Source organism: Triticum dicoccoides, chromosome 6B (assembly GCF_002162155.2).
Source record: "Triticum dicoccoides isolate Atlit2015 ecotype Zavitan chromosome 6B, WEW_v2.0, whole genome shotgun sequence".
Classification (NCBI taxonomy): Eukaryota; Viridiplantae; Streptophyta; class Magnoliopsida; order Poales; family Poaceae; genus Triticum; species Triticum dicoccoides.
The window spans coordinates 311077826-311140313 of NC_041391.1; the positions used below are offsets into that span (position 1 = coordinate 311077826).

The 62488-nt window shown below is 45.2% G+C and overlaps 1 protein-coding gene across 1 annotated transcript; it reads right to left on the reverse strand.

The window, feature by feature from the left end:
* Nucleotides 1–29050: 29050 nt before the first annotated feature.
* On the reverse strand, nt 29051–39468 carry LOC119321124. Its single transcript, XM_037594950.1, has 5 exons — nt 39272–39468; nt 31531–31926; nt 31237–31454; nt 30395–30464; nt 29051–29465 (listed from the first exon to the last, which is right to left on the reverse strand). Exons 1-5 carry the CDS (start codon nt 39466–39468, stop codon nt 29444–29446), a joined length of 903 nt encoding a protein of 300 aa, XP_037450847.1. The 3' UTR covers nt 29051–29443.
* Nucleotides 39469–62488: the final 23020 nt, after the last annotated feature.

The following is a 62488-nucleotide window of genomic DNA, read 5'->3' on the forward strand; positions in this document are numbered from 1 at the left end:
ATGCATATAATGGTGAAGAAAAGGCACATATGGAAAAAGGACGCATATGTGGTAGGCAGGAAGCCATAAAAGTAATTATATTTAGCTTCCGTATGGGAAGCCCCCAGGTATGGTGAGCACACATAGAGCGGCCGGAGTGATCCGAGCATCCACACTGTATTTAATACTTTGTGTGAAGAAGGTAAAAAGGGCGAGAAAGGAAAAAGGGAGAACATAATTGAAAGAGCGGGGGTAAGGAGACGAACACTGAGTTCAGCACTAGGCGTAGAATCTCCGGAGTCTGGCCGCGTTCCATGGGTTCGGCTCAAGTCTGTTATCGGATGCATTGCGCAGGCGGTACGCTCCTCCGGTGAGAACTTTATCAATGATGAAGGGACCCTCCCACTTGGGTTTGAGCTTGTCCTTCTTCTTCTCCGGTAGGCGTAGAACGAGTTCGCCAATGTTATAAGTTTTGGCCCACACTTCTCTGCTTTGATACCTTCGAGCCTGCTGCTGATAGAATGTGGAACGGGCTTTTGCGACATCGCGCTCCTCCTCCAGGGCATCTAAGTTGTCCTGCCATCTAGCTCGGCTTCCTTCTCTTTGTACATGCGCACGCAGGGCGAGTCATGGATTATGTCGCAGGGTAGTACTGCTTCTGCACCATACACCATAAAAATGGTGCATATCCGGTGGTACGATTCGGCGTGGTCCGCAGCCCCCAGAGTACGGAGTCGAGCTCCTCGACCTAGTGCGTGTCCAATTCTGCAAGGATCGCACTAGTCTGGGTTTGATGCCGCTCATGATGAGACCGTTTGCATGTTCGACCTGGCCATTTGTTTGGGGATGATAGACGGAGGCGTAATCGAGCTTAATGCCCATGTTGCCGCACCAAGTTTTCACTTCATCAGCTATGAAGTTTGAGCCATTGCCAGTGATGATGCTGTGGGGGACACCGTAATGGTGTACAACCCCTGATATGAAGTCTATCACTGGTACGGATTCGGCCGTTTTAACTGGTTTGGCTTCTATCCATTTGGTGAACTTGTCCACCATGACCAATAAGTATTTTTTCTTATGGCTTCCCCCTTTAAGAGGTCCGACCATATCCAGCCCCCAGACCACGAAGGGCCACATTATGGGGATTGTTTGGAGAGCGGTAGGGGTCATATGGCTCTGATTGGCGAAGAGCTGGCAACTGACGCAATGTTGGACAAGGTCCTGTGCATCTGCTCGGGTTGTCGGCCAATAAAAACATGTACGGAAGGCTTTGCTGACAAGTGCTCGAGCCGCAGCGTGGTGCCCGCCGAGTCCGGCATGGATTTCGGCCAAGAGCTGCCGCCCTTCCTCTTCGGAGATGCATCTTTGGAGCACTCCGGTGGCGCTTTTCTTATAGAGCTCTCCCTCATGGACTTTGCGGGCCTTGGAACGCCGCACGATACAACGTGCTTCATTTTGGTCCTCGGGAGCTCCTGCCTATTTAGGTAGGCCAAGAAGGGCTCGGTCCACGGGGTGACTACAGCCATGATCTCGTGGGCCGATGGTATTATTTTGGTGGCGGAGCCCCCGATTACGTCAGATGGTTTGGAATCTGGGGTTGTATTCGGAGCCGAACGGGTGTTGCCGGACTCCCCTTCCCATACCACAGATGGCTTGAACAACCTTTCCAAGAATATATTAGGTGGGTCGGGGTCGCGTTTAGCGCCAATGTAGGCGAGGATATCCGTCGCTTGATTGTTTTCTCGGGCCACATGGTGGAACTCGAGCCCCTCGAACCGAGCTGATATTTTGAGGACGGCATTATGGTAGGCCGCCATTTTCGGATCCTTGGCATCAAAATCTCTGTTTATTTGTGATATTGCAAGGTTTGAGTCCCCACGGACTTCTAGGCGTTGAATGCGCATAGAGACTGCCATCCGAAGTCCATGCAACAGAGCCTCGTATTCGGCTGCGTTGTTGGACTCTATGTATAATATTTGGAGTACGTATTGGACCGTGTCTCCAGTGGGGGATGTCAGGACTACACCCGCTCCCAATCCGGCCAGCATTTTAGAGCCGTTGAAGTGCATGATCCAACTGGAGTACGCGCCGTACTCTTTAGGGAGTTCAGCTTCCGTCCACTCGGCGACGAAGTCAGCCAGTACTTGCGACCTAATGGCCCGCCGTGGTTTGTATGTTATGTCGAACAGAAGGAGCTCATAGCCCGTTTAGCAATCCGTCCCATGGCATCGCGGTTGTTTATTATGTTGTTGAGTGGTACTTCGGAGGCCACCGTAATCGAACACTCTTGAAAGTAGTGTCATAGCTTCCGGGATGCCATGAAGACCGCGTATGCTATCTTTTGATAGTGTGGGTATCAGGATTTGCATGGAGTGAGGACAGTGGACACGTAATAGACCGGCTTTTGGAGCGGGTACTTGTATCCGTCTGCTTCTCGTTCGACGACGAGCATTGCGCTTACCACCTGATGTGTTGCAGCTATGTATAATAGCATAGGTTCGCCAATATTTGGCGCGGTCAGGACTGGATTGCTGGCCAATAGGGTCTTTATTTCATCTAGTCGGCCGTGGCCGCATACATCCACTCGAAGTGTTCGATGCGTCGAAGAAGGCGGTAAAGAGGTAGTGCCTTTTCTCCTAATCGGGAGATAAAGCGGCTTAAGGCAGCCACGCATCCAGTTAGTTTCTGGATATGCTTGAGGTTTGTTGGGATAGCCAACTGCGACAAAGCTCGGACTTTTGCCGGATTTGCTTCGATTCCTCTATTGGAAATGATGAAGCCGAGCAACTTCCCGGAGGGTACACCGATAACACATTTTTCTGGGTTGAGCTTAATGTCGTATGTTCGGAGGTTGTCGAACGTGAGTCTCAAGTCATCTATTAATGTTCTGACGTGTCTTGTTTTTATGACCACGTCGTCCATGTATGCCTCCACTGTTTTGCCGATTTGCTTCTCCAGGCATGTCTGAATCATACGTTGATAGGTTGCGCCGGCATTTTTGAGCCCGAAAGGCATAGTGTTGAAACAGAAGGGGCCATGTGGCGTTATCAAGGCCATTGCGGCTTGGTCGGATTCCGCCATCTTTATTTGATGGTATCCGGAGTATGCATCGAGGAAACATAGTGAGCCGTGTCTTGCGGTGGCGTCGATGATTTGGTCAATGCGAGGGAGGGGGAAGGGATCCTTGGGGCAGGCCTTGTTGAGGTCTTTGAAATCGACGCATAGGCACCAGGATTTGTCCTTCTTTGGTACCTTTACCAGATTTGCCAGCCAATCCGGATGTTTTATATCTCTGATGAATCCGGCCTCAAGTAGCTTGGCTAGATCTTCTCCCATGGCTTGCCGTTTAGGCTCTGAGAAGCGCCTGGGAGTCTGTTTGACTGGCTTGTATCCTTTTAGTATATTGAGGCTGTGTTCGGCCAGCCTGCGTGGGATGCCCGGCATGTCTGAAGGATGCCAGGCGATTTCCCAATTCTCGCGTAAGAAGTCTCGCAGTGCGGCGTCCATTGTGGGGCTCAACTGTGTCCCGATGGAAGCTGTCTTTGTGGGGTCCGTTGGATGGACCTGGAATTTGACTATCTCGTCCGTGGGCTTGAATGAGGTGGACTTGTGTCGTTTGTCGAGTATCACGTCGTCTCTGTCCACTATGGCACGCAGCGTTGTTAATTCTTCGGCTGCTAGGGCTTCGAATAATGCTTCCAGGGCTAGTGCAGCAGTTTTATTTTTGGCGCGGACTGCAACGTCCGGATCACTGGCTAGAGTGATGATTCCACTGGGTCCGGGCATTTTGAGCCTCATGTACCCGTAATGGGGTATAACTTGAAAGCTTGTGAATGTGTCCCGCCCCAAAAGGGCGTGGTATCCGCTGCTGAACGGGGCTACTTGGAATGTGATTTCTTCGGACCTATAATTCTCCCGCGTGCCGAATACCACATCCAGTGTGATTTTTCCCACACACTGTGCCTCCCGACTAGGGATGATTCCCCTGAAGGTCGTGCTGCTTTGCTTAATGCGGCTTTTATCAATTTCCATCTTGTTGAGGGTTTCTTCATAGATCCGGTTTAATCCGCTTCCGCCGTCCATGAGTACTTTAGTGAGCCGAAAGCCGTCCACGATTGGGCTAAGGACCAAAGTGGCTGGTGCCCCTGTCTAGAATTGAGGTTCGTCACTGGCACTGAAGGTTATAGCCATGTCGCTCCACCGATATATTTTTGCCACGTGGTAGACTTCAGTGAAACTTTGATGAGCTCGCTTGCGCCTATTATTTGAGACGAAAGTCTTGAAGTCGTCAGTACCGCATTGTCGTCTTCGGCGGGATGTTGGTCTACTTTATGGTTTACAAGAAGATCCTCGCCGCTTTTTGCTACCTGCCGGAGTATCCAATATGCTCTAAGGCTATGCGTTGGCATGGTATCCGGCGTGCTGTGAATTTTGCATGGCCCATTGAGCCATTCTTCCAATACGGTTCCACGCCCCGAAGCAGGCTTTGGTTTTTTGGGAATTGGATCGGGTAACTTATGAGAGTTTGCCCTTTTAGTTCGGACAAAGGGTTTAGTGAGAGCCGGATTATCCCAAAAGTCTGCTTCGGTTTTCTAGGCGCTTTACATCGCACAGTATTTCTGTACTATGGCTGCTAAGTTAGCAAAGTGTACTATGTCACGGCGACTTATAGCATTGAGGATCCCTTTGTTCATGAAACTTTTGCAAAAAAGTGATATTGCGTCTTCCTCGCGACAGTCCTTGACCCTGTTTATCACAAGGAGGAATCTGGCCCAGTAGCGATGTACTGTTTCTTGGGGCTCTCGTCTGATATGGGAAAGATGGCACAAGTCTGGGTGGGTCGGCATAGTTAAATCCGAATTCTGACCCGACCTAACACCCAAGGGTAGAGGAGATTCCGGGCTTGGTAGCTCGGGCTCCGGGATGTTGCCCGATTCTTCCGGCCCGTTGCCCGATTCTAAGTTCGGGGCCTGGGTCATGTCCTCCCGCGAACGGGTATCCGGCTCAGAGAGCTCGGTAATCCGGACATAGTTCGTCCTCAAAGTAGACGGATAATCCATGTGTGGCTCTTCCACTACCGCAATTTCATGGGTGACCGGTGGGGATTTAATATCCCTTTGGTCGGGTTTAAGCCCAGTCCGATCATAGTGTGCTGCGACTCCTAGAGCGGCGATGCGATCCAAGAGCTCGTTGAGAGAGGAGAGCTCCATTGGATCCATATCTTCGGCAAGTTCTGAACTGACGTGGAGGCTATTTTCGATGACCCGAGAAGTCATCGTCGGCGCGACAACCGACCGGGCGGTCATGACGAAGCCGCCTAGTCAGAGAGTTTGGCCTGCCGCCAGGGCTCCCCCAGAGGTGATGTTGTCCTTGACAACGAGACGAGCCATCAAGCCTTGTTGGGACGACACAGAGGAACTCTCAATGAAAGCACCAATGTCGGTGTCAAAACCGGCGGATCTCGGGTAGGGGGTACCGAACTGTGCGTCTAAGGCTAATGGTAACACGAGGCAGGGGACACGATGTCTTACCCAGGTTCGGGCCCTCTTGATGGAGGTAATACCCTACTTCCTGCTTGATTGATCTTGATGATATGAGTATTACAAGAGTAGATCTACCACGAGATCATAGAGGCTAAACCCTAGGAGCTAGCCTATGATGATTATGATTGTCGTTGTCCTACGGACTAGACCCTCCAGTTTATATAGACACCGGAGGAGGCTAGGGTTACACAGAGTCGGTTACAAAGAAGGAGACCTAACATCTGGATTGCCAAGCTTGTCTTCCACGTAAAGGAGAGTCCCATCCAAACACGGGACAATGTCTTGAGTCTTGTATCTTCACGGTCCAACAGTCCGGCCAAAGTATATAGTCCGGCTGTCCGGATACCCCCCTTATCCAGGACTCCCTCAATGAGCCCAAGAATAAATGGGCTCTAAGAAGGCCGAAAGATAACATGGGCTGGAAACGGCCCAACGGAATAACGGGTCGTTAATGGGTATAAAGTGATACACTGTTCATTATGGGTCAGTTTCACCACGGATCGTTAATGGGTGTAAAGTGATACACTGTTCATTACGGGCCAGTTTCACCACGGGCCATTAATAGGCCAAGAGTTACATAGGGCTTATATGGGCCGAAAGACATCATGGGCCATACACGGGCCAGAAGTGAAAACAATCTGGAATCATATTGGATGGCCCAGATGACGCTACTGGGCCTAATTCAGATAGGGCGTAATGGGCCTTGGGTTAGCGGGTTGTAAATGGGCTATATGCGAATAGGCCGTTAACAGGCTTTCCATGGGCCAGCCCGCCACCTTTTGACCAAGTCAAACGGGCCGGCCTTTTCACAGGAATGGGCCTCTGTTGGGCCGTGCCACATGTCGACGTATCATAGGCGCCTTCTGTCCAATGAGTGGACGACATCTGTCCCAACGATGAGCCGACACGTGTTTCCTCCAGCCAATGATGATTTTACATGTTCAAAATCCCCATTGGTCGGGGTTGTTAACGGGTTATCGGATCCAAAACCCAACCCGATAGCTTAATAGCGTACCGTTACGGTGGATGCCACGTGTCGGTCACCATTGATGAAAGCACTTCTATGATGCACGATTTATCATCATGGAAGTGGACACTTCCGTGATGATAATTTTGGTAATGTCATGGAACACTTCTATGACAGCACAGGTATGACTATCTTGATTCTGTCATAAAATCGTCATGGATGTACATGCATGACAGAAAAGGCGATACTGTGACAAACACGTATCATCACGGAAGTGTATTTTTTTTATAGTGAAGTGGGTGTGCATCCAACTTGCTTGCTCACGAAGACCTAGGGAATTTGAGGAAGCCCATCATAGAAATATACAAGCCAAGTTCTATAATGAAAAATCCCACTAGTATATGAAAGTGACAACATAGGAGACTCTCTATCATGAAGATCATGGTGCTACTTTAAAGCACAAGTGTGGTAAAAGGATAGTAGCATTGCACAAATACGATGTCAACTACATGATCATGGAAAGCAATATGACAATGATGAAGCGTGTCATAATAAACAGAATGGTGGAAAGTTGCATGACAATATATCTCGGAATGGCTATGGAAATGTCATAATAGGTAGGTATGGTGGCTGTTTTGAGGAAGGTATACGGTGGGTGTAAGGTACCGGCGAAAGTTGGGCGATACTAGAGAGGCTAGCAATGGTGGAAGGGTGAGAGTGCGTATAATCCATGGACTCAAAATTAGTCATAAAGAACTCACATACTTATTGCAAAAATATACAAGTCATCAAAACAAAGTACTACGCGCATGCGCCTAGGTGAAGGGTTGGTAGGAGTTAACCATCGCGTGATCCCAACCTCCACTCATAACGAAGACAATCAATAAATAAATCATGCTCCAACTTCATCACATAACGGTTCACCATATGTGCATGCTACGGGAATCACAAACTTTATCACAAGTATTTCTCAAATTCAAAATTACTCCACTAGCATGACTCTAATACCACCATCCTCATATCTCAAAACAATCATAAGGAATCAAACTTCTCATAGTATTCAATGCACATTATATGAAAGTTTTTATTATATCCCTCTTGGATGCCTATCATATTAGGACTAAATTTATAACCCAAGAAAATTACCATGCTATTCTAAAGACTCTCAAAATAAAATAAGTGAAGCTTGAGAGTTCATCAATTTCTTCAAAAATAAAACTACCATCATGCTCTAAAAAGATATAAGTGAAGCACTAGAGCAAAAGACAAACTACTCAGAAAGATATAAGTGAAGATCAATGAATAGTCGAATAATTATATAACTATGTGAAGAATCTCTAACATTTAATAATTCAGATCTTGGGATATTATTCAAACAGCAAGCAAAACAAAATAAGACAAAATGACACTCCAAGCAAAACACATATCATGTGGTGAATAAAAATATAGCTCCAAGTAAAGTTACCGATGAACGAAGATGAAAGAGGGGATGCCATCTGGGGCATCCCCAAGCTTAGGCTCTTGGTTGGCCTTGAATATTACCTTGGGGTGCCTTGGGCATCCCCAAGCTTAGGCTCTTGCCACTCCTTATTCCATAGTCTATCGAATCTTTACCCAAAACTTGTAAACTTCTCAACACAAAACTCAATAGAAAACTCGTAAGCTCCGTTAGTATAAGAAAATAAATCACCACTTTTGGTACTGTTGTGAACTCATTCTTTATTTATATGGGTGTAATATCTACTGTATTCCAACTTCTCTATGGTTCATACCCTCCGATACTACTCATAGATTCATCAAAATAAGCAAACAACACATATATAACAGAATCTGTCAAAAACAGAACAGTCTGTAATAATCTGGAAACTTTCGCTACTTTTGTTAACTCCAAAAATTCTGAAAAATTTAGTTCCACCTGAGAAATTTGTGCACCAACCCATATCAAACAGAATCTGGTCAAAAGTACGTTTTAATAAGATTCTGGAAATTATTTACTGAGCGTAAAAGTTTTTGATTTTCAGCAAGATCAACACAACTATCACCACAAGCTATCCTAAAGGCTTTACTTGGCACTTTATTGAAACAAAAGCTATAAAACATGATTACTATAGTAGCTTAATCATGCGTACACACAAAAATAGTAGGGGTAAATATTGTTGGGGAACGTAGTAATTTCAAAAAAAATCCTATGCACACGCAAGATCATGGTGATGGCATAGCAACAAGAGGGGAGACTAATGTCCACGTACCCTCGTAGACTGTAAGCGGAAGCGTTATGACAACGCGGTTGATGTAGTCGTACGTCTTCACGATCCGACCGATCCAAGCACCGAACGTACGGCACCTCCGAGTTCAGCACACGTTCAGCTCGATGACGATCCCCGGACTCCGATCCAGCAAAGTGTCGGGGATGAGTTCCGTCAACACGACGGCGTGGTGACGATGATGACGTTCTACCGGCGCAGGGCTTCGCCTAAACTCCGCGACGATATGACCGAGGTGGAATATGGTGGAGGGGGGCACCGCACACGGCTAATGAACGATCTCGAAGATCAACTTGTGTGTCATGGGGTGCCCCCCTGCCCCCCGTATATAAAGGAGCAAGGGAGGAGGAGGCCGGCCCTAGGAGGAGGGCGCGCCAAGGGGAGTCCTACTCCCACCGGGAGTAGGACTCCTTCTTTCCTAGTCCAACTAGGAGAAGGAGGGAAAGGAGGGGAGTGGAGAAGGAAGGGAGAGGGGGGCCGCGCCCCAAACCCTTTGTCCAATTCGGACTGGGCTTGGGAGGGGCGCGCGCCACCTCCTGGCTCCTTCCCACTAAGGCCCATTAAGGCCTAATACTCTTCCCCGTATTCCCGTAACTCCCCGGTAGTCTGAAAAATACTCGAATCACTCAGAACCTTTCCGAACTCCGAATATAGTCGTCCAATATATCGATCTTTACGTCTCGACCATTTCGAGACTCCTCGTCATGTCCCCGATCTCATCCGGGACTCCGAACTCCTTCGATACATCAAAACTCATAAACTCATAATAATACTGTCATCGAAACCTTAAGCGTGCGGACCCTATGGGTTCGAGAACTATGTAGACATGACCTAGAACTATTCTTGGTCAATAAACAATAGCGGAACCTGGATGCTCATATTGTCTCCTACATATTCTATGAAGATCTTTATCGGTCAAACCGCATAACAACATACGTTGTTCCCTTTGTCATCGGTATGTTACTTGCCCGAGATTCGATCGTCGGTATCCAATACCTAGTTCAATCTCGTTACCAGCAAATCTCTTTACTCGTTACGTAATGCATCATTCCGTAACTAACTCATTAGCTACATTGCTTGCAAGGCTTATAGTGATGTACATTACCGAGAGGGCCCAGAGATACCTCTCCGACAATCGGAGTGAGAAAACCTAATCTCGAAATACGCCAACTCAACATGTACCTTTGGAGACACCTGTAGTACTCCTTTATAATCACCCAGTTACGTTGTGACGTTTGGTAGTACCCAAAGTGTTCCTCCGGTAAACGGGAGTTGCATAATTCTCATAGTTACAAGAACATGTATAAGTCATGAAGAAAGCAATAGCAACATACTAAACGATCAAGTGCTAGGCTAACGGAATGGGTCATGTCAATCACATCATTCTCCTAATGATGTGATCCCATTAATCAAATGACAACTCTTTTGTCCATGGCTAGGAAACATAACCATCTTTGATAAACGAGCTAGTCAAGTAGAGGCATACTAGTGACACTATATTTGTCTATGTATTCACACATGTATTATGTTTCCGGTTAATACAATTTTAGCATGAATAATAAACATTTATCATGAAATAAGGAAATAAATAATAACTTTATTATTGCCTCTAGGGGATATTTCCTTCAGTCTCCCACTTGCACTAGAGTCAATAATCTAGTTCACATCACCATGTGATTTAACACCAATATTGACATCTGTATGTGATTAATACCCATAGTTCACATCGTCATGTGACCAACACCCAAAGGGTTTACTAGAGTCAATAATCTAGTTCACATCGCTATGTGATTAACACCCAAAGAGTACTAAGGTATGATCATGTTTTGCTCATGAGAGAAGTTTAGTCTACGGGTCTGTCACATTCAGAGCCGTATGTATTTTGCAAATATTCTATGTCTACAATGCTTTGCATGGAGCTACTCTAGCTAATTGCTCCCACTTTCAATATGTATCCAGATTGAGACTTAGAGTCATCTGGAACGGTGTAAAAGCTTGCACTGATGTAACTTTTACGATGAGCTCTTTTATCACCTCCATAATCGAGAAATGTCTCCTTAGTCCTCACTAAGGATATTCTTGACCGCTGTCCAGTGATCTACTATTAGATCACTATTGCACTCCCTTGCCAAATTCAGAGCAAGGTATACAATAGGTCTGGTACATAGCATACTTTATAGAACCTATGACTGAGGCATAGGGAATGACTTTCATTCTCTTTTGTATTTTCTGCCGTGGTCGGGATTTGAGTCTTTACTCAATTTCACACCTTGCAGCACAGGCAAGAACTCTTTCTTTGACTGTTCCATTTTGAACTATTTCAAAATCTTGTCAAGGCATGTACTCATTGAAAATCTTATCAAGCGTCTTGATCTATCTCAATAGATCTTGATGCTTAATATGTAAGCAGCTTCACTGAGGTTTTTCTTTGAAAAATTCCTTTCAAACACTCCTTTATGCTTTGCAGAATAATTCTACATTATTTGCGATCAACAATATGTCATTCACATATACTTATCAGAAATGTTGTAGTTCTCCCACTCACTTTCTTGTAAATACATGTCTTTCCAAAAGTCCGTATAAAACCATATGCTTTGATCAACTCATCAAAGCGTATATTCCAACTCCGAGATGCTTGCACCAGTCCGTTGATGGATTGCTAGAGCTTGCACACTTTGTTAGCATCTTTAGGGTTGACAAAACCTCCTTGTTGCATCATATACAACTCTTCTTTAAAGAATCCATTGAGGAATGCAGTTTTGACATCCATTTGCCAGATTTCATAAAATGTGGCAATTGCTAACATGATTCGGACAGACTTAAGCATCGATACGAGTGAGAAAATCTCATCGTATTCAACACCTTGAACTTGTCGAAAACCTTTCGCAACAAGTCGAGCTTAGTAGATAGTAACATTACTATCAGTGTCTGTCTTCCTCTTGAAGATCCATTTATTTAACATGGCTTGCTGATCATCGAGCAAGTCAATCAAAGTCCATACTTTATTCTCATACATGGATCATATCTCAGATTTTATGGCCTCAAGCCATTTCGTGGAATCTGGGCTCATCATCGCTTCCTCATAGTTCGTAGGTTCATCATGGTCTAGTAACATGACTTCTAGAACGGGATTACCGTACCACTTTGGTGCGGATCTTATTCTGGAAGACCTACGAGGTTCGGTAGTAACTTGATCTGAAGCTTCATGATCATCATCATTAACTTCCTCACTAATCGGTGTAGGCATCACTGGAACTGATTTCTGTGATGAACTACTTTCCAATTTGGGAGCAGGTACAGTTACCTCATCAAGTTCTACTTTCCTCCCACTCACTTCTTTCGAGAGAAACTCCTTCTCTAGAAAGTATCCATTCTTAGCAACAAAGATTTTTTTTATCTTTGGATCTGTGATAGAAGGAGTATCCAACAGTTTCCTTTGGGTATTCTATGAAAACACACTTCTCTGATTTGGGTTCGAGCTTATCAGGTTGAAAAACTTTTTCATATAAGCATCGCAACTCCAAGCTTTAAGAAACGATAGCTTAGGTTTACTGCTAAACCATAGTTCATACGGTGTCGTCTCAACGGATTTAGATGGTGCCCTATTAAACGTGAATGCAGCTGTCTCTAATGATGACCCCAAAACGATAGTGGTAAACTGATAAGAGACATCATAGATCGCACCATATCTAGTAAAGTACGATTACGACATTCGGACACACCATTACATTGTGGTGTTCCACATGGCGTGAGTTTGTGAAACTATTCCACATTGTTTTAATTGAAGACCAAACTCGTAACTCAAATATTTGTCTCTGCGATCAAATCACAGAAACTTTATTTTCTTGTTACGATGATTCTCCACTTCACTCTGAAATTCTTTGAACTTTTCAAATGTTTCAAACTTGTGCTTCATTAAGTAGATATACCCATATCTGCTCAAATCATTTGTGAAGGTCAGAAAATAATGATACTTGCCACGAGCATCAACACTCATTGGATCTCATACATCAGTATGTATTATTTCCAACAAATCTGTTGCTCGCTCCATCGTTCCGGAGAACAGAGTCTTAGTCATCTTGCCCATGAGGCATGGTTCGCAAGCATCAAGTGATTCCAAAATCCCATCAGCATGGAGTTTCTTCATGCGCTTTACACCAATATGACCTAAACGGCAGTGCCACAAATAAGTTGCACTATCATTATTAACTTTGCATCTTTTGGCATCAATATTATGAATATGTGTATCACTACGATCGAGATCCAACAAACTATTTTTATTGGGTGTATGACCATCGAAGGTTTTATTCATGTAAACAGAACAACAATTATTCTCTGACTTTAAATGAATAACCGTATTGCAATAAACATGATCAAATCATATTTATGCTCAACGCAAATGCCAAATAACATTTATTTAGGTTTAACACTAAGCCCAAAAGTATAGGGAGTGTGCGATGATGATCATATCAATCTTGGAACCACTTCCAACACACATCGTCACTTCACCCTCAACTAGTCTCTGTTTATTCTGTAACTCCTGTTTCGAGTTACTAATCTTAGCAATCGAACAAGTATCAAATACTCAGGGGTTACTATAAACACTAGTAAGGTACACATCAATAACCTGTATATCAAATATACCCTTGTTCAGTTTGCCATCCTTCTTATCCACCAAATAGTCAGGGTATTTCCGTTTCCAGTGGCCATTTCCTTTGCAGTGTAAGCACTCAGTTTCAGGCTTTGATCCAGCTTTGGTCTTCTTCGCGGGAGTGACAACTTGCTTGTCATTCTACTTTAAGTTCCCTTTATTTTCCTTTGCCCTTTTCTTGAAACTAGTGGTCTTGTCAATCATCAACACTTGATGCTCTTTTCTTGATTTCTACCTTCGTCGATTTCAGCATCACGAAGAGCTCGGGAATCGTTTTCGTCATCCCTTGCATTATAGTTCATCATGAAGTTCCAATAACTTGGTGATGGTGACTAGAGAACTCTGCCAATCACTATCTTATCTGGAAGATTAATTCCCACTTGATTCAAGCGATTATAGTACTCAAACAATCTAAGCACTTGCTCACTAGTTGAGCAATTCTCCTCCATCTTTTAGGCGAAATATTTGTCAAAGGTCTCATACCTCTTGACACGGGCATGAGTCTGAAATACCAATTTCATCTCTTGAAACATCTTATATGTTCCATGACGTTTCAAAAATGTTTTTGTAGTCCCGGTTCTAAGCCATAAAGCATGGTGCACAAAACTATCAAGTAGTCATCATATTGAGCTAGCCAAACTTTCATAACGTCTACACCTGCTCATGCAATAGGTCTGTCACCTAGCGGTGCATCAAGGACATAATTCTTCTGTGCAGCAATGAGGATAAACCTCAGATCACGGACCAAGTCCGCATCATTGCTACTAACATCTTTTCAACTTAGTTTTTTCTCTAGGAACACATATAAAAACATAGGGAAGGAAAAACATAGGGAAGCAACAACGCGAGCTATTGATCTACAACATAATTTGCAAAATACTACCAGGACTAAGTTCATGATAAATTAAAGTTCAATCAATCATATTACTTAAGAACTCCCACTTAGACAGACATCTCTCTAGTCATCTAAGTGATCACGTGATCCAAATCAACTAAACCATAACCGATCATCACGTGAGATGGAGTAGTTTTCAATGGTGAACATCACTATGTTGATCATATCTACTATATGATTCACGCTCGACCTTTCGGTCTCCGTGTTCCGAGGCCATATTTGCATATGCTAGGCTCGTCAAGTTTAACCTAAGTATTCTGCGTGTGCAAACTGGCTTGCACCCGTTGTAGATGGACGTGGAGCTTATCACACCCGATCATCACGTGGTGTCTGGGCACGACGAACTTTAGCAACGGTGCATACTCAGCGAGAACACTTCTTGATAATTTTAGTGAGAGATCATCTTAAAATGCTACCGTCAATCAAAGCAAGATAAGATGCATAAAGGATTAACATCACATGCAATCAATATAAGTGATATGATATGGCCATCATCATCTTGTGCTTGTGATCTCCATCTCCGAAGCACCGTCGTGATCACCATCGTCACCTGCGCGACACCTTGATCTTCATCGTAGCATCGTTGTCGTTTACGCCATCTATTGCTTCTACGACTATCGCTACCGCTTAGTGATAAAGTAAAGCAATTACAGGGCGTTTGCATTTCATACAATAAAGCGACAACCATATGGCTACTGCCAGTTGCCGATAACTTCAGTTACAAAACATGATCATCTCATACAATAAAATATAGCATCACGTCTTGACCATATCACATCACAATATGCTCTGTAAAAACAAGTTAGACGTCCTCTACTTTGTTGTTGCAAATTTTACGTGGCTGCTACGGGCTGAGCAAGAACCGTTCTTACCTACGCATCAAAACCACAACGATAGTTCGTCAAGTTGGTGCTGTTTTAACCTTCGCAAGGACCAGGCGTAGCCACACTCGGTTCAACTAAAGTTGGAGAAACAGACACCGCTAGTCACCTGTGTGCAAAGAACGGCGGTAAAACCAGTCTCGCGTAAGCGTACGCGTAATGTCGGTCCGGGCCACTTCATCCAACAATACCGCCGAACCAAAGTATGACATGCTGGTAAGCAGTATGACTTGTATCGCCCACAACTCACTTGTGTTCTACTCGTGCATATAACATCAACGCATAAAACCTAGGCTCGGATGCCACTGTTGGGGAACGTAGTAATTTCAAAAAAATTCCTACGCAGACGCAAGATCATGGTGATGGCATAGCAACGAGAGGGGAGAGTAATGTCCACGTACCCTCGTAGACCGTAAGCGGAAGCGTTATGACAACGCGGTTGATGTAGTCGTACGTCTTCACGATCCGACCGATCCAAGCACCGAACGTACGGCACCTCTGAGTTCAGCACACGTTCAGCTCGATGACGATCGCCGAACTCCGATCCAGCAAAGTGTCGGGGATGAGTTCCGTCAGCACGACGGTGTGGTGACGATGATGATGTTCTACCGGCGCAGGGCTTCACGTAAACTCCACGACGATATGACCGAGGTGAAATATGGTGGAGGGGGGCACCGCACACGGCTAAGGAACGATCTCGAAGATCAACTTGTGTGTCATGGGGTGCCCCCCTGCCCCCCGTATATAAAGGAGCAAGGGAGGAGGAGGCCGGCCCTAGGAGGAGGGCGCGCCAAGGGGAGTCCTACTCCCACCGGGAGTAGGACTCCTTCTTTCCTAGTCCAACTAGGAGAAGGGGGGAAAGGAGGGAAGTGGAGAAGGAAGGGAGAGGGGGGCCGCGCCCCAAACCCTTTGTCCAATTCGGACTGGGCTTGGGAGGGGCGCGCGCCACCTCCTGGCTCCTTCCCACTAAGGCCCATTAAGGCCCAATACTCTTCCCCGTATTCCCGTAACTCCCCGGTAGTCTGAAAAATACTCGAATCACTCGGAACCTTTCCGAACTCCGAATATAGTCGTCCAATATATCGATCTTTACGTCTCGACCATTTCGAGACTCCTCGTCATGTCCCCGATCTCATCCAGGACTCCGAACTCCTTCGGTACATCAAAACTCATAAACTCATAATAAAACTGTCATCGAAACCTTAAGCGTGCGGACCCTACGGGTTCGAGAACTATGTAGACATGACCTAGAACTATTCTTGGTCAATAACCAATAGCGGAACCTGGATGCTCATATTGGCTCCTACATATTCTACGAAGATCTTTATCGGTTAAACCGCATAACAACATACGTTGTTCCCTTTGTCATGGGTATGTTACTTGCCCGAGATTCGATCGTCGGTATCCAATACCTAGTTCAATCTCGTTACCGGCAAGTCTCTTTACTCGTTACGTAATGCATCATTCCGTAACTAACTCATTAGCTACATTGCTTGCAAGGCTTATAGTGATGTACATTACGGAGAGGGCCCAGAGATACCTCTCCGACAATGGGAGTGACAAAACCTAATCTCGAAATACACCAACCCAACATGTACCTTTGGAGACACCTGTAGTACTCCTTTATAATCACCCAGTTACGTTGTGATGTTTGGTAGCACGCAAAGTGTTCCTCCGGCAAACGGAGTTGCATAATCTCATAGTTACAGGAACATGTATAAGTCATGAAGAAAGCAATAGCAACATACTAAACGATGAAGTGCTAGGCTAAAGGAATGGGTCATGTCAATCACGTCATTCTCCTAATGATGTGATCCCGTTAATCAAATGACAACTCATGTCTATGGCTAGGAAACTTAACCATCTTTGATTCACGAGCTAGTCAAGTTGAGGCATACTAGTGACACTATGTTTGTCTATGTATTCACACATGTATTATGTTTCCGGTTAATACAATTCTAGCATGAATAATAAACATTTATCATGAAATAAGGAAATAAATAATAACTTTATTATTGCCTCTAGGGCATATTTTCTTCAAATATTGGGTTGTCTCCCAACAAGTGCTTTTCTTTAATGCCTTTTTAGCTAGGCAAGATGATTTCAATGAAGCTCACATAAAAGATAAGAATTGAAACATAATGGGAGCATAATGAAGAATATGACTAGCACATTTAAGTCTAACCCACTACCTATGCCTAGGGATTTTGTGAGCAAACAACTTATGGGACAAGAATCAACTAGCATAGGAAAGCAAAACAAGCATAGCTTCAAGATTTTCAACACATAGAGAGGAAAGTTGATATTATTGCAATTCCTACGAGCATATATTCATCCCTCATAATAATTTTTAGTAGCATCATGAGTGAATTCAACAATATAACCATCACCTAAAGCATTCTTTTCATGATGCACAAGCATATAATTTGTATTACTTTCCACATAAGAAAAATTTTTCTCATGAATAGTAGTGGGAGCAAACTCAACAAAATAACTATCATGTGAGGCATAATCCAATTGAAAATTAAAATCAAGATGACAAGTTTCATGGTTATCACTATTCTTTATAGCATACATGTCATCACAATAATCATCATAGATAGCATTTGTCCTCATAATCAATTGGAACCTCTTCCGAAATAGTGGATTCATCACTAAATAAAGTCATGACCTCTCCAAATCCACTTTTATAGTTATCACAATATGATTCAACACCCTCCAGAGTAGTGGGATCATTACTTCCTAAAGTTGACACTCTTCCAAACCCACTTTCATCACTATAATCATCATAGATAGGAGGCATTCTATCATAAAAAAATTGCTCATCAAAACTTGGGGGACTAAAAATATCATCTTCATCAAACATAGCATTCCCAAGCTTGTGGCTTTGCATATCATTAGCATCATAGATATTCAAGGAATTTGTACTAACAACATTGCAATCATGCTCATCATAGAAAGATTTTATGCCAAACATTTTAATGCATTCTTCCTTTAACACTTCGGCACAATTTTCCTTTTCATCATTTTCACGAAAGACATTAAAAAGATGAAGCATATGTCACAACCTCAATTCCATATTTTTGTAGTTTTATTTTATATACTAAACTAGTGATAAAACAAGAAACTAAAAGATTCAATTGCGAGATCTAAATATATACCTTCAAGCACTAACCTCCCCGGCAACGGGGGCCAGAAAAGAGCTTGATGTCTACTACACAACCTTCTTCTTGTAGACGTTGTTGGGCCTCCCAGTGCAGAGGTTTGTAAGACAGTAGGAAGTTTCCCTCAAGTGGATGACCTAAAGATTATCAATCCATGGGAGGCATAGGATGAAGATGGTCTCTCTCAAACAACCCTGCAACCAAATAACAAAGAGTCTCTTGTGTCGCCAACACACCCAATTCAATGGTAAATTGTATAGGATACTAGTTCGGCGAAGGGATGGTGATACAAGTGCAATATGGATGGTAAATATAGGTTTTTGTAATCTGAAATTATAAAAACAGCAAGGTAACCAGTAATAAAAGTGAGCAAAAACGGTATTGCAATGCTTCGAAACAAGGCCTAGGATTCATACTTTCACTAGTGCAAATTCTCTCAATAAGGATAACACAATTAGATCATATAACAATCCCTCAACGTGCAACAAAGAGTTACTTCAAAGTCACTAATGGCGGAGAACAAACGAAGAGATTATTGCAGGGTACGAAACCACCTCAAAGTTATTCTTTCCGATCAATCCATTGGGCTATTCCTTTAAGTGTCACAAACAACCCTAGAGTTTGTAGTAAAATAACACCTTAAACACATATCAAACAAAACCCTAATGTCACCTAAATACTCCAATGTCACCACAAGTATCCACGGGTATGATTATACGATATGCATCACACAATCTCAGATTCATCTATTCAAACCAACACAAAGAACTTCAAAGAGTGCCCCAAAGTTTCTATCGGAGAGTCAAGACGAAAATGTGTGCCAATACCTATGCATAAGTTCACAAGATCACTGAACCCGCAAGTTGATCACCAAAACATTCATCAAGTAGATCGCATAAATATCCCATTGTCACCACAGATAAGCACATGCAAGACATACATCAAGTGTTCTCAAATCCTTAAAGACTCAATCCGATAAGATAACTTTAAAGGGAAAACTCAATCCATTACAAGAGAGTAGAGGGGGAGAAACATCATAAAATCCAACTATAATAGCAAAGCTCACGATACATCAAGTGAAGGAAATATGCCCTAGAGGCAATAATAAAGTTATTATTTATTTCCTTATTTCATGATAAATGTTTATTATTCATGCTAGAATTGTATTAACCGGAAACATAATACATGTGTGAATACATAGACAAACATAGTGTCACTAGTATGCCTCTACTTGACTAGCTCGTTTATCAAAGATGGTTATGTTTCCTAGCCATGGACAAAAGAGTTGTCATTTGATTAATGGGATCACATCATTAGGAAAATGATGTGATTGACATGACCCATTCCGTTAGCCTAGCACTTGATCGTTTAGTATGTTGCTATTGCTTTCTTCATGACTTATACATGTTCCTGTAACTATGAGAATTATGCAACTCCCGTTTACCGGAGGAACTCTTTGGGTACTATCAAACGTCACAACGTAACTGGGTGATTATAAAGGAGTACTACAGGTGTCTCCGAAGGTACATGTTGAGTTGGCGTATTTCGAGATTAGGTTTTGTCACTCCGATTGTCGGAGAGGTATCTCTGGGCCCTCTCGGTAATGCACATCTTTATAAGCCTTGCAAGCAATATGACCAAATGAGTTGGTTACGGAATGATGCATTATGGAACGAGTAAAGAGACTTGCCGGTAACGAGATTGAACTAGGTATTGGATACCGACGATCAAATCTCGGGCAAATAACATACCGATGACAAAGGGAACAACGTATGTTGTTATGCGGTTTGACCGATAAAGATCTTCGTAGAATATGTAGGAACCAATATGGGCATCCAGGTTTCGCTATTGGTTATTGACCGAGAATAGTTCTAGGTCATGTCTACATAGTTCTCGAACCCGTAGGGTCCGCACGCTTAACGTTACGATGACAGTTATATTATGAGTTTATGAGTTTTGATGTACCGAAGGAGCTCGGAGTCTCGGATGAGATCGGGGACATGACGAGGAGTCTCGAAATGGTTGAGACGTAAAGATCGATATATTGGACGACTATATTCGGAGTTCGGAAAGGTTCCGAGTGATTCGGGTATTTTTCGGAGTACCGGAGAGTTACGGGAATTCGCCGGGGAGAAGTATTGGGCCTTATTGGGCCATACGGGAAAGAGAGAGGGGCTGCCTAGGGCAGGCCGTGCGCCCCCCCAAGGCCTAGTCCGAATTGGACTAGGGGCAGGGGCCGCACCCCCTCCTTCCTTCCCTTCTCTCTTCCCCTTCCTTCTCTCCTACTCCTACTAGGAAAGGAGGAGTCCTACTCCCGGTGGGAGTAGGACTCCCCCCTTGGGCGCGCCTCCTCCTCCTTGGCCGGCCCTCCCCTTGATCCTTTATATACGGGGGCAGGGGGGCACCATAGAACACACAAGTTGATCTACGGATCGTTCCTTAGCCATGTGCGGTGCCCCGCTCCACCATATTCCACCTCAGTCATATCGTCGCGGAGTTTAGGCGAAGCCCTGCGCCGGTAGAGCATCATCATCGTCACCATGCCGTCGTGCTGACGGAACTCATCCCCGAAGCTTTGATGGATCGGAGCCCGGGGATCGTCATCGAGTTGAACGTGTGCTAAACTCGGAGGTGCCGTACGTTCGGTACTTGGATCGGTCGGATCGTGAAGACGTACGACTACATCAACCGCGTTGTCATAACGCTTCCGCTTACGGTCTACGAGGGTACGTGGACAACACTCTCCCCTCTCGTTGCTATGCCATCACCATGATCTTGCGTGTACGTAGGATTTTTTTTTTTGAAATTACTACATTCCCCAACAGTGGCATCCGAGCCTAGGTTTTATGCGTTGATGTTATATGCACGTGCAGAACACAAGTGAGTTGTGGGCGATACAAGTCATACTGCTTACCAGCATGTCATACTTTGGTTCAGCGGTATTGTGAGATGAAGCGGCCCGGACCGACATTACGCGTACGCTTACGCGAGACTGGTTTCACCGCTACGAGCACTCGTTGCTTAAAGGTGACCGGCGAGTGTCTGTCTCTCTCACTTTAGTTGAACCGAGTGTGGCTACGCTCGGTCCTTGCGAAGGTTAAAACAGCACCAACTTGACAAACTATCGTTGTGGTTTTGATGCGTAGGTAAGAACGGTTCTTGCTAAGCCCGTAGCAGCCACGTAAAAATTTGCAACAATAAAGTAGAGGACGTCTAACTTGTTTTTGCAGGGCATGTTGTGATGTGATATGGTCAAGACGTGATGCTATATTTTATTGTATGAGATGATCATATTTTGTAACCGAAGTTATCGGCAACTGGCAGGAGCCATATGGTTGTCGCTTTATTGTATGAAATGCAAACGCCCTGTAATTGCTTTACTTTATCACTAAGCGGTAGCGATAGTCGTAGAAGCAATAGATGGCGTAACGACAACGATGCTATGATGGAGATTAAGGTGTCGCGCAGGTGACGATGGTGATCACGATGGTGCTTCGAAGGTGGAGATCACAAGCACAAGATGATGATGGCCATATCATATCACTTATATTGATTGCATGTGATGTTTATCCTTTATGCATCTTATCTTGCTTTGATTGACGGTAGCATTTTAAGATGATCTCTCACTAATTATCAAGAAGTGTTCTCCCTGAGTATGCACCGTTGCGAAAGTTCTTCGTGCTGAGACACCACGTGATGATCGGGTGTGATAGGCTCTACGTTCAAATACAACGGGTGCAAAACAGATGCACACGCGGAATACTCGGGTTAAACTTGACGAGCCTAGCATATACAGATATGGCCTCGGAACACGGAGACCGAAAGGTCGAGCGTGAATCATATAGTAGATATGATCAACATAATGATGTTCACCATTGAAACTACTCCATCTCACGTGATGATCGGACATGGTTTAGTTGATTTGGATCACGTGATCACTTAGATGACTAGAGAGATGTCTGTCTAAGTGGGAGTTCTTAAGTAATATGATTAATTGAACTTGAATTTATCATGAACTTAGTCCTGGTAGTATTTTGCAAATTGTGTTATAGATTGCTCGCGTTGTTGCTTCCCTATGTTTTTGCTTCCCTATGTTTTTATATGTGTTCCTAGAGAAAACTATGTTGAAAAGTGTTAGTAGCAATGATGCGGACTTGGTCCGTGATCTGAGGTTTATCCTCATTGCTGCACAGAAGAATTATGTCCTTAATGCACCGCTAGGTGACAGACCTATTGCAGGAGCAGATGTAGATGTTATCAACGTTTGGCTAGCTCAATATGATGACTACTTGATAGTTTAGTGCACCATGCTTAATGGCTTAGAATTGGGACTTCAAAGATGTTTTGAACATCATGGACCATATGAGATGTTCCAGGAATTGAAGTTAATATTTCAAGCAAATACCCGAGTTGAGAGATATGAAGTCTCCAACAAGTTCTATTGCTAAAAGATGGAGGAGAATCGCTCAACTAGTGAGCATGTGCTTAGATTGTCTGAGTACTTCAATCGCTTGAATCAAGTGGGAGTTAATCTTCCAGATAAGATAGTGATTGACAGAATTCTCTAGTCACCATCACCAAGTTAGTAGAACTTTGTGATGAACTGTAGTATGCAAGGGATGACGAAAACGATTCCGAGCTCTTCGTGATGTTGAAATCAACGAAGGTAGAAATCAAGAAAGAGCATCAAGTGTTGATGATTGACAAGACCACTAGTTTCAAGAAAAGGGCAAAGGGAAAGAAAGGGAACTTCAAGTAGAATGACAAGCAAGTTGTCAGTCCCGCGAAGAAGCCCAAAGCTGGACCAAAGCCTGAAACTGAGTGATTATAGTGCAAAGGAAATGGTCACTAGAAGCGGAAATGCCTTGAATATTTGGTGGATAAGAAGGATGGCAAAGTGAATAAGGGTATATTTGATATACATGTTATTGATGTGTACCTTACTAGTGTTTATAGTAACCCCTGAGTATTTGATACTTGTTCGGTTGCTAAGATTAGTAACTCAAAACAGGAGTTACAGAATAAACAGAAACTAGTTGAGGGTGATGTGATGATGTGTGTTGGAAGTGGTTCCAAGATTGATATGATCATCATCGCACACTCCCTATACTTTCGGGATTAGTGTTGAACCTAAATAAATGTTATTTGGTGTTTGCGTTGAGCATGAATATGATTTGATCATGTTTATTGCAATACGGTTATTCATTTAAAGTCAGAGAATAATTGTTGTTCTGTTTACATGAATAAGACCTTCGATGGTCATACACCCAATGAACATAGTTTATTGGATCTCGATCGTAGTGATACACATATTCATAATATTGATGCCAAAAGATGAAAAGTTAATAATGATAGTGCAACTTATCTGTGGCACTGCCATTTGGGTCATATCGGTGTAAAGCGCATGAAGAAACTCCATAAAGATGGATTTTCGGAATCACTTGGTTATGAATCATTTGATGCTCGCGAACTGTGCCTTTTGGGCAAGATGACTAAAAACTCCGTTCTCCGGAACAATGGAACAAGCTACTGACTTATTGGAAATAATACATACCGATGTATGCGATCCAATGAGTGTTGATGCTCGTGGCAAGTATCGTTATTTTCTGACCTTCACAAAATGATTTGAGCAGATATGGGTATATCTACTTGATGAAACATAAGTCTGAAATAATTGAAAGGTTCAAAGAATTTCAGAGTGAAGTGGAAAAATCATCGTAACAAGAAAATAAAGTTTCTACGATCTGATCACGGAGACAAATATTTGAGTTACGAGTTTGGTCTTCAGTTAAAACAATGTGGAATAGTTTCACAGCTCACGCCACCTGGAACACCACAACGTTATGGTGTGTCCGAACATCGTAACCGCACTTTATTGGATATGGTGCGATCTATGATGTCTCTTGTCAGTTTTACCACTATCGTTTTGGGGTTGTGCATTAGAGACAGCTGCATTCACGTTTAAAAGGGCACCATCTAAATCCGTTGAGACGACACCGTATGAACTATGGTTTAGCAGTAAACCTAAGATGTCATTTCTTAAAGTTTGGAGTTGCGATGCTTATATGAAAAAGTTTCAACCTGATAAGCTCAAACCCAAATCGGAGAAGTGCGTCTTCATAGAATACCCAAAGTTAACTATTGGGTACACCTTCTATCACAGATCGGAAGGCAAGTTATTCATTGCTAAGAATGGATCCTTTCTAGAGAAGGAGTTTCTCTCGAGGAAGTGAGTGGGAGAAAAGTAGAACTTGATGAGGTAACTGTACCTGCTCCCTTATTGGAAAGTAGTTCATCACGGAAATCTGTTCCTGTGACTACTACACCAATTAGTGAGGAAGTTAATGATGATGATCATGAAACTTCAAATTAAGTTACTACAGAACCTCGTAGGTCTTCCAGAGTAAGATCCGCACCAAAGTGGTACGGTAATCCCGTTCTAGAAGTCATGTTACTAGACCATGATGAACCTACGAACTATGAGGAAGCGATGATGAGCCCAGATTCCACGAAATGGCTTGAGGCCATAAAATCTGAGATATGATCCATGTATGAGAACAAAGTATGGACTTTGATTGACTTGCTCGATGATCAACAAGCCATGTTAAATAAATGGATCTTCAAGAGGAAGACGGACATTGATAGTAGTGTTACTATCTACTAAGCTCGACTTGTTGCGAAATGTTTTCAACAAGTTCAAGGTGTTGAATACGATGAGATTTTCTCACTCGTATCGAAGCTTAAGTCTGTCTGAATCATGTTAGCAATTGCCACATTTTATGAAATCTGGCAAATGGATGTCAAAACTGCATTCCTTAATGGATTTATTAAAGAAGAGTTGTATACGATGCAACCAAAAAGTTTTTGTCAATCGTAAAGATGCTAACAAAGTGTGCAAGCTCCAGCAATCCATCAATGGACTGGTGCAAGCATCTCGGAGTTGGAATATACGCTTTGATGAGTTGATCAAAGCATATGGTTTTATACAGACTTTTGAAGAAGCCTGTATTTACAAGAAAGTGAGTGGGAGCTCTGTAGCATTTCTAATATTATATGTGGATGACATATTGTTAATTGGAAATGATATGGAAATTCTGGATAGCATGAAAGGATACTTGAATAAGAGTTTTTCAAAGCAAGACCTTGGTGAAGCTGCTTACACATTGAGCATCAAGATCTATATAGATAGATCAAGACGCTTGATAAGATTTTTCAATGAGTACATACCTTCATAAATTTTTGAAATAGTTCAAAATGGAACAGTCAAAGAAGGAGTTCTTGCCTGTGTTACAAGGTGTGAAGTTGAGTAAGACTCAAGACCCGACCATTGCAGAAAATAGAAAGAGAATGAAAAGGCATTCCCTATGCCTCAGTCATAGGTTCTATAAAGTATGCTATGCTGTGAACCAGACCTATTGTATACCTTGCTCTGTGTTTGGCAAAGGAATACAATTTTGATCTAATAAGTAGATCACTGGACATGGGTCAAGAATATCCTTAGTGAGGACTAAGGAGACATTTCTCGATTATGGAGGTGATAAAAGAGCCCGTCATAAAAGTTACAACAATGCAAGCTTTTACACCAATCCAGATGACTCTAAGTCTCAATCTAGATACATATTGAAAGTGGGAGCAATTAGCTAGAGTAGCTCCGTGCAGAGCATTGTGGACATAGAATATTTGCGAAATACATACGACTCTGAATATGATAGACCCGTTGACTAAGCTTCTCTCACGCGCAAAACATGATCATACCTTAGTACTCTTTTGGGTGTTAATCACATAGCGATGTGAACTAGATTATTGACTCTAGTAAACCCTTTGGGTGTTAATCACATAGCGATGTGAACTAGATTATTGACTCTAGTAAACCCTTTGGGTGTTGATCATTTGATGATGTAAACTATGGGTATTAATCACATGCAGATTTTATTATTGGTGTTAAATCACATAGCGATGTGAACAAGATTATTGACTCTAGTGCAAGTGGGAGACTGAAGGAAATATGCCCTAGAGGAAATAATAAAGTTATTATTTATTTCCTTATTTCATGATAAATGTTTATTATTCATGCTAGAATTGTATTAACCGGAAACATAATACATGTGTGAATACATAGACAAACATAGTGTCACTAGTATGCCTCTACTTGACTAGCTCGTTTATCAAAGATGGTTATGTTTCCTAGCCATGGACAAAAGAGTTGTCATTTGATTAATGGGATCACATCATTAGGAGAATGATGTGATTGACATGACCCATTCCGTTAGCCTAGCACTTGATCGTTTAGTATGTTGCTATTGCTTTCTTCATGACTTATACATGTTCCTATAACTATGAGAATTATGCAACTCCCGTTTACCGGAGGAACACTTTGGGTACTACCAAACGTCAGAACGTAACTGGGTGATTATAAAGGAGTACTACAGGTGTCTCCAAAGGTACATGTTGAGTTGGCGTATTTCGAGATTAGGTTTTGTCACTCCGATTGTCGGAGAGGTATCTCTGGGCCCTCTCGGTAATGCACATCTTTATAAGCCTTGCAAGCAATGTGACCAAATGAGTTGGTTACGGAATGATGCATTACGGAACGAGTAAAGAGACTTGCCGGTAACGAGATTGAACTAGGTATTGGATACCGACGATCAAATCTTGGGCAAGTAACATACCGATGACAAAGGGAACAACATATGTTGTTATGCGGTTTGACCAATAAAGATCTTCGTAGAATATGTAGGAACCAATATGGACATCCAGGTTCCGCTATTGGTTATTGACCGAGAATAGTTCTAGGTCATGTCTACATAGTTCTCGAACCCGTAGGGTCCGCACGCTTAACGTTACGATGACAGTTATATTATGAGTTTATGAGTTTTGATGTACCGAAGGAGCTCGAAGTCTCGGATGAGATCGGGGACATGACGAGGAGTCTCGAAATGGTCGAGACGTAAAGATCGATATATTGGACGACTATATTCGGAGTTCGGAAAGGTTCCAAGTGATTCGGGTATTTTTCGGAGTACCGGAGAGTTACGGGCATTCGCCGGGGAGAAGTATTGAGCCTTATTGGGCCATACAGGAAAGAGAGAGGGGCTGCCTAGGGCAGGCCGCGCGCCCCCCAAGGCCTAGTCCGAATTGGACTAGGGGCAGGGGCCGCACCCCCTCCTTCCTTCCCTTCTCTCTTCCCCTTCCTTCTCTCCTACTCCTACTAGGAAAGGAGGAATCCTACTCCCGGTGGGAGTAAGACTCCCCCCTTGGGCGCGCCTCCTCCTCCTTAGCCGGCCCTCCCCTTGCTCCTTTATATACGGGGGCAGGGGGGCACCCTAGAACACACAAGTTGATCTACGGATCGTTCTTTAGCCATGTGCGGTGCCCCCCTCCACCATATTCCACCTCGGTCATATCGTCGCGGAGTTTAGGCGAAGCCCTGCGCCGGTAGAGCATCATCATCGTCACCACGCCGTCGTGCTGACGGAACTCATCCCCGAAGCTTTGCTGGATCGGAGCCCGGGGATCGTCATCGAGCTGAACGTGTGCTGAACTCGGAGGTGCCGTACGTTCGGTACTTGGATCGGTCGGATCGTGAAGACGTACGACTACATCAACCGCGTTGTCATAACGCTTCCGATTACGGTCTACGAGGGTACGTGACAACACTCTCCCCTCTCGTTGCTATGCCATCACCATGATCTTGCGTGTACATAGGAATTTTTTTTGAAATTATTACGTTCCCAACATCAAGATCGTGTCATATCAAGAACAGAGAGAGAGAGATCAAACACATAGTTACTAGTACATACCCTCAGGTCCGAGGGTGAACTACTCCCTCCTCGTCATGGAGAGCACCGGGATGATGAAGATGGCCACCAATGATGAATCCCCCCCCCCTTCGGCAGGGTGCCGGAACAGGGTCCCCATTGGTTTTTGGTGGCTACGGAGGCTTGCGGCGGCGGAACTCCCGATCTAGGTTTCTTTTCGGGGTTTTGTATTTATAGGAATTTTTGGCGTCGGTTTCACGTCAGGGGGGGTCTCTGAGTCAGCCACGAGGAGGGGGCGCGCCTAGGGGGTAGGGCGCGCCCTCCACCCTCGTGGTTGGCTCGGGACTCTTCTGGCCCGACACTATTGCTTCGGGGGCTTCTTCTGGTCCATAAAAAATCTCCGTAAATTGCTTGTCAATTGGACTCCGTTTGGTATTCCTTTTCTGTAAAACTCAAAGACAAGGAAAAAACAGAAACTTGCACTGGGCTCTCGGTTAATAGGTTAGTCCCAAAAATCATATAAAATAGCATGTTAATGCATATAAAACATCCAAGATGGATAATATAATAGCATGGAACAATAAAAAATTATAGATACGTTGGAGACGTATAAGGCCGCAGTCAAATTCGATTCAACTTAAGTAGGAGAAACAAACACCCGCCAGCCACCTTTATGCAAAATTAGTTGGATGTTTGTCTGTGGAACCGGTCTCATGAACGTGATCATGTAAGGTTGGTATGGGCCGCTTCATCCAACAATACCGCCGAATCAAAATAAGACATTGGTGGTAAGTAGTATGACGATCACCGCACACAACTCTTTGTGTTCTACTCGTGCATATCATGTACGCATAAACCTGGCTTTGATGCCACTGTTGGGAAACGTAGCATGCAATTTAAAAAAAAAATTCCTACGCTCATGCAAGATCTATCTAGGAGATGCATAGCAATGAGAGAGGGGGAGTGTGTCTACGTACCCTCGTAGACCGAAAGCGAAACCGTTTGACAACGCGGTTGATGTGTCGGACTTCTTCTCGCTCCGACCGATCAAGCACCAAACAACGACATGTGACGACCCGAACCTGATAAGATTCGATGTCTCTGTGCTCATTGTGCTAGTCCCTAGATCAATAGCTAGCACACACAATACAAGATGTAATATAAAAATAAACCACATGTCATAGTATTACATCGTAGATCCAGTACTTAAATAATACACATACCTGCATAGCTCAAGCTAGCATACAAACAAAATGCAACAGAAAAGCAAATAAAATCTCCATGAAGTCCATCAATACCATATGGAAATGTCGAGTATAGGCATCGTAACCCTACATCGTATCACTCACTCGTCATATAAAATCTGCAACATGAAACGTTGCAGCCATAAAGGGTCAATACTTTGAATGTATTGGCAAGTCACACAGGGAAATGATATAAACAGACCTACTTCTATATGCAGGGTATATCAAGAGGATAATGTAGTGGTCGTTTTGCAGAAAGCTAATTTTCCCCTGATAACTACATAATATAACAGTCAAATTTTAATTATGTCTTGCTACAATTAAATACACATGGTTGAATTGGACAATCCAATTCCAACCCATCCCAATTATTAGGTTTCCTACTCAATTTTTTTATTAAGGTATCATCTGTCAAGATCATCCAAGAACTATAATGGCATAGTCGCTCAAATTTGTCCATAATCGGGGACACGACTAATCATGATTAGTTTTATACTCTGTAGAGTTTTGCACACTTTACCCACAAGACTCAACCCGAAAGTTGAGACGAAGTCTTTTAGAAGTAGTCAGCTCCACCCACCGGGAGCCGGTACACCTACTCATATCTACAACTGCTAGCTTACCTGGGCGAGGATCCCACAACTTACTCAAGTAAGCCAGAGCCCATTTAGCTAGTGGTTTCGCACGGAAGCTACTAGTCACTAAGTCTACCTGATCTTTTTGAGCGTGGGCGGCCGTCCACTTACATCCAGAGGGTATAAACCATGATGTTCTTGAAACCACCCTTCAATACCAATTCCACCCAGAGGTGAAATAAAATCTACTCAATTTGATTATATTTATAATCCTCACATAAACTCAATGTATACACAAACCAACCTCGTCTACAAGCATAGCAATACTATAACTACCACGATCTGCATTGACGGGTGATAGCTCAACAATATAGCAAAATAATATAGTAACCCTATACATGCATATATTCATAGTGTGATATAACTACATGCATAGAAAACAATAGGTAAAGGATGATCAACATGTAGCTTGCCTGTATGTTTGATGAAGTTTGTCGCACTCACAATTCCTGATAATTCTACTCGTCATGCTCCGAGCAATCTCTTGTTGATGAAAGAACTCAAATCAATAACCATGCCATATAGAAGAGCCAAAAGAACAAAAAAAATTTGGCAAGGTTGAACAATAACAATACATATGGGCTCAATATTATAATATGGGTTTGGATGTGCTATAAGGTGACAGGGGAAAGGATCAACTCACAAGAGTTAATACAGAGAGAGATATTGCTATAAAAGCTTATGTTTGAGATAATATAGAACAAGGTCAAAAGTATTTGGAGAACAACATAGAAGTTGTTTGACATATTCATATGACATACAAATTCATTTGAAGAAAGAGTTAATCGAAAAGAAATACTACAACACAAGTTATAGCGAATGAGAGTTTGAATTAAAATTAAATTCAAACATGTCAAAAGTATTTGAATATGAATGTACATAGTATGTTTATCAATTATTTGATGCAATTGTCAATAGCCAAAAGGAATCAATTGAATATAATATACCGTTTACAAGATATATGGCCTTCGGAAGGTGGACTTCAAATTCAAACAAACTCAAATTTGAATAGTGCAAACATGTGAAAATTTGGTCTTGTCATATTCTCCTGGTCACTAGTTTATAGGAAAAAGAATCACCTAATTCGGATATTTAGAATAAAAGATATGGCTAACTGAAGTTTTGGTTGAAAATCTAAAAATAACAAAAATAACAACAGAAAGCTCCTGATCTCAAAACCCTGTAACAGCTCTTGTAGCCTTGTCACGTGTCGGCGCCTGATTGGATGAAAACTCCTGCGTGCATGTGTGCTTACCAGAAGCAGGGGAAGCGGCGGCGGGTCGGGGATCGGTGACGGCGACTCTCCGGCGATCCTCCGGCGAGGGTGAAGGGGCGGGCGGATGCGGCTTTGAGCGGCGGAGGTAGCGGTGACCGAAACGACGACGGGGGTGTCCTGTGCGACGGCGATGAAGACGTGCACGACGGCTGCCCAGGAGCTTCGGCTCGGCAGCGGCTGGTTGCTCCGGTGTGCCCCTACGCGAGAGATAAGGTGAGGGAGAGAGAAGAGTTCAAGGAGAAGAGTACAGAGGGAAAGGGAGGCGCTAGAAACCTCGGTTGGCGACGAACTCGACGGGCTACAGAAGTTTCAGGCGGCAGACTCTGGCAAGATCGGCGAGCAAGAAATCGGCGCGGATCTGGAGCGGCGATGTTGGGAATCAGACAAGGGAATCGAGACGAGTCTCCCCGCGGCCACAGATCGGAGAGGGGGTTAGGGGAAAGCGCCAATCTCGCGTGGTCCGATCCAAGCCGTGGTGGCGTTGACGTGTGGGAGCTGGAGACCGACTTGGGGAGGAAGGCGATGGGTGGGCCAGGGCTGTCGGCGCCCCCGAAGAAAGAAAAGGAAAAGAGTGGGGCGCTGCCGCTGCTGGGCTTCAGCCCGCTTGACTTGCCGGGCTGCGCTGCTCGCTGACACGCGCGCGTGCGGCGGCTAGGACATGGGCCGCGGCTGTGGTTAGGATAGGTTAGGATTAGGTTTAGGGATTTCCTATTTTGTTTTATTTACAGAAATGATTTTGGCTTGGAAAATGATCCAAAACATTTTCTGCAAAGTACCAGCACATTTACAGAATATACATATACTAATATAGAAGATAGTGAAAAAAATTCCAGTCCAAAATACTTATATAGAATACATATAATATTATTATAAACTTTATTTTTGCCCTTATAAAATGTTCCATAAAATATTTTTGAACTCCTGAGAAAATTCAAACAACATTTAAAACATATCCAACTCATTAATATTGAAAGAGTCATATTACCTTCTCTCTTATGATTTTTGTTGTTGGAATTGTTTTAAATTGTAAGAATCCAACATGAGGAATGCTTGATCATATTCCAATTTAATTATTGAGGAAGTCATGTCATCCTCTCTCATTACTGAATTGGAACTATTCTGAATATCCTCAAACCCAAAATAAGATCCAAATGAATGATTGGGAAAGTCCTTTTATTCCCTCTCGTTTGTATATTCATTTTAACTCCAAATTTTAAATCCTAGTCAAATTTAGCAACACAACAAGTTTTGAATTACTCCTATTTAAATAATTAACATTCCAAAATTTAGAATTTTAGGATGTTACATGGCACCTCCGAGTTTTGCACACATTCAGCTCGATGACGTCCCTCGAAGTCTTGATCCGACAGAGTGTCGAGGAAGTAGATGATTTCCATTAGCACAACGGCATGGTGACAGTGATGGTGAAGTGATCCACGCAGGGCCTCGCCTAAGCACTACGAGAATATGATCGGAGGCGTAAACTGTGAAGGGGGGGCCGCACATGGCTAACTATTGTTGATGTGTGTTCTAGGCGCCCTCTCCCCACGTATATGTAGGTGGGAGGGGGAGGGGAACAACCATGGGGCGCCCCAAGTAGGAGGAATCCTACTTGGGGGCCTAGTCCAATTCGGCTCCCCTTACCATATTTTCCGGAGGGGAAGGAAGGAGGAGAGAGGAGGGAAGGAAGGGGGCGGCCGAATCCCTCCCCTTCCTTCTCTCTTCTCCTCTTTCCTTCCTCCTCTGGTTCGGACTATATGGGGGGCGCAGCAGCCCCTGCTGGCTGCGCGTTTCCCCTCTTGGCCCATATCTTTGCCGGGAGGTGCCCGGAACCCCTTCCGGTGACCCGATATGTACCCGGTACCCTTTGAAACACTCCCAGTGTCCGAATACTATCGTCCTATATATCAATCTTTACCTCTCGACCATTTCGAGACTCCTCGTCATGTCCGTTGTCTCATCCGGGACTCCAAACAACTTTCAATTACCAAATCACATAACTCATGTGATACAAAATCATCATCGAACGTTAAGCGTGCGGACCCTACGGTTCGAGAGCTATGTAGACATGACCGAGACACCTATCCGGTCAATAACCAATAACCGAACGTCGGTGCTCATATTGGCTCCCACATATTCTACGAAGATCTTTATCAGTTGAACCGTTATGACAACATACGTTATTTCCTTTGTCATCGGTATGTTACTTGCCCGAGATTCGATCGTCGGTATCTTCATACCTAGTTCAATATCGTTACCGTCAAGTCTCTTTACTCGTTCCATAATACATCATCTTGCAACTGACTCATTAGTCACTTTGCTTGCAAGGCTTCTTATGATGTGTATGTCGGGGAAAGCGACACCTATGGGATCACGAGGATCCCTTCTACGGTTGGCGGGGAGGAGGAATGCACAAAGAGCAGGTCTGGTGATCAGCATGAAGGATTTTTACCCAGGTTCGGGCCGCTGAGGAGCGTAAAACCCTAGTCCTGCTTTGAGTGTGTATTTAGTGTTCTTGAACCCTTACTAGCCGCTATACGTGTCTGGTCCAAAAGTTTGAATCCTTCTCTAGTACGCCTTGGGCCTCCTTTTATACGTCAAAGGGGTCGCCACAGTGGCACACAAGAGGTGTAAAGTAGCTACAGTATACATGCTTATCACTGACGTTGTAGGACATACACATTAAATGCGCCACTTACGTGCCCCTAACTTTATCGGGGACGATAATAGAGCCCATCTCGTCCGTCGCCGCCTCACCTCGTCTTGACACGCATCCAGGCTGTTGTGGAATTGTCACGGCAGATGTCCTAGTGTAAGGACTTAGTCGCGAGGCCAACGCATCTATGCGGTAGCTTGAGAGGGGTTGATCGGGATGAGAGACGCAATACACAAGACGAGGGTTTAGACAGCTTCGGGGCCCGGGAAACATCATCCGGAATAGCCCTACATGCTGTTTGTGGCTAGGTCTCATTATGATCATGAGGGAGTCGCCTGTAAGCCGGCTCATTGTGTCTAGCCCTAGAGATTGTTGTTTCTTGTTGCCTCTTTGGGGAGCCCTGCCCCTCCTTATATAAGTTGAAGGGGCGGGTTACATGACTAGTCCTAGTAGGATTAGGATTACTCTATTACAAGTGGAATCCTAGTCTTGCTTCCTTTGTAGGAGAATATTCCTTATGTCTTCCTCTTAAGCCGGCCCACCATAACATGAGCCGGCCTTCTGGGCCTTGGGCCTAGTCTTCTATCTGACCCGCCGTCGGGGTCATCCATGAGTCATCAGGCTCGTGAGTCGTCTGACCAGTGAGCCGCCAGACCCGTGAGTCGCCAGTCCTCCGGTGGGTCATCGGTGAAGCGCCAAGCCCGGCCGGGTCATCCTTCCGGCCTGGTCATACCATGGGGTATATCCCCGACATTAGCCCCCAGTTTAATTTGGATTTATCCATGTTAAACTGATCCTGTAAAACAAACACAAGAACAAATTTGACAGATTGTGTTTCGGGTTTAAAAATTCTTGTAAGCCGGCACCTGATTATCCTTAAGTCCAATGGTCATTTCCTTCATCTAGAAAATCTGGGTCAATAAGCTAGGTTCATACTCAATTTGCTGATGTTGGTTTCTCACAGAAAAATATTGTGAAGAATAATCCACTTGAGTCGGCTTCCAAGGCGCCGGCTTAATAAACATATTGGACTCAAGATTCATCTGGTGATCCGCCGGTTTTAAAAATGTAGAGGCTGGCGAGCAAAATTGTTGGCTTGTAAATATTGATAACACCGGGTCATAACTGCTGCTGATGCCGGGTTAATCTTATGATGATGCCGGGTCATAAACTTTGCAGATTTCTCTGATAATAATATAATACCTGATTTGCTCAAAATTGATAATTTGAAGTTATTCCTCCCTTATATGCATATCACCTGTAGCCCCCAAGTGTCGGGTTGTCATGCTTGCAGTAACCTGGGACTTGTAATTACCTTATGCTCATAAAGATTTTAACCAGTGTAGCCCCCAAGGGCCGGGTCATTATGCAATAATGAGCAGGGACTTTGTAAATATCATCATGTAAACTTGAGCAACAACATGTAGCCCTCAAGGGCCGGCTCAATAAGATATTACTGAGCTGGGACTTTGTATATGATTCATTGATAATACCATCAAATGATGTAATCTCCACCATGGGGCTTGAACCCACGTACACAAGGTTAAGAGCTTTGTACTCGACCAATTGAATAATGGATCTTTCAATGTAATGGATTAAGGCTTGTGTACCTTGAATTTTTGACAGGAGCAATTGGTAGCCCCCAAGGGCCGGCTCATTTAAAATGTGATGAGTCGGGTCTTCAATAAATTGAGCAAAAAATGACTTTGCATTAGCCCCCAAGTGCCATGGTGCATGCTGGCAGTGACATGGGACTTGTATATTCGATGTAATCTCAATTTGAACAATGTAGCCCCCAAGTGCCGGGTCGTAAGCCTGCAGCGACTCGGGACTATTTCCTCCATTGTAAAATAAATCATGCCCATTGATAAAAATAATAGCCGTTGCTCTAAAGCGACTTTGAAAACCTCAATCATAACACTGGTTATTGATAATCACAATAGAAATCCAGCCATGTTGGCTATTCAAGATTTGAATAATATAATCCTCATTCAATATCATCATGAAAATCCAGCCAGTTTTGGCTATTAAAGATTTGAATACCTCATTGGTTGACAAGTAAATCCAGAGTTTAAATACCTCGCGGCTCTTGGCTGATGACGACTTAATGCGCATTCATTGTAAGCCGGAATTTTTATGACCCAGCTATTTATAGCATTTGAGAAAATCCAGCACGGATGATCATTCTGAAGCATCAATTTTAATGATGAGCTTGGACTTAAACATTTATATAAGTCATAGTTCTGCAAATCCTGCACAGAGTTTTAAACAACATACGCCCTGGCGACTTAACGTCAAAAGCCAGTGCGGATAACCACCCAAATGTAGTCTTACCCTGCACACAAGTAGATCACAAGAACCCTTGGCGGTTTGCCGCAGGGCGGGTCATAATACCTCAAATATAACCACTGTGATATTGAGTTTGTACTGCCGGTTTACATGACCTGTGTAGTAAGGGTGATAACCCAATCCTTAGAAACCAATGCTTCCACATAGATGATGATTGTCATAAGCGGGCGACTTATAGTCAAAAGTCAAGCGGGTTAAGCATAAAACACTTATATACATTTGAGATATAATCCAAAAAAAGGTCTGAAGTCAAATCCAAAATTGTTCGCAAAAAAGACTTAAAAAATTTAAGGCTTCTGATTCGTATACGATCAGAAAACCGTTCCAAAGGGGTTGAGCTAAGATTCGAATACGATCATATAGCCCCCAGTGGCTTTGGCGTTGCCGATCAAGAGGGTACCGACAGCTATGTTCTCTTTGGTTCGAATACCACCTATGTTTGAACAGGAATCCCCCAAATGACCTTGAGAGTTGTTTAACGATGCTGATTCGAATACGATCCACGTCCGACCCAAAAGAGGTTAAGCTATGATTCGGATACGATCAAGAAGCCCCCTAGTGAGTTTGGCAGTGTGCCGATCAAAAGGGTTTCGACAACTATGTTCTCTTTGGTTCGAATACGACCTATGTTTGAACAGGAAGCCCCCAAGTGATCATCCTGGTGCCTCACGCCAATCAAGAGGGTATAAGCTATGGTTCGAATACAACCAAGCCCCCAAGTGATATTATGAACTGTGCTCAAGGGGCACCTATGTTTGAGCTGTGCTTTTGCAACACTCTTTTTGGTCCCTTTAATTTTTCCTGACAACTCGAACTTGCGAGAGATTAATTCTTTTTGGACCGGAACTTTGAACTGGATTTGAGAGCTCAAAAGCTTTGTAAGAGACGAATTTACCTTGAGCCGGATGTTTGAACCGTATTTGAGAGCTTCAAAGCTTTGCGGGAGAGAGATGTCTCTTGAACCGGGTTTTAAACCGGAATCTTTATTTTTGAACCGGCAATTTTTTGATGGCCTTTAAATTTTCATCAATATGGCGGTGTCCTCCGGAACCGGGTTATCATTCCTTCCAATGACCCGGAGTTCCCGAGTCATGTCACTGTAGCCCCCGAGTCTTAAGACGACTCGAGGAGTTGTCTTGAGATTCTCCACATTTGACCATGATATAAACCGGTACGAGTCATTCAACGTCTCAGTGATATAACTTGTCCTGCACTAGGGAACTTGCAAGCCAGAGTAATTGCTCTTTTAAAGAAAGCAATATATAATACAAAATATATTGGATGAATTTCACCTGATGCGTGCTATTTAAAATAGTCTGGACAGATATCACCTGATGTATTTATGATCCTCAGCGGTGTCCGTTAGTCAACCCGGTACGTTGAACAGGCCGGACCATAGGGCGGACAGTAAAATGACCACAACATCAGAGGCGGCTCAGACAGATGAATCAGCTGCGGTGTTGTAAGCCGGCGCGGACGGACGAGTCAATCGCAGGCGCGGTAAACCGCGCAGATGGGTGAAACGGCCGCGAGGGCGGACGGGTGAGTCGTCCGTGGCGTTATAAGGCGGCGCAGACGGTCGAGTCGGCCGGCGCATTGATGTAAACTGGGCCGCAACATGCATATCCGTGAAGCCGCGCGACACAGCCGAATATGCATCCGTGGTATAACATGACCCCTTTTTCTTTTAACAGTCGTCCTGCGTAAAAATATTACATGCCAGAGTAATCATTCTTTGACAAAAATAATACGTGTTTAATAAAATAAACTTTAAATGAGATATCACCTGATATATTTTTCGGATGAAGTGACTGTACGGCAGTTTGACCGGGTGGCGGCCTTCACGTCCAAACAACCATGCATCCATTGAATTTTTTTAAGTGGGTCTTGCCCCTTGAATAGCGCATCGAATCCTTGGGCGTCCTCGTCAATCTGGCTTTTGTATAAATAGTACTCAACTAGTACTGTTCCGCAAGTGAATTTGCTTTGCTCAATTAATTTCAGAAGAACACTCCATGACTGACATTTTCAGCCTCAAAGCCTGATCCTTGGCAACTTGCAACGCTGCTCATACGCCAGTTACTCGGCACAGTACGGAGCGGGCCACGCCAGCAAAAGCAGCGGCAAGAGGCGCAAGTCAGAAACTGCGACTCAACACTGGAGCGATGACCCGGAGCGGCAGCAACGCACGGCAGAGGCGAGCTAGAGCAGGGCTGCTCCGATGAAGAGGCACTGTCCAAGCAAGCTTGCAAGAGCGGCAGCTCAAGACCAGGGCAAAGCTGGAGTTTTGTGGCAGTTGGAGGTGGAGACGACAACCCGGAGCTGTGGTTTGGAGGTGCGGCGGTTTACGGCGACTCGTGGCGCAGGGGTGGCTTGGAGGCGGGTCAGCGCGAGGGCGGCCCGTGGCGGCGGCTCAAAGTGAGGCCATCGCGAGAGGCACGGGCGGAGGCTGTTACAAGGTGGAGGCGAGGGTGAGTCAGTGACAGCGGCTCGGCGATTTGGCACAGAATAGGTGCAACGACTGGATGGTGGCTTTAGCGCGACCGGCGGTTTGGCACAGAAGAGGTGCAGCGACTCAGGCGCGTCTATCTTGACGAGGCGTCCAGATGCAGCACCCGTCTATGAGCGGGGCGGAGATGGAGCCTAGCCAGTGAGAACAGGAGTAGTGGTACGGGCGCGACAGCGAGGGTGCGATGGCCGAGCCGGCGACGTGGTCGATGCTTCGTCGAAGATTGAGTCCGCGTCCCAGTCGTGGACTTTCGCGTGCGTGGCTTTGCTGTTCAGGCCAAGCCTGATCCCACGACGAGCTTCGCTAGGGCGTGTTTGATGTCTTCGGTGGATTCTGACTACCACGTATGTGGAGTTCATACCCTTTGGTTAGCTTGATTGCTTTGTACTTGGAGTAGCGATGGCTTCCCGTGATGAATTTCTCTTCCCCTTTCTTTCTATCATGGACACGCTGTGGGAGCCTTTGTATTCTTTCATTGATCTTGATACCCAACTTCTGACCGTTCGTTGATGTGGTTGAGTATCTCCACAGCGAGCTTGCCAATGATCATGGAGGTGGAGGAATAAGGGAGCACGCAGACGAGAAGTGGCACAAGGCAGGCGTCGTTGGCGAAGGCCAGCCGCATGAGAATCCGGTCCAGGGTGTCCTCCCTCTCTGCGTCAGTTGGGACCGGCAGGGCGGCCGACGGCTCCGCCATCTCGTACTGCCGCCGCTAGTCTGATCTTGAGAGCACCGGTGGCCGGTCAAAACCGCCGTGGTTACATCTACTTTGGGTCTTTCTGAACAGGTATGTATCCGTCCGAGTCGATTTCGGTCCATACTCGAGGCTTTTGGAAACAGGTGATTCATCCTTTCCTTTTTTAACCTACAACAATAAAAACAACAGCCACGGCGGATTGCTTCTTGATCCCTTCTCTTGATGACGTCTTTACTGTCTTTAACGTGATCGGTCGTAGCACGAAACAAGCTGAGCATATTGCCCTCGAGACCTCAACGAGGTGACATGCCGCACCTTTGAGGGCAGTATCTGAATTGTCTCCGACCTTGACTAACAAAGTTGAGGTTGACATCATCCTAGTCACGGCGCATGACACGTCTGCTGTCGAATACATCGGTTTGAGCAGATCGTTTGAAGCAGCACGCGAAATAACCATGAAAAAATTCTTTTGATCTCGACTGGTGAACTCAAAGTCGATTTAGATCCTTCCGTGTCGGATCATCTTCATCCGGCCGAACGCGACCTTCTCAATCCCAGGGATAGATCCCTTCAAAAACTCAACACCACCGTGTGCGAGCCCCACGGTGGGTGCCAACTGTCGTGGAATTGTCACGGCAGATGTCCTAGTGTAAGGACTTAGTCGCGAGGCCAACGCATCTATGCGGTAGCTTGAGAGGGGTTGATCGGGACGAGAGACGCAATACACAAGACGAGGGTTTAGACAGCTTCGGGCCCCGGGAAACATCATCCGGAATAGCCCTACATGCTGTTTGTGGCTAGGTCTCATTATGATCATGAGGGAGTCGCCGGTAAGTCGGCTCATTGTGTCTAGCCCTAGAGATTGTTGTTTCTTGTTGACTCTTTGGGGAGCCCTGCCCCTCCTTATATAAGTTGAAGGGACGGGTTACATGACTAGTCCTAGTAGGATTAGGATTACTCTATTACAAGTGGAATCCTAGTCTTGCTTCCTTTGTAGGAGAATATTCCTTATGTCTTCCTCTTAAGCCGGCCCACCATAACATGAGCCGGCCTTCTGGGCCTTGGGCCTAGTCTTCTATCTGACCCGCCGTCGGGGTCATCCCTGAGTCGTCAGGCTCGTGAGTCGTCTGACCAGTGAGCCGCCAGACCCGTGAGTCGCTAGTCCTCCGACGGGTCATCAGTGAAGCGCCAAGCCCGGCCGGGTCATCCTTCCGATCGGGTCATACCGCGGGGTATATCCCCGACATAGGCTGATGAGGCATGCAGCGCCAAGCTGACTGGCTAGCCGCTGCGCTGGAGCGGTGGTAGGATCTTCACGAAGATCTGCATGCCACCATGCAGGTGCTTGCTTAGTTGGCAGGCTGGTTGCCGCGCTGGAACGACCGTGGGGTGGCGGAACCTTGTCGTGTGCGTGCCTCGCCGTGGCTTCGCAGTTGTCCCCGGCAAGGGCCTTGCCGGGGTCTCACAATCGTACCCGGCAAGAGTCTTGCCGGGGACTTCGCCCTCTAGTCTCCACGAAGATCTGCATGCCACCAGTCTTCACAAATATCTGCATGCTACTGCGCATGTACCCCAGAGTCTTGGTCTTGATGTTGTCGATGGTGTCAGAGCTCTGAGCCTCAAGGGTGGTGGCCTTCCTGATGCTCCGCAAATTACCCCGGCAGCTACGCGAGCCGTCCCGGCAAGGGTCTTGTCGGGGGCCCAACTTGTCTTCTGTTCTCTGATTATTGGTTTGATGCTAACTTGGTCGTCTTGTATCTTGCCTTCTACTGCCCCATCAAGCCTCACCACAAGTGCGGCTACGACTGCTCATGCACAAGTAAGGGGTACAAAAAGGGCTCAGACTTATGTACACCAACAGTGTATTACCGAGAGGTCCCAGAGATGCCTCTCCGATACTCAAAGTGACAAATCCTAATCTTGATCTATGCCAACCCAACAAACACCTTCGGAGATTCCTATAGAGCATCTTTATAATCACCCAGTTAAATTGTGACGTTTGATAGCACCCAAGGTATTCCTCTGGTATCCGGGAGTTGCATAATCTCATGGTCGAAGAAATATGTATATGATATGAAGAAAGCAATAGCAATAAAACTGAACGATCATAATGCTAAGCTAAGGAATGGGTCTTGTCCATCACATCATTCTCCTAATGATGTGATCCCGTTCATCAAATGACAACACATGTCTATGGTTAGGAAACTTAACCATCTTTGATTAACGAGCTAGTCTAGTAGAGGCTTACTAGGGACACAGTGTTTTGTCTATGTATCCACACATGTATCAAGTTTCTGGTTAATACAATTCTAGCATGAATAATAAACATTTATCATGATTTAAGGAAATATAAATAACAACTTTATTATTGCCTCTAGGGCATATTTCCTTCAACTACATATAAGTGATGTACCAGTGGTTGCTGCATCCTAATCTGATCAACATATGTTATATACTGTTAATTGTAGGTGCATTTTGGAGTCTAGGGAGTTGCCAATACTTAGCATGGTTAATAGGATTTATAGGTAACTTATGACAAGAAATTACAATGTAACACCCCGGATTCAATGCGCCAGGTGTCTGCCAGTTATTCGCCGTCATTGCCATGTCATTTGCTTGCGTGTTGCATTTTATCATGTCATAATGTGCATCTCATTTTGCATACGTGTTTATCTCATGCATCCGAGCTTTTTCCCCGTTGTCCGTTTTGCAATCTGACACTCCTGTTTCCTCCGGCGTCCCCCTTTTGTCTCTTGTTGTGAGCGGGTGTTAAACATTCTCTGAATGGACCGGGATTTGCCAAGCAGCCTTGGTACACCACCGGTAGACCGCCTGTCAAGTTTCGTTCCATTTGGAGGTCGTTTGATACTCCAACGGTTAACTGGGGAACCGCAAAGGCCTCTTTTGTGTGTAGCCCAACACCCCTCCAAAATGGCCCAATAACCCAGCCAAACCCCCTCCATGCTCTCGGTCATTCGATCACGATCGTGTGGGCGACAACCGCACTCCATTTGGAGGCTCCTAGCTCCCTCTACCTATAAAGATGTGCCCATCCCCGAATTTTCGCGCAGACCAAACCCTAAGCAAGTCCCTCTCCGCCGCCGGTCAAAATCCCCATCACACCCGGACATGTCCACCCGTCGTCCCGGCAAATCCCGCACCGCCACATCGCCTGCCCCGCGCCTCCACCATCGCCGGCCCGTGCGGCCCGCAGCAGGCCCGCAGAGCCCGATTGCCGCCGCCGCCCGGCCCGTTCCCCACGCCTGCGCGCGTGACCCCGCTGCCGCTCGGGCGCCTTGAAGGAAATATGCCCTAGAAGCAATAATAAATTTATTATTTATTTCCTCATATCATGATAAATGTTTATTATTCATCCTAGAATTGTATTAACCGGAAACATGATACATGTGTGAATACATAGACAAACTTAATGTCACTAGTATGCCTCTACTTGACTAGCTCATTAATCAAATATGGTTATGTTTCCTAACCGTAGACATGTGTTGTCATTTGATTAACGGGATCACATCATTAGGAGAATGATGTGATTGACTTGACCCATTCCGTTAGCTTAGCATTTGATCGTTTAGTATGTTGCTATTAATTTCTTCATGACTTATACAAAGTTCCTACAACTATGAAATTATGCAACTCCCGTTTACCGGAGGAACACTTTGCGTGCTACCAAACGTCACAACGTAACTGGGTGATTATAAAGGAGCTCTACAAGTGTCTCCAATGGTACATGTTGAGTTGGCATATTTCGAGATTAGGTTTTGTCACTCCGATTGTCGGAGAGGTATCTCTGGGCCCTCTCGGTAATGCACATCTCTATAAGCCTTGCAAGCAATGTGGCCAATGAGTTGGTTACGGAATGATGCATTACGTAACAAGTAAAGAGACTTACCGGTAACGAGATTGAACTAGGTATTGGATACCGACGATCGAATCTCGGGCAAGTAACATACCGATGACAAAGGGAACAACGTATGTTGTTATGCGGTTTGACCGATAAAGATCTTCGTAGAATATGTAGGAGCCAATATGAGCATCTAGGTTCCGCTATTGGTTATTGACCGGAAACAGTTCTAGGTCATGTCTACATAGTTCTCGAACCCGTAGGGTCCGCACGCTTAATGTTACGATGACAGTTATATTATGAGTTTATATGTTTTGATGAACCGAAGTTTGTTCGGAGTCCCGGATGTGATCACGGACATGATGAGGAGTCCCAAAATGGTCGAGACATAAAGATTGATATATTGGACGACTATATTCGGACACCGAAAGTGTTCCGGGTGATTTCGGAGAAAACCGGAGTGCCGGAGGGGTTACCGGACCCCCCCCGGGGAAGTATTGGGCCTTAGTGGGCCTGAGGGGAGAGAGAGGGCAGCAGCCCAGGAGGTGGCGCGCCCCCTCCCATGAGGAGTCCGAATTGGACTAGGGGAGGGGGGCGCGACCACTCTTTCCCTCTCCCTCTCCCTCTCTTTCCTTCCCCCTTCCCTCTTCCTAGTTGGACTAGGAAAGGGGAGTCCTACTCCTACTAGGAGGAGGACTGCCCCCCTCCTTGGCGCGCCCCAAGGGCCGGCCGGCCTCCCCCCTCGCTCCTTTATATACGGGGGCAGGGGGGCACCTCTAGACACACAAGTTGATCTTCGTGATCGTTCCTTAGCCGTGTGCGGTGGCCCCCTCCACCATATTCCACCTCGGTCATATTGTTGTGGTGCTTAGGCGAAGCCCTGCGTCGGTATAACATCATCATCATCACCACGCCATCATGCTGACGGAACTCATCCCCGACACCCTGCTGGATCGGAGTCCGGGGATCGTCATCGAGCTGAACGTGTGCTGAACTTGGAGGCGTCGTACGTTCAGTACTTGGATCGGTCGGATCGTGAAGACGTACGACTACATCAACCGCGTTGTTCAAACGCTTCCGCTTTTGGTCTATGAGGATACATGGACAACACTCTCCCCTCTTGTTGCTATGCATCACCATGGTCCTTGAGTGTGCGTAGGAAAATTTTGAAATTAATATGTTCCCCAACAGTGGTATCAGAGCCAGGTTTTATGCGTAGATGTCATATGCACGAGTAGAACACAAGTGAGTTGTGGGCGATACAAGTCATACTGCTTACCAGCATGTCATACTTTGGTTTAGCGGTATTGTGAGATGAAGCGGCCCGGACCGACATTACGCGTACGCTTACGCGAGACTGGTTTCACCGTTACGAGCACTCGTGCTTAAAGGTGACTGGCGGGTGTCTGTCTCTCTCACTTTAGTTGAACCGAGTGTGGCTACGCCCGGTCCTTGCGAAGGTTAAAACATCACTAACTTGACGAACTATCGTTGTGGTTTTGATGCGTAGGTAAGAATGGTTCTTGCTCAGCCCGTAGCAGCCACGTAAAATTTGCAACAACAAAGTAGAGGACGTCTAACTTGTTTTTGCAGGGCATGTTGTGATGTGATATGGTCAAGACGTGATGCTATATTTTATTGTATGAGATGATCATGTTTTGTAACCGAAGTTATCGGCAACTAGCAGGAGCCATATGGTTGTCGCTTTATTGTATGAAATGCAAACGCCCTGTAATTGCTTTACTTTATCACTAAGCGGTAGCGATAGTCGTAGAAGCAATAGATGGCATAAACGACAACGATGCTACGATGGAGATCAAGGTGTCGCGCCGGTGACGATGGTGATCACGACGGTGCTTCGGAGATGGAGATCACAAGCACAAGATGATGATGGCCATATTATATCACTTATATTGATTGCATGTGATGTTTATCCTTTATGCATCTTATCTTGCCTTGATTGACGGTAGTATTTTAAGATGATCTCTCACTAAATTATCAAGAAGTGTTCTCCCTGAGTATGCACCGTTGCGAAAGTTCTTCATGCTGAGACACCACATGATGATCAGGTGTGATAGGCTCTACGTTCAAATACAATGGGTGCAAAACAGTTGCACACGCGGAATACTCAGGTTAAACTTGACGAGCCTAGCATATACAGATATGGCCTCGGAACACGGAGACCGAAAGGTCGAACGTGAATCATATAGTAGATATGATCAACATAGTGATGTTCACCATTGAAACTACTCCATCTCACGTGATGATCGGACATGGTTTAGTTGATTTGGATCACGTGATCACTTAGATGACTAGAGAGATGTCTGTCTAAGTGGGAGTTCTTAAGTAATATGATTAATTGAACTTAAATTTATCATGAACTTAGTAGCTGATAGTATTTTGCTTGTCTATGTTTGTTGTAGATAGATGGCTCATGCTGTTGTTCCGTTGAATTTTAATGCGTTCCTTGAGAAAGCTAAGTTGAAAGATGATGGTAGCAATTACACGGACTGGGTTCGTAACCTGAGGATTATCCTCATTGCTGCACAGAAGAATTACGTCCTGGAAGCACCGCCGGGTGCCAGGCCTGCTGCAGATGCAACTGACGACGTTAAGAACGTCTGGCAGAGCAAAGCTGATGACTACTCAATAGTTCAGTGTGCCATGCTTTACGGATCGGAACCGGGTCTTCAACGACGTTTTGAACGTCATGGAGCATATGAGATGTTCCAGGAGTTGAAGTTAATATTTCAAGCAAATGTCGGGATTGAGAGATATGAAGTCTCCAATAAGTTCTATAGCTGTAAGATGGAGGAGAATAGTTCTGTCAGTGAACATATACTCAAAATGTCTAGGTATAATAATCACTTGATTCAACTGGGAGTTAATCTTCCTGATGATAGTGTCATTGATAGAATTCTTCAATCACTGCCACCAAGCTACAAGAGCTTCGCGATGAACTATAATCTGCAAGGGATGGACAAGACTATTCCCGAGCTCTTCGCAATACTAAAGGCTGCGGAGGTAGAAATCAAGAAGGAGCATCAAGTGTTGATGGTCAATAAGACCACCAGTTTCAAGAAAAAGGGCAAAGGGAAGAAGAAGGGGAAGTTAAAAAAACAGCAAACAAGTTGCTGCTCAAGAGAAGAAACCCAAGTCTGGACCTAAGCCTGAGACTGAGTGCTTCTACTGCAAGTAGACTGGTCACTGGAAGCGGAACTGCCCCAAGTATTTGGCGGATAAGAAGGATGGCAAAGTGAACAAAGGTATATGTGATATACATGTTATTGATGTGTACCTTACTAATGCTCACAGTAGCACCTGGGTATTTGATACTGGTTCTGTTGCTAATATTTGCAACTCAAAACAGGGACTATGGATTAAGCGAAGATTGGCTAAGGACGAGGTGACGATGCATGTGGGAAATGGTTCCAAAGTCGATGTGATCGCGGTCGGCACGCTACCTCTACATCTACCATCAGGATTAGTTTTATACCTAAATAATTGTTATTTGGTGCCAGCGTTGAGCATGAATGTAACACCCCAAAAATTTAACCAGGTTTTAGTTACTAAAATTTTGCCAAGAGTTAAAATTTTTGCCTGCAAGAATATTTCTATTGATTTCAAAACCTTTCTTATTAAGGATTTATTTCTTTCTAGTGGATCCTTCCAAAACATATTGGACTTTTATGCCCTATCCTTAAAAACATCTCTCAATAGTAGATTTATTTATTAATTTATTTCACCCTGAGCTATATTCATTAAAATGACTTGTTTTAAGTGTTGGAGCTCTTTTTGTACTACAACCATTTGATAAATTTAACTAAAAATTCCACCAAAATTTGGAGATGTCATGTGATGCCTCTAAATCACTTTTATGCAATAACATAGTTTATTCATTGCATATTTTGAGTGCTACACATGTTTTTCTTCTCTGGTCCAGTAGGCATTTTTGCACTGCAACCCTTTTAAACATTTGTTTCTAGCTTCCACCAAAATTATGTGATGTCAGTAGCAGCATATGATTCCTTTATATGCAAAGACCCAATGATGTTCTTTGAAAATTTTGAGAGAACCAACCTCATCTTCATTTTGGTCCATCATGATAGTTTGTACAGCAACCTTAGTCTTACTTGCCCTTTGGCCCTTGATTCTTTATCCTACTTGTAGACCACCCTTCTAAACCCCTAAGTCCAGGAGCATACACTCATTTGATCATTTTTGGTTCATGAAATGATACCATTCACTCCCTGCCCAGAAGTGTAGTTTTGAAAAACTTGCACTAGCAAGTTTGTCCCTTTTGCAAACTAACTTCACCACCCTCTCATACACCCACAGAGACACTGATCTGGAAGAAGTGGCCACTCCAAGACCTGCCTAGATGCCTCTGGCATTTTGTCAAACACCCTGTGGGCATGGACAGTTTTGGCATGATTGTAAGTTTGTGTTGTAAACTTTCCCATCTGTCCAAACCAAGTTGTATAGTAGCCCGCTAACGATCTCTAGCCCAGGCCTGTGGATTTGCATTAGCTCTCTAGCAGTTTTGGCCATCCTGGCATTTCGTCGAGCAGTCGCCGTGCACGCCCGGAGTGCGAGAAGAGCACGCGTTTTGCACGTGCTCGCGCCCGAGCCAGCGCGCCCCTAGATAAGCTTTCCCCGAGCTCATCCTGATCCTTACCCACTCGCCATGTCGCACCAAGAGCCCCGACCGCCTCCTAGCCCTCTGCAGCGTTGCCAGCAAGCTCCTTGGTGGCACGCCTGCGTCCGCATCCGCCACTGCCATGGTCGGCGCCACCCAAGCCACCACAGCGCGCCAGCTCGCCTCCTTCGACAGTGGAGCGTTCGTCAGTAGCTCCTGGAGCCGGCCAGCCACTGCCACGTCGCCCTGCAGTACAGTAGGGCGGTTCGCCGGCGAGCTTATCCCTGGCCGCCGCGAACCGACTTGGACATGCTATAAAAGGGATCCCCGGACTCCTCCGAGCACCCAGGCAGCTTCACGCCGTCCTTCTCGTACCCCCTTAGTCGTCAATCGAAGCGAGGAGGTCGTCTTCAACCTCTCCGGTCAGCTCGGCCGCCGCCTCATCCCGGTCGGTTCCGACGCACCAAGACCTCCCCTGCCCTCCCAAACACCACCGTCTGACTCCACTTGAACCCGCGGAGCTGCCTAGCCTCCCAGACCCGCTCGAGAACCACCATGGCCGGAATCCCCAAATCCACCGAAGCCTTCCCTCCGCCACGGAGCTCGCCGCCGGCGACTCCCTCCACCCCTAGCTACCCTACGACCACTGGAAGGACCGCCTAGGAGTGGCGGATCCATTCCGGCACTCGGATGCCCGCGAGGAGCCGCCTAACGCCGGCGAAGATCACCGGAGCCCCCGCCTCTGTTCGGCCAGAGGAAGAGGAGGGAGGGCGAGTGGTCAAACCTGACCAGTGGGCCAGGCAGGCCCACTGTCAGTGACCCACGCGCGTCCACGCTGGAGTAAGTGGAGGCGTATAGTCGGAATACGTCTTCGACGTGTACGTATTTTTGAATCGTTTTCTTTTAATTCTGTTTAATTTCTTTATAAAAAAACAGATTTTGACCAAATGTTTGACTGGCTATATCTTTTAAAATATAACTCCAAATGAATTGATTCTTTTTCCTAGCTCTCTCAAATTTAACCTAGTTTATTTTAAGATTTATTTGAAAAAAATTCAAACAACTTTTTGTGCTGTTTTTGAATTTGTCTGTTAAGTCGAATTTGTTTAAAATAGGACCTTGGAGAGAGAGAAGAAAACTTTCAAAAAGTTTTGGAGTGCACCCTGCCTTTCCACCCATTGAAGCCAAGCATTCTGAACCCCGGCATGATATTTTTGGGTGTTTGTTGACACGTTTATCATACCACCTCATTTCGGAAAGTTGTTATTTCATGTGATGTGATCATTTGCATGAATGCATATTAGTGATTTCCATGTTGTTGGAAATGAACACACTTGTGATGATAATCATCCTCATGTGCCTTGCATGCATACCGGCAGGAACCCGGGAAAACCTCTGCCTTGGGTAGGCATGAGTTTGTCGCCGGTCTCCGTCGGGACGGTTATGTCTGGTATGGCATGGCAAAGTAATATGAGCGGTGACTCTGTTGGTTGAAATATATTCGTTATGCTAATCATGCAGGGAAGATTATAAACCTCCTGAGTCGACCGTAGATCGAGTCTTGTTCCAGTAACCCCCATACTTGTTTCGTACTACCACTTGTCTCTACAACAAGTAGAGTACGGTTCAGTAAGTTGGCAACCTCTTTCTAGCACACACCGTACAGAGAGGCCAGGGTGGAAGATACTGGTTGTAGCTGGTAGGCAGGCCACCTGGTCCGGGGGCATGGGTGTTTCCAGTTGAGACCGAGAGGGGAGGCCACCCCTTAGAGCGCGCAATATAAATTTGATCCCATGCTACGCGAGGTTGTAGCCTCCCCACTTAGAGTTTGCTTGACAGATGTCGTGGGTGATTCCAGACACGTGTGAGTTAAGATGGTGTGTGCAAGTTAGGTGTGTTTTCAACAAAAGGACCGTAGACGGAATTAGTCCCGATGGACTAAAGAAATCCGTTAATCGTGGGTAAAGAGTACACCCTCTGCAGAGATTAAACCTATTCGAATAGCCGTGTCCATGGTTAAGGATTACAGTCTGGGATGGGTCAAGTGTTGGTCTTAGTGTCGGTCTTCGAAGGTGAAACTGTTAAATCAGAATTGGAATTACTACTTTTGACTTGTGATAATTATGATTATTATTGTTGATTAACCCGTGATATTATTGTTATCATCGAGTATCTCTGGGATGGTTCTACCTCCGGGATATTCACTATGATTGTTTCTTTTAAAGCCCTGTATGTGGTGTCGCTCAGACGCCCGACTGTGGCATTTCTTTTAAAGCACTGTATGTGGTGTCGCTTAGACGCCCGACTGTGGCATTTCTTTTAAAGCCCTGTATGTGGTGTCGCTCAGACGCCCGACTGTGGCATTTCTTTTAATGCCCTGCATGTGGTGTCGCTCAGACGCCCGACTGTGGCATTTCTTTTAAAGCCCTGTATGTGGTGTCGCTCAGACGCCCGACTGTGGCAATTCTTTTAAAGCCCTGTATGTGGTATCGCTCAGATGCCCGACGGTGGCATTTCTTTTAAAGCCCTTTATGTGGTGTCGCTTCAGACGCCCGATCGGTGCCTTTTATTATTAATATGTTATTGCATTTCCATGAATAACCTGCTTACATGCATCAGAGATTTATTTTACCTTTTGTGACTGACGTAATGAGTATAAAATAATTTTTAGCACATCATTATTATATTATTCCTGTGTTCATAATGTTTGCGAGTACATTCAAAGTACTCACTGGCTTGTCCCTGGCTATTGTCTTGGCCAGATTTGCTGCGCGGAAAGGAGCGACCGTGTTGACAGCCCCGGAACCTAAGCAACAGTGATAGCAGCCTCGGGAAGATAGGAGTTAACCTGGTCAGCTGTTCCCGTGGGAAATGGAGTCCCATAGACACTGATGATTCATAGCCCGCTTCCGCCATCAATCACTAGAAACCATTTGTTGTCCTCATAGACCAGAATGGTCTTGTACTACATATTTTGTATTTGCTTGGAATTTCGGTATCAAGTTGGTGCCTCATCAGCTAACAGTTATCCTGGGGCTGATGAGCACAAGGGCCATTTTCTGGGAATTAGTACCCGGAGAATCGGTCCCCACAGACTTGGTATCAGAGCCAGGTTGACCATTGGCTAATCCTATCTTAGCCAGGTAGAAAACTTACGCAAAACAACCTACCAGACCTCAACCAAACCCCAGCCGAGCTTCTCATGCAAGATAGCCACATAGTGACCCCAACACTTTTGGCAGTCGGTGCCCAACCTATCAACCTAGCCTGTCGATCACACGCCAGTGACCAGCACCCAAGATGTCTCCTCCACAAGCGTGCGATGGAAGACTCCGTTCCCTTTTCTATAAAAAGGGCACGCTAGCATCAACCCAGCACGACACAGCCTCTACCCCAAACCGAGCCATAATGCCAGGCCCCGTCGTGCACAATGAGACCACATCAACCAACCTTGGAGGTTTTGTGACCATACTCGCAAACCTCACCTGTCGTGCCTATGAGTTAGAAGAGCCCCCAGAATATGTTGTGTACCAAGGACCCATGGGCGGTGAAGGCCGTCAATTTTGGGCCACTGTGCACATCTACGGTAGGGGTCTATCTCCAGAATGCCCTATAGGTTCACCGCAAGAACAACTTCCTTTGAGCCACAAGCCGTCCAGCTAGCTACTCGAGAGGCTATAGTTCAACTTCGGCAGTTGTCCCCCAGAGTTAACTGTCGCTTGTTCTACTACTACCCCAGGCGTGAAGGGTATGGTAGACCACCCCAAGTTGCCAACGGAGATCACGAGACAGATCCCGCATTGTTGCACCTAGTGCGCTATGTAAGTGCACTAGAGGCATTGTTCGATCAAATCACTATTGATCTGATCGCAGCTCGAGGAGAGCTGGTTCGTCGAGCCCCAGCAAGAAGAGAAGACGAGCCCGATGCCGACAACCCAGTCATGCTGTTCGGACACCCGATCAAGACCCTGAGGTCAGCCCCAGCCATCATCCAAGATACTGTGATGACCCCAGAAGTGCTTCGACGCCTTTTGGGAACACACTCCAACGGGATTGTGGCCAACAATCCCCGCGGTGGTCATCATCGCTACCCCGACCCTGCAGTTCCTCTGCCATCTCCGACTAATCCCGGCAGTGAGACACATGGAGAAGCCTCGCCATCCACCAGGCATGCCCGTTTAAACGTAAACGAGGTAGATTAAGCCGTACGAGTAGTACCGAGTCTTAGTGTATCCCCGCTTTGTAATCATGCGACCTTGTATGTAAACACAGCCCGTCGTTGTGCCTCTATTTTTAATAGTAGCCTTGCGTATTTTGTCAGCGCATGGTTGCATATTTTCCGGGCACAGCTACCAAAACCAACCTCGACGACAACCACAGTAACACGTCTCTTTATGAGATATGTGTATCTCTGACACTGACCCGACCTTTGGAGCTAAGCTGGTAAATTTATTACCTTTCACCACGGTGAAATGACCCAGCTCCTTTGCTATATAAAGGCCACCTAGTGATCTTACCCAGCACCCCACACCTTGTGCACCACCCTCACAACCTTTTTCCCGTCATGCCGAGCCCCGGCATTCATCTGAGAACCCCAGATGCAACCCCAGGTAGCTTCGTCAAAATATTGTGGGACTTTACCCGCAGTACTATGGGTTCTACATATCCACCCCAGTACAAGCTGTTCAAATTGAGAATCGCCCCTTCCACCTCGGAATATTGGGCAGCAGTACACATCCCTCCCGTAGACTCCAATCAAGATCCAACGGAAGTTTCCTTCGTGGGGGAATCTATGCCAACCCCACACCTGGCCATAGAAGCTGCTGCGAAGGAAGCAATTGCTCGCCTTCGATCCGCAGTACCCTATGCCCGCGAACGAGGATATTATTACTTTCCGAGCCGTACAGCACCCGGAGGAGTAACATCTTTTCCCGGTGGACGGATTGAGAGAGACCCAGTACTAGCCAACCTTATCCAGTACATCATCGCTCAAGAGCATTTGAACCAGCGAGTGATGGATTATCCCCAGAATCTCACTAATCGGCAGACCACTGAGGCCCGACCCGGAGAGACGCATACATCAACTGGTCAATCCACTTCCTCCGATAGAAGAGGAGTGTATTCCATTGCCAGAGACATTTTATCAGGACCCCGTCCGGTTATCGTTTTCATTTTAGACGTCACTACTGTGTTTGTTATTGCAGCATTTATTATTACGTAGTAACTTGTGCATGGTACCTCGAATTGTGCGACAAGTCGAGTATTTAGTTTTTACGTTTGTGAGTGGTTTTCTTCGTGAGCAACCTGTGTAACCGCGAAAAATTCTGGAATGAGATTTTCTTCTTCCAGAATTTGCTGCATCTTTTATCCTCTCGCTGCAGGGATTATTCGTTTTATTTCACGCAGCACCACGACAACAGACTCACAACCGCTCGGACTCATATGGAACTTTAGTTTTTCACAACGGCTCTTAGCAAATCTCGAGGATGAGATTTTTCTTAAGGGGGGTAGTAATTGTAACACCCCAAAAATTTAACCAAGTTTTAGTTACTAAAATTTTGCCAAGAGTTAAAATTTTTGCCTGCAAGAATATTTCTATTGATTTCAAAACCTTTCTTATTAAGGATTTATTTATTTCTAGTGGATCCTTCCAAAACATATTGGACTTTTATGCCCTCTCCTTAAAAACATCTCTCAATCAGTAGATTTATTTATTAATTTATTTCACCTTGAGCTATATTCATTAAAATGACTTGTTTTAAGTGTTGGAGCTCTTTTTGTACTACAACCATTTGATAAATGTAACTAAAAATTCCACCAAAATTTGGAGATGTCATGTGATGCCTCTAAATCACTTTTATGCAATAACATAGTTCATTCATTGCATATTTTGAGTGCTACACATGTTTTTCTTCTCTGGTCCAGTAGGCATTTTTGCACTGCAACCCTTTAAACATTGTTTCTAGCTTCCACCAAAATTATGGGATGTCAGTAGCAGCATATGATTCCATTATATGCAAAGACCCAATGATGTTCTTTGAAAATTTTGAGAGAACCAACCTCATCTTCATTCTGGTCCATCATGATAGTTTGTACAACAACCTTAGTCTTACTTTCCCTCTGGCCCGTGATTCTTTATCCTACTTGTAGACCACCCTACTAAACCCCTAAGTCCAGGAGCATACACTCATTTGATCATTTTTGGTTCATGAAATGATACCATTCACTCCCTGCCCAGAAGTGTAGTTTTGCAAAACTTGCACTAGCAAGTTTCTCCCTTTTGCAAACTAACTTCACCACCCTCTCATACACCCACAGAGACACTGATCTGGAAGAAGTGGCCACTCCAAGACCTGCCTAGATGCCTCTGGAATTTTGTCAAACACCTAGTGGGCATGGACAGTTTTGGCATGATTGTAAGTTTGTGTTGTAAACTTTCCCATCTGTCCAAACCAAGTAGTCTAGTAGCCTGCTAACGATCTCTAGCCCAGGCCTGTGGATTTGCATTAGCTCTCTAGCAGTTTTGGCCATCCTGGCATTTTGTCGAGCAGTCGCCGTGCATGCCCGGAGCGCGAGCAGAGCACGCGTTTTGCACGAGCTCGCGCCCGAGCCAGCGCGCCCCTAGATAAGCTTTCCCCGAGCTCATCCTGATCCTTACCCACTCGCCACGTCGCCCGAAGAGCCCCGACCGCCTCCTAGCCCTCTGCAGCGTTGCCAGCAAGCTCCTTGGCGGCACGCCTGCGTCCGCATCCGCCATTGCCATGGTCGGCGCCGCCTAAGCCACCACAGCGCGCCAGCTCGCCTCCTTCGACAGTGGAGCGTTCCTCGGTAGCTCCTGGAGCCGACCAGCCACCGCCACGTCGCCCTGCAGTACAGTAGGGCGGTTCGCCGGCGAGCTTATCCCCGGCCGCCGCGAACCGACTTGGACGTGCTATAAAAGGGATCCCCGGACTCCTCCGAGCACCCAGGCAGCTTCACGCCGTCCTTCTCGTACCCCCTTAGTCGTCAATGAAGCGAGGAGGTCGTCTTCAACCTCTCCGGTCAGCTCGGCCGCCGCCTCGTCCCGGTCGGTTCCGACGCACCAAGACCTCCCCTGCCCTCCCAAACACCACCGTCTGACTCCACTTGAACCCGCGGAGCTGCCTAGCCTCCCAGACCCGCTCGGGAACCACCATGGCCGGAATCCCCAAATCCATCGAAGCCTTCCCTCCGCCGCGGAGCTCGCCGCCGGCGACTTCCTCCACCCCCGGCTACCCTACGACCACTGGAAGGACCGCCTAGGAGTGGCGGATCCATTCCTGCACTCGGATGCCCGCGAGGAGACGCCTAACGCCGGCGAAGATCACTGGAGCCCCCGCCTCTGTTCGGCCAGAGGAAGAGGAGGGAGGGCGACTGGTCAAACCTGACCAGTGGGCCAGGCAGGCCCACTGTCAGTGACCCACGCGCGTCCACGCTGGAGTAAGTGGAGGCGTATAGTCGGAATACGTCTTCGACGTGTACATATTTTCGAATCGTTTTCTTTTAGTTCTGTTTAATTTCTTTATAAAAAAACAGATTTTGACCAAATGTTTGACTGGCTATATCTTTTAAAGTATAACTCCAAATGAATTGATTCTTTTTCCTACCTCTCTCAAATTTAACCTAGTTTATTTTAAGATTTATTTGAAAAAAATTCAAACAACTATTTGTGCTGTTTTTGAATTTGTGTTTTAATTCAAATTTGTTTAAAATAGGACCTTGGAGAGAGAGAAGAAAACTTTCAAAAAGTTTTGGAGTGCACCCTGCCTTTCCACCCATTGAAGGCAAGCATTCTGAACCCCGGCATGATATTTTTGGGTGTTTGTTGACACGTTTATCATACCACCTCATTTCGGAGAGTTGTTATTTCATGTGATGTGATCATTTGCATGAATGCATATTAGTGATTTCCATGTTGTTGGAAATGAACACACTTGTGATGATAATCATCCTCATGTGCCTTGCATGCATACCGGCAGGAACCCGGGAAAACCTCTGCCTTGGGTAGGCATGAGTTTGTCGCCGGTCTCCGTCGGGACGGTTATGTCTGGTATGGCATGGCAAAGTAATATGAGCGGTGACTCTGTTGGTTGAAATATATTCGTTATGCTAATCATGCAGGGAAGATTATAAACCTCCTGAGTCGACCGTAGATCGAGTCTTGTTCCAGTAACCCCCATACTTGTTTCATACTACCACTCGTCTCTACAACAAGTAGAGTACGGTTCAGTAAGTTGTCAACCTCTTTCTAGCACACACCGTACAGAGAGGCCAGGGTGGAAGATACCGGTTGTAGCTGGTAGGCAGGCCACCTGGTCCGGGGGCATGGGTGTTTCCAGTTGAGACCGAGAGGGGAGGCCACCCCTTAGAGCGCGCAATATAAATTTGATCCCATGCTACGCGAGGTTGTAGCCTCCCCACTTAGAGTTTGCTTGACAGGTGTCGTGCGTGATTCCAGACACGTGTGAGTTAAGCTGGTGTGTGCAAGTTAGGTGTGTTTTCAACGAAAGGACCGTAGACGGAATTAGTCCCGATGGACTAAAGAAATCCGTTACTCGTGGGTAAAGAGTACACCCTCTGCAGAGATTAAACCTATTCGAATAGCCGTGTCCATGGTTAAGGATTACAGTTTGGGATGGGTCAAGTGTTGGTCTTAGTGTCGGTCTTCCAAGGTGAAACTGTTAAATCAGAACTGGAATTACTACTTGTGACTTGTGATAATTATGATTATTATTGTTGATTAACCCGTGATATTATTGTTATCATCGAGTATCTCTGGGATGGTTCTACCTCCGGGATATTCACTATGATTGTTTCTTTTAAAGCCCTGTATGTGGTATCGCTCAGACGCCCGACTGTGGCATTTCTTTTAAAGCCCTGTATGTGGTGTCGCTCAGACGCCCGACTGTGGCATTTCTTTTAAAGCCCTGTATGTGGTGTCGCTCAGACGCCCGACTGTGGCATTTCTTTTAAAGCCCTGTATGTGGTGTCGCTCAGACGCCTGACTGTGGCAATTCTTTTAAAGCCCTGTATGTGGTATCGCTCAGATGCCCGACCGTGGCATTTCTTTTAAAGCCCTTTATGTGGCGTCGCTTCAGACGCCCGATCGGTGCCTTTTATTATTAATATGTTATTGCATTTCCATAAATAACCTGCTTACATGCATCAGAGATTTATTTTACCTTTTGTGACTGACGTCATGAGTATAAAATAATTTTTAGCACATCATTATTATATTATTCCTGTGTTCATAATGTTTGCGAGTACATTCAAAGTACTCACTGGCTTGTCCCTGGCTATTGTCTTGGCCAGATTTCTTGTGCGGAAAGGAGCGACCGTGTTGACAGCCCCGGAACCTAAGCAATGGTGATAGCAGCCTCGCGAAGATAGGAGTTAACCTCGTCAGCTATTCCCGTGGGAAATGGAGTCCCATAGACACTGATGATTCACAGCCCGCTTCCGCCATCAATCACTAGAAACCATTTGTTGTACTCACAGACCAGAATGATCTTGTACTACATATTTTGTATTTTCTTGGAATTTCTGTATCAAGTTGGTGCCTCATCAGCTAACAGTTATCCTGGGGCTGATGAGCACAAGGGCCATTTTCTGGGAATTAGTACCCGGAGAATCGGTCCCCACAATGAACATTATATCTGGATCTTGCTTGATGCGAGACGGTTATTCATTTAAATCAAAGAATAATGGTTGTTCTATTTATATGAGTAATATCTTTTATGGTCATGCACCCTTGAAGAGTGTTCTATTTTTATTGAATCTCGAAAGTAGTGATACACATATTCATATAGTTGAAGCCAAAAGATGCAGAGTTGATAATGATAGTGCAACTTATTTGTGGCACTGCCGTTTAGGTCATATCAGTGTAAAGCACATGAAGAAACTCCATACTGATGGACTTTTGGAATCACCTGATTATGAATCACTTGGTACTTGCGAACCGTGCCTCATGGGCAAGATGACTAAAACGCCTTTCTCCGGAACTATGGAGTGAGCAACTGATTTATTGGAAATCATATATACTAATGTATGTGGTCCAATGAATATTGAATCTCGCGGCGGGTATCGTTATTTTCTCACCTTCACAGATGATTTGAGCAGATATGGGTATATCTACTTGATGAAACACAAGTCTGAAACATTTGAAAGTTCAAAGAATTTTAGAGTGAAGTGGAAAATCATCGTAACAAGAAAATAAAATTTCTACTATCTGATCGTGGAGGAGAATATTTGAGTTACGAGTTTGGTCTACATTTGAAACAATGCGGAATAGTTTCGCAACTCACGCCACCCGGAAACACCACAACGAAATGGTGTGTTTGAACGTCGTAATCGTACTTTATTAGATATGGTGCGATCTATGATGTCTCTTACTGATTTACCGCTATCGTTTTGGGGTTATGCTTTAGAGACGGCCGCATTCACGTTAAATAGGGCACCATCAAAATCCGTTGAGACGATGCCTTATGAACTGTGGTTTGGCAAGAAACCAAAGTTGTCGTTTCTTAAAGTTTGGGGCTGCGATGCTTATGTGAAGAAACTTCAACCAGATAAGCTCGAACCCAAATCGGAGAAATGTGTCTTCATAGGATACCCAAAAGAGACTATTGGGTACACCTTCTATCACAGATCTGAAGGCAAGATTTTCGTTGCTAAATTTGGATCCTTTCTAGAGAAGGAGTTTCTCTCGAAAGAAGTGAGTGGGAGGAAAGTAGAACTTGATGAGGTAACTGTACCTGCTCCCTTGTTGGAAAGTAGTTCATCACAAGAACCGGTTCCTATGACAACTACACCAACCAGTGAGGAAGCTAATGATATTGATCATGAAACTTCAGATCAAGTTACTACTGAACCTCATAGGTCTACCAGAGTAAGATCCGCACCAGAGTGGTATGGTAATCCTATTCTGGAAGTCATGTTACTTGACCATGGTGAACCTACGAACTATGAGGAAGCGATGATGAGCCCAGATTCCATGAAATGGCTCGAGGCCATGAAATCTGAGATGGGATCCATGTATGAGAACAAAGTATGGACTTTGGTTGACTTGCCCGATGATCGGCAAGCCATCAAGAATAAATGGATCTTCAAGAAGAAGACTGACGCTGATGGTAATGTAACTGTCTACAAAGCTCGACTTGTTGCGAAAGGTTTTCGACAAGTTCAAGGGGTTGACTATGATGAGAATTTCTCACCTGTAGCGATGCTTAAGTCTGTCCGGATCATGTTAGCAATTTCCGCATTTTATGATTATGAAATTTGGCAAATGGATGTTAAAACTGCATTCCTGAATGGATTTCTGGAAGAAGAGTTGTATATGATGCAACCAGAAGGTTTTGTCAATCCAAAAGGTGCTAACAAAGTGTGCAAACTCCAGCGATCCATTTATGGACTGGTGCAAGCATCTCGGAGTTGGAATAAACGCTTTGATAGTGTGATAAAAGCATATGGTTTTATACAGACTTTTGGAGAAGCCTGTATTTACAAGAAAGTGAGTGGGAGCTCTGTAGCATTTCTGATATTATATGTAGATGACATATTGTTAATTGGAAATGATATAGAATTTATGGATAACATAAAGGGATACTTGAATAAAAGTTTTTCAATGAAATACCTCGGTGAAGCTTCTTACATATTGGGCATCAAGATCTATAGAGATAGATTAAGACGCTTAATTGGACTTTCACAAAGCACATACCTTGATAGAGTTTTGAAAAAGTTCAAAATGGATCAGGCAAAGAAAGGGTTCTTGCCTGTATTACAAGGTGTGAAGTTGAGTCAGACTCAATGCCCGATCACAGTAGAAGATAGAGAGAAAATGAAAGATGTTCCCTATGCTTCAGCCATAGGCTCTATCATGTATGCAATGCTGTATACCAGACCTAACGTATTCTTAGCAATAAGCTTAGCAGGTAGGTACCAAAGTAATCCAGGAGTGGATCACTGGACAGCGGTCAAGAACATCCTGAAATACCTGAAAAGGACTAAGGATACGTTTCTCGTTTATGGAGGTGACAAAGAGCTAGTCGTAAATGGTTACGTCGATGCAAGCTTTGACACTGATCCGGACGATTCTAAATCGCAAGCCGGATACGTGTTTTTATTAAACGGTGGAGTTGTAAGTTGGTGCAGTTCTAAACAAAGCGTCGTGGTGGGATCTACATGCGAAGCGGAGTACATAGCTGCTTCGGAAGCAGCAAATGAAGGAGTCTGGATGAAGGAGTTCATTTCTGATCTAGGTGTCATACCTAGTGCATCGGGACCAATGAAGATCTTCTGTGACAATACTGGTGCAATTGCCTTGGCAAAGGAATCTAGATTTCACAAGAGGACCAAGCACATCAAGAGACGCTTCGATTCCATCCGGGACCAAGTCCAGGTGGGAGACATAGAGCAAGATACATACGGATCTGAATGTTGCAGACCCGTTGACTAAGCCTCTTCCACGAGCAAAACATGATCAGCACCAAGACTCCATGGGTGTTAGAATCATTACTGTGTAATCTAGATTATTGACTCTAGTGCAAGTGGGAGACTGAAGGAAATATGCCCTAGAGGCAATAATAAAGTTATTATTTATTTCCTCATATCATGATAAATGTTTATTATTCATGCTATAATTGTATTAACCGGAAACATGATACATGTGTGAATACATAGACAAACTTAATGTCACTAGTATGCCTCTACTTGACTAGCTCATTAATCAAAGATGGTTATGTTTCCTAACCATAGACATGTGTTGTCATTTGATTAACGGGATCACATCATTAGGAGAATGATGTGATTGACTTGACCCATTCCGTTAGCTTAGCATTTGATCGTTTAGTATGTTGCTATTGCTTTCTTCATGACTTATACAAAGTTCCTACAACTACGAGATTATGCAACTCCCGTTTATCGGAGGAACACTTTGTGTGCTACCAAACGTCACAACATAACTGGGTGATTATAAAGGAGCTCTATAGGTGTCTCCAATGGTACATGTTGAGTTGGCATATTTCGAGATTAGGTTTTGTCACTCCGATTGCCGAAGAGGTATCTCTGGGCCCTCTCGGTAATGCACATCACTATAAGCCTTTCAAGCAATGTGGCCAATGAGTTGGTTATGGAATGATGCATTACGTAACGAGTAAAGAGACTTGCCGGTAATGAGATTGAACTAGGTATTGGATACCGACGATCGAATCTCGGGCAAGTAACATACCGATGACAAAGGGAACAACATATGTTGTTATGCGGTTTGACCGATAAAGATATTCGTAGAATATGTAGGAGCCAATATGAGCATCCAGGTTCCGCTATTAGTTATTGACCAGAAACAGTTCTAGGTCATGTCTACATAGTTCTCGAACCCGTAGGGTCGGCATGCTTAATGTTAGGATGACAGTTATATTATGAGCTTATATGTTTTGATGAACCGAAGTTTGTTCGGAGTCCCGGATATGATCACAAACATGACGAGGAGTCCTGAAATGGTCGAGACATAAATATTGATATATTGAACGACTATATTCGGACACAGGAAGTGTTCCGGGTGATTTCGGAGAAAACCGGAGTGCCGGAGGGGTTACCGGAACCCCCCGGGGAAGTATTGGGCCTTAGTGGGCCTGAGGGGAGAGAGAGGGCAGCAGCCCAAGAGGTGGCGCGCCCCCTCCCATGAGGAGTCCGAATTGGACTAGGGGAGGGGGGCGCGGCCCCTCTTTCCCTTTCCCTTCCCTCTTCGTAGTTGGACTAGGAAAGGGGAGTCGTACTCCTACTAGGAGGAGGACTCCCCCCTCCTTGGCGCGCCCCAAGGGCCGGCCGGCCTCCCCCCTTGATCCTTTATATACGGGGGCAGGGGGGCACCTCTAGACACACAAGTTGATCTTCGTGATCGTTCCTTAGCCGTGTGCGGTGCCCCCCTCCACCATATTCCACCTCGGTCATATTGTTGTGGTGCTTAGGCGAAGCCCTGCGTCGGTAGAACATCATCATCATCACCACACCATCATGCTGACGGAACACATCCCCGACACCCTGCTGGATCAGAGTCCGGGGATCATCATCCAGCTGAACGTGTGCTGAACTCGGAGGTGCCGTACGTTCGGTACTTGGATCGGTCGGATCGTGAAGACGTACGACTACATCAACCGCGTTGTTCTAACGCTTCCGCTTTCGGTCTACGAGGGTATGTGGACAACACTCTCCCCTCTCGTTGCTATGCATCACCATGATCCTGTGGAAAATTTTGAAATTACTACGTTCCCCAACACGCCTCGCCCCGCGCTTCCGCAGGACCCACGCCCTCGCCGCCGGCGAGCATCGCCGCCACCTTGCCCTCGCCGCCGACCTCCGGCCACCCGACCCCGCGCCGCCACCGGATCTCTGCTGCCGCCTCCTCCTGCGGGCGCCCGAGCCCCGAGCGCTCCGCGCCCGCGCCGCCTTCCTGCTCCTCCGTCCCGTCGGCCCTCGCCGGAGCATCGCCGCGCCTCCAGCTGTCGTCG

Coding starts and splice junctions, on each gene's coding strand:
- LOC119321124 (XM_037594950.1), bottom strand. CDS start 39,468: ATGGCGGAGCCGTCGGCCGCCCTGCCGGTCCCAACTGACGCAGAGAGG. Junction 31,927..39,271: donor CTCAACCACATCAACGAACG/GTCAGAAGTTGG, acceptor TCCTAACCACAG/CCGCGGCCCATGTCCTAGCC. Junction 29,466..30,394: donor AAACTTCATCAAACATACAG/GCAAGCTACATG, acceptor TTCATGTTGCAG/ATTTTATATGACGAGTGAGT.